The sequence below is a fragment of the Arachis hypogaea genome, chromosome 18 (genome assembly GCF_003086295.3).
Source record: "Arachis hypogaea cultivar Tifrunner chromosome 18, arahy.Tifrunner.gnm2.J5K5, whole genome shotgun sequence".
Lineage (NCBI taxonomy): Eukaryota > Viridiplantae > Streptophyta > Magnoliopsida > Fabales > Fabaceae > Arachis > Arachis hypogaea.
The window spans coordinates 97,465,700-97,537,788 of record NC_092053.1 but is presented as its reverse complement, the minus strand read 5'-3'; the positions used below and the strand labels follow the sequence as shown (position 1 = coordinate 97,537,788).

Here is a 72,089-nt window from a genome sequence, read left to right as displayed (position 1 = left end):
CAAAAGCACTTAATTAAAAGCCTCCATATATTAATTGCTGACTAATGGAATCTGAAAAGAACATCTAAAAGTTAATTAGGCCCATTTGGCCAGTAGTGACATGCAACCTGCGCCTAACAGAAGTGAGATATTCGCTCCTAATTGGAGCTTCAAATTATTTTGCAGCTTTGGACTCAAAATCTGCTGCTAGAAGATCAACCAATGCCATGTAAATGAGGATTCCAGCAGAAGCTGAATTGAAGACCCCTTCAACAATTAGAGAAGTTGGGCTATTCTCTTTGTACACACTTGATATCCCCATCCCAATCGCTATTCCAATCGGCGTTGTTAGGGAGAAAAAGGTTGCCATAATTGCTGTTGACCTAGACTCAAACTTTGCCTGAACAAAATAAATATTAACATATTCTCTATTTAGCGATCATCATAATTAAGCACATAGAAAACAGGTGCATAATGTTGTTTTCTTTAAGAAAATTAACAAAGTGTATCTCACTTTAGAGATATAGTATCATTTATCTTCTAAATCACATTCTTCTAATTATGTTCTTGGTTAACTTCTAAACCAAAACAAATAACCTTTTGTATCTCAAGGTATTAATTTCAAAAATCAGGAAAATAGTTTTAAGAAAAATGTTAAATGAATAAATTATTTTAGTAACTAAATCTAACTAAGTTTTTTTTCTTCTTAAATCTTTTTTTTTCTTCTCGTCCTTTTTCTTTAACAAAATTTTTTTGTTATCAACCATTAAACTATTAGACTAATTTAACTAAACTAGGTTATCAAAATAACTTGGTTATTTATCATCAAGGTAATTTTAAAAGTTTCTAAGCATAAATATTTAGGTGGTGGATTCTATAATTGTTATGATTATGGTAGTTATAATAACTATAAAACTTTGATAATACTTAAAACGTATATACAACTAGAATTAAGATTATATTTTTTTATTATTTATAATACCTTTTAATTTAAAAATACGAAATAAGAAGTGTAAAAATGTGACTCTAATTTTATCTATATTTTTTAAATATTTCTAAAGATTTATAGCTATCGTAGTCAAATAACTATTATTACCGTAGAATTTATTTATGAAAAGTGTTGGGTGGCAAGTAGATTTTGTAATTTATAGTCATTAATTAGTTATCAATAATATTTTTAATTGGGTGAGATTACTCATTTTTCTTCTATTGGTCAAGTGCTGACCATATTTTAATAAAAATATTGGCCTCGTAGACTTTCTCTTTATTTATTTATAATAGAAATAAAATTCAGTGTCTTTTATAAAGAAGACTAAAATAAATTTGATTTTTACAAAAAAAAAAAAAGAAAAAGACTAAATGCATGGAAAACTTCAGTTTCTTAGCTAAATCCTGGTTTAAAATATATTTGAGATAGTATATAATAATGTATATAATCAAAAGGTCATTCACTATACAATAACTGATTGGTTTTTGTTTTTTTCTAGCTACTTTGGTGAGCCTAAAAAGTGAGATTCATTATTTCACTCCATTACTAGTACTATATGAAAAAAAATGACGATGTTGTCATCATAGCAACATTTCGTAAGCTATTTCTCCAATTTTCCAAATTGTGCATTAGAAATCACGCCGAACTAACCATTTTCTTTCACTTGCAAATTTTCCAATATCAAAAGAAGGAACAATATATAATTTCACATTTTTTTTCTTATTATATTCTTAAGTCTTAACGCAATATATGATCTCATGACATCAACATAACAATTCAGGTAAAATACCGAATTGTTGAGTTTGAATCCAGAGTTCAGTCATCACCCTTTTATTTGTTCTATTTGAGTTTGAAATTCTATATTCAACTCATGTTTCTCTTTTACAAATAATCTGGAGTTTTACTATCTTTATTTATTTTAAATGGAAGAAAAATATACAAATTGCAGATATTAAAAATATGATAATTCAACCATATGAGAAGTATGTAAAATTTATTATGAAATTGCAGATATTAAAAATATGATAATTCAACCATATGAGAAGTATGTGAAATTTATTATGAACTCCAGTTGAACTCCGGTCGAACCAATAAACTAATGAACTAGTAATTTTATTGATTTATTAACCGGTCCGATTTTCGCAACCTTAGAGGTAAGTAATAGTGTAACACATTTACGGTACCAATTAAAAAATAAAATAACAGTTACTACTAAATTTTTTTTTTTTTTTGGGGGTCATAAGTTACTACTAAATTTGAATACCTGAGATATGCAACCACCAAGGCCCATGCCCTCAAAGAATTGATGAAAAGACAAGGCAACCAAGAGAGGCTTAATGCTATCAATGCTATTTGCAGTTCCCAAAGATATTCCAATTATTACTGAGTGGACCACTATTCCTATCTCCAACACCTGAAACACCCACAACACACCAAGCCAAAGTCCACAAGCCCCCAAAGTCAATAATTAATTATAATTGATTGAAAAAAAAATAACAAAAACATGGGGTCCGCATTAGGGTTAATTTTTTACATATCAGTGATTTAAATGTAAAACACAATATTTTTGTGTTTTATATTATTATGGAAGTAATGTAAATTAATATTGTAATTTTGTAATAAAAATATTTTTTATTTATAAAACGACAAAACGTTATAAAAACCCACAACAATATAATACATAATTTAAGCTTTTTTGAAAAAGTTATCCCCGAATAATTCAACAATAAAAAAAACAGTGAAATATAATTACCTTTAAAATACTTGTTAGTTGTTAAGAAACAAATTTGTGATTTGTGTTTATTGAATGTGTATGTTGAGATCAAACTACAGAGCCAGAGCCTAACGAATGCCGTAATGCGTGAACTGATTTTTTTTTTTTTAACTTATATTGTAACTTGTGTGATGTGTCTCTATATTTTAGTATAAATGAGTTTTACACTGGTATGAAATTTTTTATTTTTTAAAAAATTACAAAATGTTACCTACGTTTTATATGTAAAAATTATTTTTTAATTATTTAAATACAAAACGGTGGCAAACGTTTTATTAAAAAATACTAAAAAAAGGTTGTTCACAAAACGGCAGTGCTGTTTTTATTTTGTAGTTTTTTTTTAATTTGAAAATGAAAAACGTCAATGACGTTTGGTTATTTTTAATTTTTTTTTAATTAAAAAAATAAAAAATTATGAAAAAGGAATCATCAAACTATGAATAACCTAATAACAGTGTATTTTTTTTTAAATAAAATTCATTAGGACCCTTATTAGTAATTTTAGCATATTTGTCTATTTTTTAGTAATTTTTATTTTTCTTAATTTTTTCAAAAATAAATAGATAAAATAATTAACAAGAATAATTATTAATAAAAATAGTTCAATAATTTTATTTATGTTTATTATTTATAATTTTATTTTAAATCAAATTAGAAACGTACAGATCTACAAGATTTTTACAAGTGTTTAAGCCTATCATTTGATGATTCCTTCTCCATTGTTTTTAATTTTTTTAATTAAAAAAAATTGAAAACAACCAAAACGTGATTAATATTTTGTTTTAATTACTCTATTAGTCTCAATAGTTTTGCGAATTTTCAATTAGGTTCCTATGCTTTTTTTCTTTTTAATTTGGTCCTTGCACTAATTTTTTTTTTCAATTAAGTCCCTCTTCACAGTAATTAGTTTAATTAAATAGGGACCCAATAAAAAAATTAGTGCAGAGACCCAAATAAAAAGAAAAAATGTATAGAGACCCTATTAAAAAAAATTGGTACAAAGACTCAATTAAAAGAAAAAAAAGTATAAGAATCTAATTAAAAACTTTGCGAAACTATAAAGACCAATAGAATAATTAAACTTAACATTTTCTATTTCAGATTTAAAAAAAATACAAATAAAAAACGACACTACCATTTTGTGGATGAAAATTTTTTTTTTTAATAAAATGTTTTTGCCATTTTGTATTTAAATAATTTAAAAAATATTTTTTACATACAAAATATAGATAATGTTATGTACTTTTTAACAGTAAAAAGTCTTATAGCAGTATAAAAATTCACCTACACTAAAATATAAAGGCATATCACATAATTTATTACAATATTAAAAAAATTAATCCACTAAAGTCACTTTAATTTAGTGTATAATTTTTGTCTTTATTTTTCTCTAAAAAATATTTTTATTTATATATGTATTTATAAAAATAAAATTCGTTATTACTAAAATGGAATGGTCCATTAGTAAATATATTTAGCGCTTATTGATATGCTAAATAATAATAAAAATATTGTGTATACACTAAAAATTAGCTAAATTATTATGTGTACACTAAATTAAAAGTAACTCATTAAATCTATCATCATATATTTATATATTAATATATATAATTTAATTTATTTTTAATGTATAATTTATATTTTAATATATATTTCTTTTAATAACTGATATTAATATGCGTCTAACAAGATTCTTATATATAAAACAAGTGATCGATGTTTTACATAATTTAAAAAATAGTTTATATTTTAATATATATTACATATAAATAATTAATTTGATAGTTGATTTTTTACATATACAACTTTATAAATTAGAATTCATTCAAATAAAGACGTCTAAAACGTCTTTTTTTAAAGATATTTTTTAATAATTAAAATTTAACATATATAATTAATTAAACCGTATTATTTTTGTCAAAATTAGGCTAGATAAATTAATTTGACCGAAAAAATAATGAATTAAATCTTAAACCAATTTAAATTAATATTATTTTTTATAAAAAATGACTAAAATATGTTTATTATATATATTTAAAATCTCTAAATCCTAGCTAATCCTATGACGACAGATAAGTAAAAGGATTAGAATTTAGAATTCTAAAAATTAATATGTATAATAAGATTATTTTTAGTTATTTTTTTATAATAAAAATATTATAGTTATTTTTTATAAAAAATAATATTTATTTAAACCAGTTTAAAATTTAATTTACTATTTTTTGGTCAAATTAATTTCTCTAGACTAATTTTAATAAAAATAATATAATTTAATCAATTATATATATTAAATTTTAATTACTAAAAAACATATTAAAAAAAAGTTTTAAATATTTTTATCTAAATGACTCGCTTGTAAATTACTTCTGAATTAACAACAGTGAAGATCACTAGGATTCTAAATCACTATGGGTAACAAACAGAAAATAGTTTCATTTCTCGATAATAGGGAGAAAAAAAAAATCTTACTTGCGATATGATTCTCTTCCTAATTAGTTCAGATGTTACCAAACCCTCGGAAGAATTAGCTGAACCATGAGCATGACCATGTGTGGCATGTGTATGAACATGTATATGACCAACATGAGCATCATGACCATGACCATGACCATGACCATGATTACCCATTTCTTCATCATCAGCAGTAGGAACCTGCTTTGAAATATTAAAGTGTTGCCTATGATAATAGCCACTGGCAAAAGAATCCACCATCAAAGTTCCAATGGAAGCTAACATGGCAACAAAAGCAGCAAAAGGGAAGTTCCCCCACATGGGATCAAGCTGCGTAAGGCATGGCGAGTTCAAGCTCTCAAAGGCCTCTGGTAGAATATGGATGAAGCCGGTGGAGAGAATGACGCCGGCCGCGAACGCCTTAATCATGAAGAAGATGTCGTTCTGAGGGTTAAGTGCTGGGATTCTCTTGCTCACCAATGGTAGGCTTACCCCTAGAGCGCCCGCCACTAGAACGGAAGCTATGGAGATGATTTTGTAGTGAAGAATGACTTCCATTGAATTTGAACCGTCCTTGGGTTTGGTTTCTTGTGTTGTGTGATCACATGTGCAGCTACATGAACCCATGGTTGGGAACATGAAGACAAGAATAATACATGGGCATACAAAGTTGAAGATGGTAAATGATGAACAAGCTTGGGATTTCATCTTTCTTTTTCTTTTTTTAATTTAGTTTTTTGGGAAGGGGGAAGAGAGAGAAAAAAAAAAAAGGAGGGGGGTGTTGAAAAGGGGAAGTTGGATGGTGTAGGAAAGTAGGGAATATGTATGGCCGTGTGAGAATTATTTATAAGGAAGATTTGTTTCAGTTTTGTTAGGTAAATAATAATTTTTATAAATAATATGAATAATAAATTTTAAAATTAGTTCAATAAGATAAAAATATATTACATCTTTATGAAAATTACAAATAAAAAAAAGGTTATCATATGTATAATTATATTATTCACTAAATTCATTCTCTCTATACTTTTTTTTCTTGTTAAAGAGAAATATATAAAGGTTTTTCTCTTTTAATAATTAATTAAATTTTGATTGGCTCTCGTAGAAAGAAGTTGCTAACAGCTTAATCAGCCTAAAATGCAAAGGAATAATAATCTATTAACAAAAGCAAAGATGCATGATCTACAAAAATTCTGCGTTTCTTATTTGTACAAAACAATATAAAAAATATTAAAATATCAAACAATATACACAAATTTTAGATGACTATATAAATTATATATAATTTTGTTTTTAAGTCAATACTAATTAATATTTCATTTTTGGTTTACTAAAAACATTGACTTCCTAGTCTTTTTCAAAAGTATATTATAAGTAGTTTAACCTAAGGCATTATTTTACTGTTTATAAACTTGTAATGATTTTGAAATTTTATCGAGACAATTTGATCGTATGTTATTAGTGGTCCTTAAAATTTTCATTACCAAAGCCTATTATAATTGAGAATGAATATTCTCATGTGAAAAGCTTATGTAGCATTATTGATCAGATGTTTTTGTGGGTCTATATTTACTCATATTTTTTAATTAATGATAAAAATCAAAGTTTAGAAAAATCATACGATACGATCGATTCTTCTCCTTATGGTAAATAATTGTTGTTTAGTAAAAGAAAAATATTAAAAAGTTATCAAATTTTATTATTTTTTATTATTAGTTAATTATTAATATTTAAATAATTTTATTAAGTAGATAACAGAGAATGCGAACAATGTAAACAACACGAATCTCAGGTCTATTAAACATAAAAAAATATGTCAATATAATTATCCATCTTTATTTTCAATTTGACTTTCACCTTTTCTATTATCAATTTTCACCTTCACATATTCTAAACCCTATTTTCACCGCATCTATTTCACTGCAGCCTCCTTGTCACGTCACCACTGCTGTCGTCATCGCTGACTGTCCAAACGTCAGCGCCGCCGCCTTCCTCTCCATCATGCCACGGCTGTTGTGCCGTCTTTCTGCCTTGTCGCACTGCTGCTGCTATATGCCGCCGATCATCCCACTCACGCCACCACCATATAACATCCAGCTAAGATCAAAAGAACATCTGTAATTTTATACTATGCAACATTCATGTACAATAAAAAGAAACATCTGGCTAAGATCAAAGAAACATCTGCAATCCTATATTAAGAAGCATCCATATATAATAAAAAGAAACATCAAGCTCTTAGTACAATAAAAAGAAACATTTAGCTAAGAGCAAAACAAAAAATCTAAAACACATCCAAAAAAATCCAAATCACAGCAGAACACGGGAGAGGGTGCGAGACAGTAGCAGCGATGCCCCCAGATCGCGAGACAGCGGCAGCGACATGGGGTTGCGAGACAGCAGGCGGTGGCAACGGTACGGGGATCGTGAGACAACGGGCAGCGGTGTCATGAGAATTGGTGGTGATCGCGTGACTGATGAATGGACGCACAACTTGTGTCACTCGCCGTTAGAGCTCCCTCCAACAACGATGGCGCACTGTGGAGACGGAACGGTGGCGGTCTGGACGACGAATGGTTAACACAGTGAGAAAGAACAGAACGTAGTGTGAGAGTGTGTTTAGAAAAAGTTAGGTTTCTTGATCTTAATGATTCATATTGAAATTCAAAAATTTAATTATTCTAAATTAATTAATTAAAAATATGATTTTTAAAATTATTTTAATTTATTATTTACGTTATTTAATATGAGTATTATTTTTCTATACTTTCTCATATTTAAAAATATGAGCTAAAATATATATTATTAAAATATTAAATTAAAAAAATTAAATTAATGATTAAAAATAATGATTAAAAATAATAAATTTTAATAATTTTTTAACATTTTTATTATTAAAACGTAAAAGTTTGTGCATTATCGAATATTTTGTTTTGAATTCTTTTTCTTAAAGATCAAAGGTTGGGAGCACATATATATAAAAAGACAAGAGGGAAGAAAAATAAAGCCACTCTTAGAGGTTGAGAACGTAAGCATCTTTATATATACTAATATAGCATAAACATGTAAGTGTGTAATTAGACCACACATATATATTAAAAGAAAAGTCTAAAGGCGAGGGAATGAAGTGTTGCATGTGATTTAGTGCAAGAGGCTATAGGAGGTTGAACTCTATACCGAATTGGAAATATATAAGAAGTTTTGTATAACAATGAAAAAGTTGTGAACACTTTATGCTGGATTGAAAATTTTTTGCATTTAATTTTCATGGTTAGGAATTACATAGATGAATAATTTTGTTACCATGAGAAAGTATGTACGTCTATCTTTATGTGTATGAAGAATGATACCTTTATATTAAAATTAGTCACTAAATCTTTATATATATATATATATATATATTGAACTCTATGCTGAATTGAAAATATACAGAAAATTTTGTATAACAATGAAAAAGTTGTGAACACTTTATGCTGGATTGAGAATTTTTTGCATTTAATTTTCATGGTTAGGAATTACATAATTAAACAATTTTACTAACATGAGAAAGTATGTACGTCTATCTTTATGTGTATGAAGAATGATACCTTTATATTAAAATTAGTCACTATATATATATATATTGAACTCTATGCTGAATTGGAAATATACAGGAAGTTTTGTATAATAATGAAAAAGTTGTGAACACTTTATACTGGATTGAGAATTTTCTGCATTTAATTTTCATGGTTAGGAATTACATAGTTGAACAATTTTGCTAACATGAGAAAGTATGTACGTCTATCTTTATGTGTATGAAGAATGATACTTTTATATTAAAATTAGTCACTAAATCTTTATATATATATTGAACTCTATGCATATATAGGAAGTTTTGTACATCAATGAAAAAGTTGTGAACACTTGATGCTGGATTGAGAATTTCCTGCATTTAATTTTCATGGTTAGGAATTGCATAGTTGAACAATTTTGCTAACATGAGAAAGTATGTACGTCTATCTTTATGTGTATGAAAAATGATACCTTTATATTAAAATTAGTCACTAAATCTTTATATATATATATATATATATATATAGAACTCTATGCTGAATTAGAAATATACAAAAAGTTTTGTATAACAATGAAAAAGTTGTGAACACTTTATGCTGGATTGAAAATTTTCTGCATTTAATTTTCATTGTTAGAAATTACATAGTTAAACAATTTTGCTAACATGAGAAAGTATGTACGTCTATCTTTATGTGTATAAAGAATGATACTTTTATATTAAAATTAGTCACTAAATCTTTATATATATATATATTATTTAATTTATTTTAAATTTATATTTTATATTAATAAATTATTTTGATATATATTTAATATGATTTTTTTATGTATCGACAATGTTATATAAACAAATATTTTTGTAGCTAAGTCTAATTAAATTAACACAAATCTAACATAAAAAAAAAACATGCGCACATGAGTCACTCACTTTTCTTATTAACATTATACAAAAATTTAAGAATATAGACAGAAATATTTGCACACAACAAAAAAATTTTATCCATATAACACAAAAAATTTTACATATAGCACATAAAATTTTGGTGCAAATATATTTTGTTGGTTAGGTGAATTAATTGTATTCTTGAAAAACTTTTGTGTTGTGCATAAAAAATTGTGCTGTGTAAATTTTTGTAATATATATATTTTGTTAGTTGTGTATCAATATTTTAGATATGTAGTCTTTTAAAAATTTGTGTTATACTCCAATATTTTTGTATTGTACACTAAATTTTCTGTGATATATATCAAACTTTCTATGTTGTGTGTATTTTGTTAGTTGAATATCAATGTTTTAAATATGTGGTCTTTTAAAAATTTGTATTGTACACTAAAATTTTTGTGTTGTATATCAATTTTTGTGTTCTAGTGTTTTGAGCATATATGAAAAAAAACAAAAAGATGAAGAAAACTAAGATGATAATGATAAAAGAGGATGAGGAGAAAAAATCAAATAAAAGAAGAATACTTAAGAAAAAAAAACATCTGATGACAACAATATTACATTGTTGAAGAAAAAGCCGGTAAAAAAAGAAATTTGAAGAAAAAATGACGACGACGTTATTTTAGTGGTTGTTAAAAATGCCGACAAAAGCCTATAATAACGACGACTACATTAAAAATGACGACGATTACATTATTTTAACAACCACTACAAAAAATTCTGGTAAAAACGATAATATTACGTTCTTAAAAATGATGACAACTACATTAAAAAAAATCGCATTTATCTAACTTAATTGGAACTTGGTTGATAAAATTATTTGGCCAGATAAAAATTATTGTTTACGTATAGAGAAAATTCTATTCTCCTCCTTTACGAGATATTAAAATGACACTTCCCTCTTCTCTATTTTATAAATGTACATTCTCCTCCCTTTTAATTTTTAAAAAACCTCCTCTTTAATCTATTTTAAACTTTTTGTGTTAACTAATGTTAACTTTATCCATTTTTTAAGAAAAAATACGCATTAGCAAAAATTTTATTTTTTATCATTAAATTTTCTTACCAAAATACCCTTTAATAAATTATTCTTTTATTGATTAAATTGTGTTTTTTAAAAAATTTAATAATTATATTTTTTTTCTAAACTATTCTTCAATAATTTTTTAATTATTAAATTATAATTTTACCAAAATTTTTGTTGACAATTTTTTTATATTTTACTATTAATTTTTTGATATATATATATATATATATATATATTATTTTAACATTAAATAAAAAATTTTAGTAAGATTATTTTTCAATATCAATATATATTAATTGTTATACATATTAACAGTAGTAAGATTTTTTATTTAATGTTAAAATAATATATATTAATATCAAAAAATTAATAGTAAAATATAAAAATAATTGTTAACAAAAATTTTGGTAAAATCATAATTTAATATCTAAAAAATTATTGAAGGGTAGGTATTTTAAAAAAAAAATTAATTATTAATTTTTTAAAAAATATTTTGGTAAAAATACAATTTAATCAATAAAAAAATTATTAAAGAATATTTTGGTAAACAAAATTTAATGATAAAAAATAAAATTTTTGCTAATGAGTATTTTTTTTTAAAAAATAATTTATTTTTTCTTAAAAAATGGATAAAGTTAATATTAGTTAATATAAAAAATTTAAAATAGATTAAAGAGAATTTTTTTTAAAAATTAAAAGGAAAAAAGTATATTTATAAAATAAAAAAAATGTCATTTTAGCATGCTATAAGAAAGAGGAGTGAAATTTTCTCTTATGAATATGGTTGCTTTATGGATACTTGCGTCGGTATGTAAAGGGAGGTATTGCTCTTTAAATAGTTTCATATAATGCTTTGGAAAAACTACCAAAAGTACCCATGAAGTTTACGAACGCTGACAAAAGTACCCATAAACTAAGGAAATTAATGCTGTACTCATGAAAGATGGTTCCTATGACAAAATTATCCAAATTCTAATTTTTTTGTTGATTTTTTAATAAAATTCCTAAATTACCCCACCCTAACCCCATTCTACTATTACTCCCTCTCTTTTCTTCTTCCTCTCTCATCACTTATCCCTCAAAAACCCTCACAGAGTCACAGAAATTCTCTTCTTACCTCCTCATTGCCATCCGCCACCCACCTACTTCATTACCGCCAATCTCTTCCCCTCTCACTGCTTTTCTCTCTCACTATTAAGGTGACTACAACACCTTTATCGCACACCTGTGACCCAACCTGAGGAGAATGCTGCCGTGGCGCGCCTGTTGCAGTCGAGGAGAACACCGTCGTTGCACACCTGAGAGGAGAGAGAGGGGTCGTGGTACTCTTGCATGCAGAAAGCGGGTTTGGTAAAGAGAAATTAGTGAAGAAAGGGAGGTGCCACTGTGGATGGAGATTCTGCCATTGACGATGTTACAGTCGGCCAGCGAAGAAAAATGTATTTCTTTTTTTTAAATATTTTTATTTTATTTTTCTTATTTTCAGAAATTGATTTAGTTACTACTAAAATGATACTGTTATATTTTTTTTAAAATCTGCTTCTATTTTTTATGAAGGCTGAGATTGATTTACAGAAGACCTAGTTGATGGCTACTTCTACTTCTGATTTTTGCTGAAATAAATTTCAAATTGGATGAATGAATTTGTTGATTTTTTATGGTTGATGACTTTTTCTATTTCTAGTTTTGCTAAAGTGAATTGAAATTGGATGAATGAATTTGAAAATTTTTATGTTTTGAGTATTTTTTGGTGTTTGATTAATTTAGTTTGGGTATGGATTATAAACTTATGAGTGAATCGGTTGAGGTCCGATCCTCTATCACCACCACCACTACCATTGATTTTGGTCTGGTTTGTCGTAGGAGTAGTTTTGGACTCCATGGCAATAGTTGGTGCAAATTGAGTTATGAAAGGTTGAAAAAGTGAATTGAGATTGAGTGTAGGGTAGTTTAGAAATTTTATTAAAAAATCAATAAAAAATTAAGATTTGGATACTTTTGTCATACGAAACCCATCTTTCATGGGTACAGCGTTAATTTTCTTAGTTTATGGGTACTTTTGTCAGCGTTCGTAAACTTTATGGGTACTTTTGGTAGTTTTTCCTAATGCTTTTTTCAGAATATATTGCTTTTGTATATCAACCAAAACGTTAGTAATTTTTTACATAAATTAAAAAGTATTTATTATTATTATCATGGAAAAATTTGTATTAGGCAATTCTAGATTTAAATAAATTTTATAGATATAATTTAGGTTTAATTATTCTGTTGGTTTTTATAATTTTGTGAAATTTTTAATTAGATCTCTATACTTTTTTTTTTAATTGGATCTCTGCACTATTTTTTTTAATTAGATCCCTCTTAGTAGTAATTGGCTTAATTATATAGAAATCCAACTAAAAAAAATTGGTACATAGACTCAAATAAAAGGAAAAAAATTATAGAGACTCAATTAAAAAAAAATTAGTGCAGAGATTCAATTAAAAAAAATATATATAAAAACCTAATTAAAATTTTTATAAAATTATAGAAATCAACAGAATAATTAAATCTATAATCTATAATCTATATTATAGGAACCAACAAAGCAGGATTTAGTTTTGCATTGTAAGTAGTGTATATGTTTTGGTTAAAACTTAAAAGAGATTCAATAATGTTGTAATAACAAATATATATACAAATTTCAATATATTTCAAAAGGCACCGGTATAATTATGCAATTCTTGTACTTGTGACTAATTTTTTAGTTGTGTATTTTTTTTTCAAATTCAGTGTTAGATTAAAAGTTTGTATTTTATAAATTATTTCAAATTTTGTATCAACTAAAAATTATTTGATATATTTTTTACATATTCAAAAATCAAAGTAATACATGTTTAAAGTGTACAGAAATAAAATCTGTTCAATTATACTCTTATTGGCATCATTCTTGCTGGGTAGTTTTTCAATTTTTAGTTATTACTAATATATAATTTATTAATTAATCATTTAAAATATTAAATTATTGTTAATATATTTTTAGTTTAATTATTTTGTTGGTCTCTATAGTTTTGCAAATTTTTTAATTAGATTCTTATATTTTTTTTTCTTTTAATTGGGTTACTACACCAAATTTTTTTTAATTAGGTCTCTTTTAGTAGTAATTAGCTTAATTGTATAAGGACCCAACTAAAAAATAAATTGGTGGAGGGATTCAAATAAAAAAAAAATGTAAGGACTCAATTAAAAAAAATTAATATAAAAATTCAATTAAAAAAATATAAAAATCTAATTAAAAATTTTATAAAACTATAAAAACTAACAGAATAATTAAACCTATAACGAGATGAGTTGAATCGTGTGTATTTCTAAGAAAAAGGCTATATGTGAAGAGAAATCAAACAACTCAGCTAATTCTCTTTGTAATGGATATAAGTTATGATTCGATATATATAAAAAATCGGATATGAGTCACTGAATAGGCAAATGACATCGATGTTAATATAAGTAAGTTACACTACTTTTGTCTTTTTAAAAGTTAATTTTTATCTATCTAAACGTTGAATTAGAATCTCATAAAGATTATTTGTACCAAATTATTTTCATAATAATTCATACATGTGTGTTGTTTTAAAGTTTTATATTACTATTAATTTTGATATATAAAAAAGTTCAAAGATTATATTAGCATATATAAATTAAAATTGTATAAAGAATATAATTTGCAACACAATAACTTTCTAATCTAATGATAGGCTTTACAAAAAATTATTCCAATTAAAATGAAAGTGATTTAATGTTGTAACATTAAATTAAACTTATACATGTATTATTTGGTACTAATTATATATATTACAAATTTATTAAGTAAAAAATTGGTTCAACTAGCTTGATCCACATATTCACACATATATAATAAGGTTTATGTCACATTAGCATTTTTGTTTTAGTTAGTTGACACTACTAGAGTACTAGGATCAAATTGAAAATGATTTGGTGGCATGCTCATAGATTTGACATGGATAGTAACACTTTAGTCTTCTCCTTTCAGTAATTTTACATTGGAATCAAATTGAAAACGATTTGAAATATAGGATTTGTTTGGTATATATCTATTTTATTTTCTCATTTTCGAAGTTTTGCTAAGAAGGAAATAAAAAAAAAGTAGAAATAAATAAACCATATTTCTTGATATATATCATTTTGTTGTGTTATTTTATTTACAAAATTTAAAAACTAAAAACAACAACAAAAAATGAAAATCAAACTGAAAAATCAAACAAAATAGGCTCAGACAAATTAAAATTGAGAAACATGAAAGGTAATGTTGACAGTTAGAAATTGAAAACAAAAATAAAAATAAAGAGCATCTAATTAAGTACAGTTAATATATTGGATTGAATTGATAGAGCCCAAAAAGAAAGCAATAGAGACAGAAAAGGCAGATGATGATGACGATTAAGTCATGTACAATGTACATAGGGAGTTGGAAAAGATGTCTTGCCTAATCTTTATATATATATATAAAAGAAAAAAGAGAAAGAAAAAAGAAAGAAAAGAAGGGGCAGACCAATTTTGACATTGAATAAGTGTGGACATTATGTTGTCATGCAAACCCTTTAAACCAATGCAATTCTTTCAAATATTGGTTCATTTTCTGTCCTTTTTGGTTAATATGTCGATATTATGTCCTAGCATGTCCCAGCTCCTCCAACATCCTACACCACTTCCATCATACCAACCCCATATTATAAAAATAAAAGCTTCTTCGCATCTTGATTTGATTATTTAGACATGGCTGAAAGTAATAAAGCACAAATTAACAGTAAACTTCTCTACATGGAAAGGGGTGGCAATGGGTACTCAAAAAAAATATGAGTACTGTGAAATTTATCGTCAAAAAATATCAGTCAGTATAAATCTCGTTGGTAAATATTTATCGTCAGATTTATTGCGTCTGATGGTAATTACAATCGAATTTTCTGACAGAATATAATAAAACAAAAATGGATCTTTCGTCGACGTCACTGTTGGAATAATCCGACGATAACATTTGGCGCCAGTTCATACGATTTTCCACCATATTATCGGTGGATTTATCCGACGCTGATACCGATGGAAATGTTATTTTAACTTTTTTTAAAAAATAATGGTACAGTTGGAATATTTTGACAATAATTTTGACAGTAGCATTTTTATTTTAATTTAAATTATGTTTCCTTGTCCATTTTTAGTGTACCCTGATAATTGACAATTGAAATAGTACTTCAAACCTGACGTGAAGTACGAAAAATATAAATTGCAAATACCGAATAATGGTAACTGAAATATTTGAAATAATGCTAACTATATTACATTCACAAAACTATGTTTACATTCACTGAAACATGTATTACAAATACGCAAAATTTCTTAAAGAAATACATATCTCAAAACTATGTTTACATTAACCCTAATCAGATTCATCATCTTCTTGACAACACTAGTTTTCTGATTATCATCGAATTCATCTTCCTCTTCTTCGTTGCCATCGATATCGTCTTCTTCTTGAAGATCGTCGTTCTCTGCTGGAAGTGCGTCGGCATCTAGTCCAAGGTCAATGATGTCATCATCTATAATAGCAGACCAAAGGGAGATCAGCTCACTGGTATGAATCACCGTTTTCAAAGGAGTTGGGTCATCAATCTGGTAAGGTTCCTGACGCTCTATCGTATCATCAGACTCGATGCGGCCTCTTGACTTAGTCTTAACCACAACCATGCCCAACTAGACTTGCATGAACCCAGATAAGATAAATAGTATACCTAACATGTATTTTAAGGTAGAATAAAACGATTGTATTACCTATATATCCTGGTTATATTTACTTCAGAGATATCGTAGTCCTTATATCGTAGTCCTTGTGCTTTCGTGTTCTTTATCGCAAACTTGGATCATTGATGTAATGGTAACCATCAGTCTAGATTTTATCAACAAAGATCTTGTCATAGTATAGTCCTAAACCGACAAATAACCACTCGATCAAATTTTAATATGGTTGTCACTAGTTCAACCCCAATACAAGTTAACTGAGAGTATTAGTCTCGGGTCGTCCACAAGAGAATGGGCAAATGTGTGAGTCAAGGTTGGTTAGAATTCCAGGGTTGAGAGTCATAAACAAGAATTTAAACTAACAAACTTAACATGTAAGAAACTTAAAGTGCAAGGAATTTAAATCAAACCAATTAAAGCAAGAACTAGATAAATGTCAATCTATAAGACACTATATAAACCTAATTATATTCTAGAGCTAGCTAAGCGACTAAAATTAACAAAGACAATAACTAAGTAATTAGAATTTTGGGTTTTCAAAAATGAGATGTAAAAGGATTCTTGGCTAAGGCATGGGAATTGGGATCATCATCCTTGTCTAACAACCATATATTGACAATTATGAGGAACCAAGCCCATCAAGTTTACTTCTACAATTGAAGTATGTCAAATAGGCTTGATCAATTTCAACTCATAAGTCCTAATCTAACTATTAATCGACTTAGTAATAGATTAGTGTCAATGGGTATCAATTTGACCAACAAGGGTTCTCAAATCACCAATTCAATTAGACCCAATGACTCAAGGTCACCCAATTCCCTTAGGCTAAACCAAGAGTATAGAAAACTACTCCATAATCAATAAAAACATTTCATCAAATACATGGTAGGCACTAACTAAAGACATGTCTAAATTGCAAAATTAACTAGAGATTAAAGTTACCCACTAACAATTATCAATAGAAAACAACTTAAGTAATACCATGAACCATAGAAAACATCAATGCACTAACAAAAGTTCAAGATCAACAAGATTCATAAAATGAGATGAAGAAGGGAAAATAAAGAGAAGACAAAATTCTAACACAAGATCCAAGCAAATTACAACTAGAGAAACTAAGATTAAACAAATAAAGCTCAATTCAACAAGACCCAATTCAGAAATTCAACACAAGATGATCAAAACAAACTAAATCTAGAGAGAAGTAAGAGTTTCTCTCTCTAGAAAAACAAGAACAAAAACTAGCAAAAATTATGTGTATGTTGTGTATGATTGATTCCCCCTTCCCCCATCAATCCTTGGGTCTTTTCCATGCAGAAGCAAGTTAGATTTGGGCCTGGAGTCTTTCAGAAATCGCCAGCCATGTTTTCTATTAATGAGTCATGTGCTGGACGTCACGCGTGCGAGTCGGTCACGCGTGCACGTCGGCCATGCATGCGCGTTAGATGAACTCCACAAACCATGCGTGCGCGTCGGCCATGCGTGCGCGTCAGTCAATACTGCACTAGGCCACGCGTACGCGTCAGTCACGCGTGCGCGTCGGTACCAACTTCTCCAAACCTCTATTCTTCATGTTCCTTCCTCTTTTGCATGCTTCCTTTCTATCTTCTAAGCCATTCCTGCCCTATAGATCCTGAATCCACTTAACAAATACATCACGGCATCGAATGGTAATGGAAGAGGATTAAAATTTAGCATTTTTAAGGTTAAAGAAGCATGTTTTAATCCATGAAGCACAATTAGGAAGGAAACACAAAAACATACAATTTATATGAATAAATGTGAAAAATATTGATAAAAACCACCAAATTCTACACAAGATAAACCCTAAAATTGGGGTTTATCAAACATACCATTCACATTTAAACATGCAACCTTGTATGTTGTGCGATAGAAATACCATAATTAAATTATGTTGTGAAACACACCAAACCAATCAGAATAGACTGATGCATATGCATTATAGTTATTTTTTTAGTAATATTTTATATAGAATAACCCTGAATCTTGCTTAATAATGAAGTGTCCTATGGTTAATTTTCCTTTGTCATTGCATGTAGAGAATCAATGAATCTTAATTGATAATGAAGTATTTTATTATTATTTGAATATTACTTTGAGTACTTTTGGTTTAATGATTATTTTAGGAAAGTGTCAAGAAAAAAGGAAAAGAAAAAAAAGCACAAGCAACGCAAGCCACCTAAGGTCCAATATGAAGACAAAGAAGCGTGTTGCAAGCCAAAAGAAGGAAGTGTGTGATGAGCGGATAATTTATACGCTTTTTGACACTGTTTTTAGTATGTTTTTAGTAGGATCTAGTTACTTTTAGGGATATTTTCATTAGTTTTTATGTTAAATTCACATTTCTGGACTTTACTATGAGTTTGTGTGTTTTTCTGTGATTTCAGGTATTTTCTGGATGAAATTGAGGGACTTGAGCTGAAATCAGATTCAGAAGTTGAAGAAGGACTGCTGATGCTGTTGGATTCTGACCTCCCTGTACTCAAAGTGGATTTTCTGGAGCTACAGAACTCGAAATGGCGCGCTTCCAATTGCGTTAGAAAGTAGACATCTAGGGCTTTCCAGCAATGTATAATAGTCCATACTTTGGCCAAGAATAGACGACGTAAACTGGCGTTCAACGCCAGCTCTCTGACCAAACCTGGCGTCCAGCGCCAGAAAAGGATCCAAAACCAGAGTTGAACGCCCAAACTGGCACAAATACTGGCGTTCAACTCCACAAATGGCCTCTGCACGTGCAACACTCAGGCTCAGCCCAAACACACACCAAGTGGGCCCCGGAAGTGGATTTATGCATCAATTACTTACTCATGTAAACCCTAGTAGCTAGTTTATTATAAATAGGACCTCTTACTATTGTATTAGGCGTCTTTTAGACCATCCTGGATTGTATTTTGATCCTGTGATCACGTTTTAGGGGGCTGGCCATCTCGGCCATGCCTGGACCTTCACTTATGTATTTTCATACGGTAGAGTTTCTACACTCCATAGATTAAGGTGTGGAGCTCTGCTGTTCCTCAAAGATTAATGCAAAGTACTACTGTTTTCTATTCAATCCTTCTTATTTCGCTTCTAAGATATCCATTCGCACCCAAGAACGTGATGAAGGTGATGATTATGTGTGACGCTCATCATCCTTCTCCCTTATGAACGCGTGTCTGACAAACACTTCTGTTCTACATGAAATGAGCTAGAATGAGTATCTCTTAGATCTCCTAACCAGAATCTTCGTGGCGTAAGCTAGAATGATGGCGGCATTCAAGAGAATCCGGAAGGTCTAAACCTTGTCTGTGGTATTCCGAGTAGGATTCAATGATTGAATGACTGTGACGAGCTCCTAACTCGCGATTGCAGGGCGTTAGTGACAGACACAAAAGGATAGTAAATCTTATTCCAGCATGATCGAGAACCGACAGATGAATAGCCGTGCCGTGACAGGGTGCGTGAGCATATTATTCACTGAGAGGATAAGATGAAGCCATTGACAAGGGTGATGCCTCCAGACGATTAGCCGTGCCGTGACAGGGCATTTGATCATTTTCCCGTGAGATGACCGAAAGTAGCCGTTGACAGTGGTGATGTATCACATAAAGCCAGCCATGGAAAGGAGTAAGACTGATTGGATGAAGATAGCAGGAAAGCAGAGGTTCAGAGGAACGAAAAGCATCTCCATTCGCTTATCTGAAATTCCTACCAATGATTTACATAAGTATCTCTATCCCTATTTTATTATATAATATTCGAAAACACCATTATCACTTTATATCTGCCTGACTGAGATTTACAAGGTGACCATAGCTTGCTTCATACCAACAATCTCCGTGGGATTCGACCCTTACTCACGTAAGGTATTACTTGGACGACCCAGTGCACTTGCTGGTTAGTTGTATCGAAGTTGTGACAATTATGAATTAAGATCAGAGCACCAAGCTTTGGAGCCATTACCAGGGATTGTTCGAGCCTGGACATCACAATTTCGTGCACCAAGTTTTTGGCGCCGTTGCCGGGGACTTAATTGTTCCTGTTTGGCGCCAAGAATCGTCTGAGATCCCAATCCCGGCAACAACACCAAATTTTTGGCGCCGTTGCCGGGGATTGTTTGAGTTTGGACAACTGACGGTTCATCTTGTTGCTCAGATTGGGTAACTTTCTTTTCGTTTTCTTTTCAAAAAGTTTTCAAAAACTCTTCTTTTGTTTTCGAAAAAAAAAATGTTTTCAAAAATTCTATTCAAAATTTTTAAGAATGAATTCTAGTGTTTCATGAAGCATGTGAAGCCTGGCCGGCTGTAAAGCCATGTCTAAATTTATTTGGACTGAGGCTTGCAATTTGTTATCAAGAGCAAGCTAGTTGTTGCTAATCAACCTGCTGCTGATCCTCAATCACCTGCTGAAGCTTGGCTGGCCATTGGCCATGTCTAGTGTTTTGGACCGGAGCTTTCTTTGAAAAGCTTGGCTGGCTAGTGAGCCATGTCTAATTCCTGGACTGAAGCTTTAGACTAAGAATGCAAGATTCCTGGAATTCATATTAAAAATTTTGGAATCCTTATTTTCCTTTTTCAATTAATTTTCGAAAAAAAAAATCCAAAAAAAAATTAGAAAATCATAAAAATCAAAAATATTTTTCTGTTTCTTGTTTGAGTCTTGAGTCATATCATAAGTTTGGTGTCAATTGCATGTGTATCTTGCATTTTTCGAAAATTTCATGCATTCATAGTGTTCTTCATGATCTTCAAGTTGTTCTTGGTAAGTCTTCTTGTTTGATCTTGATGATTTTTTGTTTTGTGTCTTTTCATGTTTATCATATGCATTCTTGAATTCTTAGTGCCTAAGCATTAAAGAATTCTAAGTTTGGTGTCTTGCATGTTTTCTTTGCATTAAAAATTTTTTAAAATTATGTTCTTGATGTTCATCTTGACATTCATAGTGTTCTTGGTGTTCATCTTGACATTCATATCATTCATGCATGCATTCATTATTTTGATCTAAAAATTTCATGCATTGCATAATTTTCATGTTTTTCATAAAAATTTCAAAAATCAAAAAAATATATTTCCCTTTTTCTCTCATCAAATTCGAAAATTTGGATTGACTTTTTCAAAAAATTTTTAAAATCAAATTGTTTCTCATAAGTCAAATCAAATTTTCAATTTGAAAATCTTATCCTTTTCAAAAAAATCAAATCTTTTTCAAAATTCTTAGTTATTTTCGAAAATTCCAAAAATATTTTTCAAAAAATCTTTTTCTTATTTTTATACCAAATTTTCGAAAATAACATAATCAATTAATGTTTTGATTCAAAAATTTGAAGTTTGTTACTTGCTTGTTAAGAAAGATTCAAACTTTAAGTTCTAGAATCATATCTTGTGATTTCTTATGAATGAAGTCATTAATTGTGATTTTAAAAATCAAATCTTTTTCAAAACTAATTTCAATCATATCTTTTCAAAAATAACTTCTTATCTTTTCAAAAATTGTTTCAACTAACTAACTAACTTTTTGTTTGTTTCTTAACTTTTTCAAAACCACCTAACTAACTCTCTCTCTCTCTAATTTTCGAAAATATCTTCCCTCTTTTTCAAAAATTTCTTTTTAATTAACTAATTATTTTTTTTAATTTCAAAAATTTTCGAAAATTACTAACATTTTTCAAAAACCATTTTCGAAAATCACTAACTCTTTTTCAAAATAATTTTCGAAAATTATCCCTCCCACATCTCATTCTATTTATTCATTCATTACTAACATCTCATCTCACCTCTCTTCCATCCTCACAGTTGTGTTTCTTCCATTATATTACATTCTTTGTCTCCCCATCTTCTTCTACTCACACAGGGATCCCTATACTGTGGTATAAAGGATCTCTATTATTATTACTATTTTTCTGTGCCTTCTTCTTTGTCATATGAGTAGGAGCAAGGATAAGAACATTCTTGTGGAAGCAGATCCAGAACCTGAAAGGACTCTGAAGAGAAAATTAAGAGAAGCTAAAATACAACAATCCAGAGATAACCTTTCAGAAATTTTCGAACAGGAAGAGAAGATGGCAGCCGAAAATAATAATAATGTAAGGAAGATGCTTGGTGACTTTACTGCACCTAATTCCAATCTACATGGAAGAAGCATCTCCATTCCTGCCATTGGAGCAAACAACTTTGAGCTGAAACCTCAATTAGTTTCTCTGATGCAGCAGAACTGCAAGTTTCATGGACTTCCATCTGAAGATCCTTTTCAGTTCTTAACTGAATTCTTGCAGATATGTGATACTGTTAAGACTAATGGAGTAGATCCTGAAGTCTACAGGCTCATGCTTTTCCCTTTTGCTGTAAGAGACAGAGCTAGATTATGGTTGGATTCTCAACCCAAAGACAGCCTGAACTCTTGGGATAAGCTGGTCACGGCTTTCTTAGCCAAGTACTTTCCTCCTTAAAAGCTGAGCAAGCTTAGAGCTGATGTTCAAACCTTCAGACAGAAAGAAGGTGAATCCCTCTATGAAGCTTGGGAAAGATACAAACAGTTGACCAAAAAGTGTCCTTCTGACATGCTTTCAGAATGGACCATCCTGGATATATTCTATGATGGTCTGTCTGAGTTATCTAAGATGTCATTGGATACCTCTGCAGGTGGATCCATTCACCTAAAGAAAACGCCTGCAGAAGCTCAAGAACTCATTGACATGGTTGCTAATAACCAGTTCATGTACACTTCTGAAAGGAATCCTGTGAGTAATGGGACGCCTATGAAGAAGGGAGTTCTTGAAGTTGATACTCTAAATGCCATATTGGCTCAGAATAAAATATTGACTCAGCAAGTCAATATGATCTCTCAGAGTCTGCATGGAATGCAAGCTGCATCCAACAGTACTCAAGAGGCATCTTCTGAAGAAGAAGCCTATGATCCTGAGAACCCTGCAATAGCAGAGGTAAATTACTTAGGTGAACCTTATGGAAACACCTATAACTCAACATGGAGAAATCATCCAAATTTCTCATGGAAGGATCAAAAGCCCCAACAAGGCTTTAATAATGGTGGAAGAAACAGGTTTAGCAACAGTAAGCCTTTTCCATCATCAACTCAGCAACAGACAGAGAACTCTGAACAAAATGCTTCTAATTTAGCAAATTTAGTCTCTGATCTATCTAAGGCCACTGTAAGTTTCATGAATGAAACAAGGTCTTCCATTAGAAATCTGGAAGCACAAGTGGGCCAGCTGAGTAAAAGGATCACTGAAATCCCTCCTAGTACTCTCCCAAGCAATACAGAAGAGAACCCAAAAGGAGAGTGCAAGGCCATTGACATAAGCGCCATGGCCGAACCTGTGAGGAGAGGATAGGACGTGAATCCCAAGGAGGAAGACCTCCTGGGACGTCCAGTGATCAATAAGGAGCTTCCCTCTGAGGAACCAAAGGACTCTGAGGCTCATCTAGAGACCATAGAGATTCCATTGAACCTCCTTATGCCCTTCATGAGCTCTGATGAGTATTCCTCTTCTGAAGAGAATGAGGATGTTACTGAAGAGCAAACTGCCAAGTTTCTTGGTGCAATCATGAAGCTGAATGCCAAATTATTTGGCATTGATACTTGGGAAGTTGAACCTCCCTTGTTCATCAATGAACTAAGTGATCTGGATCAACTGACATTGCCTCAGAAGAACCAGGATCCTGGAAAGTTCATAATACCCTGCACCATAGGCACCATGATCTTTAAGGCTATGTGTGACCTTGGTTCAGGAATAAACCTCATGCCCCTCTCTGTAATAGAGAAACTGGGAATCTATGGGGTGCAAGCTGCTAAAATCTCACTAGAGATGGCAGACAGCTCAAGAAAACAGGCTTATGGACAAGTAGAAGATGTATTAGTAAAGGTTGAGGGCCTTTACATACCTACTGATTTCATAGTCCTGGATACTGGAAAGGAAGAGGATGAACCCATCATCCTGGGAAGACCTTTCCTGGCCACAGCAAGAGCTGTGATTGATGTTGACAGAGGTGAATTATTCCTTCAATGGAATGAGAACTCCCTTGTGTTTAAAACTCAAGGATCTCCCTCTGCAACCATGGAGAGGAAGCAGAAAAAGCTTCTCTCCAAGCAGAGTCAACCAGAGCCCCCACAGTCAAACTCTAAGTTTGGTGTTGGGAGGCCACAACCAAACTCTAAGTTTGGTGTTGAACTCCCATATCCAAACTCTAAGTTTGGTGTTGGAGAGTCTCAACAAAGCTCTGCACATCTGTGAGGCTCCATGAGAGCCCACTGTCAAGCTATTGACATTAAAGAAGCGCTTGTAGGGAGGCAACCCAATGTTTATCTAATTCTTATTTTTATTGATTTTTATTTTTTCTTAGGTTCATGATCATGTGGAGTCACAAAATAAATATAAAAATTGAAAACGGAATAAAAAACAGCAGAAGAAAAATCACACCCTGGAGGAGCATCTGTCTGGCGTTCAGCGCCAGAACAGAGCATGGTTCTGGCGCTGAACGCCCAAAATGGGCAGCTTCTGGGCGCTGAACGCCAGAACAGGCATGGTTCTGGCGTTCAACGCCAGAAATGGCGCACAAATGGGCGTTGAACGCCCAAAATGGCCACCAACCTGGCGCTGAACGCCCAGAGTTGGATACAAAGGCATTTTTACATGCCTAATGGGTGCAGGGATGTAAATCCTTGAAAACCTCAGGATCTGTGGACCCCACAGGATCTACTCAGGATCTGTGGACCCCACAGGATCCCCACTTACCTCCACTCACTTTTTCTCTCCACTCTCTTTCACACAACCCCATAAACACTCTTACCCAAAAAACCCTTCACCAATCACCTCAAACTCTCTTCCCCATCACCTCTTCACCACTCACATCCATCCACTCTTCCCTATAAACCTACCTCATAAACTCCACCTACCTTCAAAATTCAAAACCAATTTCCCACCCAAACCCACCCATATGGCCGAACCTTAACCCCCCCTCCCTTCCCTATATAAAGCCATCCATTCTTCTTCAAATTCACACAACACACCCCTCTACACTCCTCTTGGCCGAAACCACATCTCCCTCTCCCTCTCCATATTTCTTCTTCTTCTTCTTCTACTCTTTTGTTTATTGCTCGAGGGCGAGCAATATTCTAAGTTTGGTGTGGTAAAAGCATAGCTTTTTTGTTTTTCCATTACCATTGATGGCACCTAAGACCGGAGAATCCTCTAGAAGAGGGAAAGGGAAGATAAAAGCTTCCACATCCGAGTCATGGAAGATGGAAAGGTTCATCTCCAAAGCCCATCAAGACCACTTCTATGATGTTGTGGCCTAGGAGAAGGTGATCCCTGAGGTCCCTTTTAAACTCAAAAGAAATGAGTATCCGGAGATCCGACATGAAATTCAAAGAAGAGGTTGGAAAGTTCTAACAAATCCCATCCAACAAGTCGGCATCCTAATGGTTCAAGAGTTCTATGCCAATGCATGGATCACCAAGAACCATGATCAAAGTAAGAACCTGGATCCAAAGAACTATGTTACAATGGTTCGGGGGAAATACTTAGATTTTAGACCGGAGAATGTGAGGTTGGCGTTCAACTTGCCATACATGGAAGAGAACGCACGCCCCTACACAAGGAGAGTCAACTTTGATCAAAGGTTGGACCAAGTCCTTATGGACATATGTGTAGAAGGAGCTCAATGGAAGATTGACTCCAAAGGCAAGCCGGTTCAACTAAGAAGATTGGACCTCAAGCCTGTAGCTAGAGGATGGTTGGAGTTTATTCAATGCTCAATCATTCCCACTAGCAACCGGTCTGAAGTTACTATAGACCGGGCCATCATGATCCATAGTATCATGATTGGAGAAGAGGTGGAAGTTCATGAGATTATACCTCAAGAACTCTACAAGGTGGCTGACAAGTCCTCCACCATGGCAAGGTTAGCCTTTCCTCACCTCATCTGCCACCTATGCAATTCAACTGGGATTGACATAGAGGGAGACATCCTCATTAATGAGGACAAGCCCATCACTAAGAAAAAGATGGAGCAAGCAAGAGAGCCCACTCATGGAGCTCAAGAGGCGTATGAAGCTCAACACCATGAGATCCCGGAAATGCCTCAAATACACTTTCCTCCACAAAACTATTGGGAGTAAATCAACACCTCCCTAGGAGAATTGAGTTCCAATATGGGAAACTAAGGGTGGAACATCAAGAGCACTCCATCATGCTCCATGAAATAAGAGAAGATCAAAAAGCAATGAGGGAGGAGCAACAAAGACAAGGAAGAGACATAGAAGAGCTCAAGGACATCATTGGTTCCTCAAGAAGGAAACGCCACCATCACTAAGGTGGATTCATTCCTTGTTCTTATTTCTTCTGTTTTTCGTTTTCTATGTTATGTGCTTATCTATGTTTGTGTCTTCATTACATGATCATTAGTAGTAGTGACTATGTCTTAAAGTTATAAATGTCCTATGAGTCCATCACCTCTCTTAAATGAAAAATGTTTTAATTCAAAAGAACAAGAAGTACATGAGTTTCGAATTTATCCTTGAACTTAGCTTAATTATATTGATGTGGTGACAATGCTTCTTGTTTTCTGAATGTATGCTTGAACAGTGCATATGTCTTTTGAAGTTGTTGTTTAAGAATGTTAAATATGTTGGCTCTTGAAAGAATGATGACTAGGAGACATGTTATTTGATAATATGAAAAATCATAAAAATGATTCTTGAAGCAAGAAAAAGCAGCAAAGAACAAAGCTTGCAGAAAAAAAAAAATATAGGCAAAAAAAAAATATAGAAAAAAAAAAAAAGAAAAAGCAAGTAGAAAAAGCCAATAACCCTTAAAACCAAAAGGCAAGGGCAAATAAAAAGGATCCCAAGGCTTTGAGCATCAGTGGAAAGGAGGGCCTAAAGGAATAAAATCCTGGTCTAAGCGGCTAAGCCAAGCTGTCCCTAACCCTGTGCTTGTGGCGTGTAGGTGTCAAGTGAAAACTTGAGACTGAGCGGTTAAAGTCAAGGTCCAAAGCAAAAAAAAAGAGTGTGCTTAAGAACCCTGGACACCTCTAATTGGGGACTTTAGCAAAGCTGAGTCACAATCTGAAAAGGTTCACCCAATTATGTGTCTGTGGCATTTATGTATCCGGTGGTAATACTGGAAAACAAAGTGCTTAGGGTCACGGCCAAGACTCATAAAGAAGCTGTGTTCAAGAATCATCATACTGAACTAGGAGAATCAATAACACTATCTGAAATCCAAAGTTCCTATAGAAGCCAATCATTCTGAACCTCAATGGATGAAGTGAGATGCCAAAACTATTCAAGAGGCAAAAAGCTATAAGTCCCGCTCATTTGATTGAAGCTATGTTTCATTGATAGTTTGGAATTTATAGTATATTCTCTTCTTTTTATGCTATTTGATTTTCAGTTGCTTGGGGACAAGCAACAATTTAAGTTTGGTGTTGTGATGAGCGGATAATTTATACGCTTTTTGACACTGTTTTTAGTATGTTTTTAGTAGGATCTAGTTACTTTTAGGGATGTTTTCATTAGTTTTTATGTTAAATTCACATTTCTGGACTTTACTATGAGTTTGTGTGTTTTTCTATGATTTCAGGTATTTTCTGGCTGAAATTGAGGGACTTGAGCTGAAATCAGATTCAGAAGTTGAAGAAGGACTGCTGATGCTGTTGGATTCTGACCTCCCTGCACTCAAAGTAGATTTTCTGGAGCTACAGAACTCGAAATGGTGCGCTTCCAATTGCGTTGGAAATTAGACATCCAGGGCTTTCCAGCAATGTATAATAGTCCATACTTTGGCCAAGAATAGACGACGTATACCGGCGTTCAACGCCAGATCTCTGACCAAACCTGGCGTCCAGCGCCAGAAAAGGATCCAAAACCAGAGTTGAACGCCCAAACTGGCACAAATACTGGCGTTCAACTCCACAAATGGCCTCTGCACGTGCAACACTCAGGCTCAGCCCAAACACACACCAAGTGGGCCCCGGAAGTGGATTTATGCATCAATTACTTACTCATGTAAACCCTAGTAGCTAGTTTATTATAAATAGGACCTCTTACTATTATATTAGGCGTCTTTTAGACCATCCTGGATTGTATTTTGATCCTGTGATCACGTTTTAGGGGGCTGGCCATCTCGGCCATGCCTGGACCTTCACTTATGTATTTTCATACGGTAGAGTTTCTACACTCCATAGATTAAGGTGTGGAGCTCTGCTGTTCCTCAAAGATTAATGCAAAGTACTACTGTTTTCTATTCAATCCTTCTTATTTCGCTTCTAAGATATCCATTCGCACCCAAGAACGTGATGAAGGTGATGATTATGTGTGACGCTCATCATCCTTCTCCCTTATGAACGCGTGTCTGACAAACACTTCTGTTCTACATGAAATAAGCTAGAATGAGTATCTCTTAGATCTCCTAACAAGAATCTTTGTGGCGTAAGCTAGAATGATGGCGGCATTCAAGAGAATCCGGAAGGTCTAAACCTTGTCTGTGGTATTCCGAGTAGGATTCAATGATTGAATGACTGTGACGAGCTCCTAACTCGCGATTGCAGGGCGTTAGTGACAGACGCAAAAGGATAGTAAATCCTATTCCAGCATGATCGAGAACCAACAGATGAATAGCCGTGCTGTGACAGGGTGCGTGAGCATATTATTCACTGAGAGGATAAGATGAAGCCATTGACAAGGGTGATGCCTCCAGACGATTAGCCGTGCCGTGACAGGGCATTGGATCATTTTCCCGTGAGATGACCTAAAGTAGCCGTTGACAGTGGTGATGTATCATATAAAGCCAGCCATGGAAAGGAGTAAGACTGATTGGATGAAGATAGAAGGAAAGCAGAGGTTCAGAGGAACGAAAAGCATCTCCATTCGCTTATCTGAAATTCCTACCAATGATTTACATAAGTATCTCTATCCCTATTTTATTATATAATATTCGAAAACACCATTATCACTTTATATCTGCCTGACTGAGATTTACAAGGTGACCATAGCTTGCTTCATACCAACAATCTCCGTGGGATTCAACCCTTACTCACGTAAGGTATTACTTGGACGACCCAGTGCACTTGCTGGTTAGTTGTATCGAAGTTGTGACAATTATGAATTAAGATCAGAGCACCAAGCTTTGGAGCCATTACCAGGGATTGTTCGAGCCTGGACATCACAATTTCGTGCACCAGTGTGCCTCTAAGGCGCGCCTTCAACATTCAAGAATGAAGCCAACACAGCGTGTTGCACACCAAGAGAGAGAAGCGTGCCTATGAGAAATGCCAGGAGAAAAGACTCCAAGGGCTAAATAAAGCATGTGACACGCCAAGGTTGGGAAGAGTGTGCATCAAACATGCTATGGTTGGGAACATTGTCCATCAAGCAAGCCAAGAGAAGACAGTATAAAGCGTGTAACATGCCAGAAAAAGGAAACGTGCTCCCGAGACATGCCTTTGATCACTGGGAGCTCCAATTCTCACCAACATGAAGCGTGTAATACACCGACATCATGAAGCATGTATGGCAAACACGCCTGGAAGGAAGCCTCCAAATTCATATTATGGAAGCGTGAGACACGCCACAATGGTGAAGCGTGTTCACCATGCATGCCTTCGAGAAGCCAATTCATTGGAGCTTCCAAATTCACCTACATTAAAGCGTGTAACATGATAGGGATAGGAAGCATGCTCCAAAGTAATGCCTTCGACCCCTGGAGCTTCAAATTGGCCAGTTAGAAAGCGTGTAACATGCTAGGAATGGGAAGTGTGATCTAGACACATGCCAACGATTTCAATTCACTCTTGCAGCTCCATCTTAGCCCAAATATAAAGCGTGTAACACGCCAAAGATACAAAGCGTGCTCACCACATACACCTGTGAGGAACCCATTTCTTGGAGCCTCCAATTTGGACCAAAACACACACCCCAAGTGCACTCCAACGTCATGCAAGTAAAGCCCACAATTGACAATAAGTCAAAGCCACAGAGTACTGATGAGCGGATAATTTATACGCTTTTTGGCATTGTTTTTAGTATGTTTTTAGTAGGATCTAGTTACTTTTAGGGATGTTTTTATTAGTTTTTTATGTTAAATTCACATTTCTGGACTTTACTATGAGTTTGTGTGTTTTTCTGTGATTTCAGGTGTTTTCTGGCTGAAATTGAGGGACTTGAGCAAAAATCAGATTCAGAGGTTGAAGAAGGCCGGCTGATGCTGTTGGATTCTGACCTCCCTGCACTCAAAGTGGATTTTCTGGAGCTACAAAACTCAAAATGGCGCGATTCTAATTGCGTTGGAAAGTAGACATCCAGGTCTTTCCAGAAATATATAATAGTCCATACTTTGGCCGAGTTTAGATGACGCAAAAGGGCGTTGAACGCCAGTTCTACGCTGCAGTCTGGAGTTAAACGCTAGAAACACGTCACGAACCAGAGTTGAACACCAAAAACACGTTACAACTTGGCGTTCAACTCCAAGAATGACCTCTACACATGTAAACTTCAAGATCAGCCCAAGCACACACCAAGTGGGCCCCGGAAGTGGATTTATGCATCAATTACTTACTTTTGTAAACCCTAGTAACTAGTTTAGTATAAATAGGACTTTTTACTATTGTATTGACATCCGGAGTTTTATTTTCGGATCTTCTTTTGATCTATTGATCACGCATGGGGGCTGGCCATTCGGCCATGCTGAACCTTTCACTTATGTATTTTCAACGGTAGAGTTTCTACACTCCATAGATTAAGGTGTGGAGCTCTGCTGTTCCTCATGAATTAATGCAAAGTACTACTGTTTTCTATTCAATTCAACTTATTCCGCTTCTAAGATATCCATTCGCACCCAAGAACATGATGAATGTGATGATTATGTGACGCTCATCATCATTCTCACTTATGAACGCGTGCCTGACAAACACTTCCGTTCTACATGCAACCAAGCTAGAATGAGTATCTCTTAGATATCTAATACAGGGGATCGAGTCCGAGTTATTAGTATCTTCGTGGTATAAGTTAGAACCCATGGATGGCCATTCCTGAGATCCGGAAAGTCTAAACCTTGTCTGTGGTATTCCGAGTAGGATCTGGGAAGGGATGGCTGTGACGAACTTCAAACTCGCGAGTGCTGGGCGTAGTGACAGACGCAAAAGGATAGTAAATCCTATTCCAGTATGATCGAGAACTTCCAGATGATTAGCCATGCCGTGACAGATCATTTGGACCATTTTCACAGAGAGGATGGGATGTAGCCATTGACAACGGTGATGCCCTTACAGAAAGCTTGCCATGGAAAGGAGTAGGACTGATTGGATGAAGACAGCAGGAAAGTAGAAGCTCAGAAGAACGAAGGCATCTCTATACGCTTATCTGAAATTCTCACCAATGAATTAGATAAGTATTTCTATCTTTATTTTCTATTTATTTATTATTTATTTTCAAAAACTCCATAACCATTTGATATCCGCCTGACTGAGATTTACAAGGTGACCATAGCTTGCTTCATACCAACAATCTTCGTGGGATCGACCCTTACTCACGTAAGATTTTATTACTTGGACGACCCAGTGCACTTGCTGGTTAGTTGTGCGAAGTTGTGAAGTTATGCTTGGACCATGGTATTGTGCACCAGTTATTGGCGCCATTGCTAGGGAGAGAACGAACAACAAATTTTACAACCTCAGAGTAACAATTTCGCGTTATCAAGTTTTTGGCGCCGTTGCCGGGGATTGTTCGAGTTTGGACAACTGACGGTTCATCTTGTTGCTCAGATTAGGTAATTTTCTTTTTGTTTTATTTTAAAAAATTTTTCAAAAAAAAAAATTTTTCAAAAAAATTTTTTTTTTCAAAAATTTCTCATCTGTTTTCGAAAATTATTCTAAATTTTTAAGAATGAATTCTAGTGTTTCATGAAGCATGTTGAAGCCTGGCTGGCTGTAATGCCAGGTCTAATTCTTTTGGATAGGGGCTTTGAACCATCAGCATAGAGGCAAGTTAATTTGAATATCAGCTGTTGCATGCCTGATTTATATCCTAAAAGCTAACTGGCTATTAAGCCATGCCCAACCCTTTGATTGGAGCTTTGGGCTAATGTTGAAAGATTCCTGGAATTCTTCTTAAAAATTTTGGAATCCTTATTTTCTTTTTCACATTAATTTTCAAAAAATCCAAAAAAATCATAAAATTATAAAAATAAAAAATATTTTATGTTTCTTGTTTGAGTCTTGAGTCAATTTCAAGTTTGGTGTCAACTGCATTTTTTTCTAAAAATTCTTTGCATTTTTCGAAAATTCATGCATTCATAGTGTTCTTCATGATCTTCAAATTGTTCTTGGCCAGTCTTCTTGTTTAATCTTTATATTTTCGTGTTTTGTGTCCTTTCTTGTTTTTCATATGCATTCTTGCATTCATAGTGTATATACATGAAAAATTTTTAAGTTTGGTGTCTTGCATGTTTTCTTTGCATTAAAAATTTTTCAAAAATATGTTCTTGATGTTCATCATGATCTTCAAAGTGTTCTTGGTGTTCATCTTGACATTCATAGCATTCTTGCATGCATTCATTGTTTTGATCCAAAATTTTCATGCATTGCATCATTTTCATGTTTTTCTCTTTCATCATTAAAAATTCAAAAATAAAAAAAATATCTTTCCCTTTTTCACTCATAAATTTTTGAAAATTTGAGTTGACTTTTTCAAAACTTTTTAAAATCTAGTTGTTTCTTATGAGTCAAATCAAATTTTCAATTTAAAAATCTTATCTTTTCAAAATCTTTTTCAAAAATCAAATCTTTTTCATTTTTCTTATTTATTTTCAAAAATTTTAAAAATATTTTTAAAAATTCTTTTTCTTAATTTTACATCATATTTTCGAAAATATCATCAACAATTAATATTTTGATTCAAAAATTTCAAGTTTGTTACTTACTTGTCAAGAAAGATTCAAACTTTAAGTTCTAGAATCATATCTTGTGATTTCTTGTGAATCAAGTCATTAATTGTGATTTTAAAAAAAATTCAAATCTTTTTCAAAACTAATTTCAATCATATCTTTTCAAAAATATCTTTTTATCTTATCTTTTTTAAAAATCATATCTTTTTAATCATATCTTTTTAAAACATATCTTTTTCAAAAATTTGATTTTAAAATATCTTTTCTAACTTCTTATCTTCTTATCTTCTCAAAATTGATTTTCAAATTTGTTTCAACTAACTAACTAACTTTTTGTTTGTTTCTTATCTCTTTCAAAACTACCTAACTAACTATCCCTCTCTAATTTTCGAAAATACCTCCCTCTTTTTCAAAATTTTTTTAATTAATTAATTGTTTAAATTTTAATTTTAATTTCAATTCTCCTTTAATTTTCGAAAAGCATTAACTCTTTTTCAAAATTATTTTCGAAAACTTCTCTCTCTCTCATCTTCTTCTATTTATTTATTTATTTACTAACACTTCTCTTCATCTCAAATTACTACACCTATCCTCACCCTTCTGTTTGGATTCTCCTTTCTTTTCTCTTCTACTCTTCTTTTCTTCTTCTACTCACACAGGAAAACCTCTATACCTGGGTAAAAAGGATCCCTATTATTATTATTTTTTTGTTCCCTCTTTTTCATATGAGCAGGAGCAAGGACAAGAACATTCTTGTTGAAGCAGACCCTGAACCTGAAAGGACTCTGAAGAGGAAACTAAGAGAAGCTAAAATACAACAATCCAGAGATAACCTTACAGAAATTTTCGAACAGGAAGAGGAGATGGCAGCCAAAAATAATAATAATGCAAGGAGGATGCTTGGTGATTTTACTACACCTAATTCCAATTTACATGGAAGAAGCATCTCCATCCCTACCATTGGAGCAAACAATTTTGAGCTTAAACCTCAATTAGTTTCTCTAATGCAACAAAATTGCAAGTTTCATGGACTTTCATCTGAAGATCCTTTTCAGTTCTTAACTGAATTTTTGCAGATCTGTGATACTGTTAAGACTAATGGAGTAGATCCTGAAGTCTACAGGCTCATGCTTTTCCCTTTTGCTGTAAGAGACAGAGCTAGAGTGTGGTTGGACTCTCAACCCAAAGATAGCCTGAACTCTTGGGATAAGCTGATCACGACTTTCTTAGCCAAGTTCTTTCCTCCTCAAAAGCTGAGCAAGCTTAGAGTGGATGTTCAAACCTTCAGACAGAAAGAAGGTGAATCCCTCTATGAAGCTTGGGAGAGATACAAGCAACTGACCAAAAAGTGTCTTTCTGACATGCTTTCAGAATGGACCATCCTGGATATATTCTATGATGGTTTGTCCGAATTAGCTAAGATGTCATTGGATACTTCTGCAGATGGATCCATTCACCTAAAGAAAACGCCTGCAGAAGCTCAAGAACTCATTGACATGGTTGCTAATAACCAGTTCATGTACACTTCTGAGAGGAATCCTGTGGGTAATGGGACGCCTCAAAAGAAGAGAGTTCTTGAAATTGATACTCTGAATGCCATATTAGCTCAGAACAAAATATTGACTCAGCAAGTCAATATGATTTCTCAGAGTCTGAATGGAATGCAAGCTGCATCCAACAGTACTCAAGAGGCATCTGCTGAAGAAGAAGCTTATGATCCTAAAAACCCTGCAATAGCAGAGGTGAATTACATGGGTAAACCATATGGAAACACCTATAATCCCTCATGGAGAAATCACCTAAATCTCTCATGGAAGGATCAACAAAAGCCTCAACAAGGCTTTAATAATGGTGGAAGAAATATGTTTAACAATAGTAAACCTTTTCCATCATCCACTCAGCAACAGACAGAGAACTCTGAACAAAATACCTCAAATTTAGCAAACTTAGTCTCTGATCTATCTAAGGCCACTGTAAGTTTCATGAATGAAACAAGGTCCTCCATTAGAAATTTGGAGGCACAAGTGGGCCAGCTGAGTAAAAGGATCACTGAAATCCCTCCTAGTACTCTCCCAAGCAATACAGAAGAAAATTCAAAAGGAGAGTGCAAGGCCATTGATATAACCATCATGGCCGAATCCAAAGAGGAAGGGGAGGACGTGAATCCCAAGGAGGAAGACCTCTTGGGACGTCCAGTGATCAATAAGGAGTTTCCCTTTGAGGAACCAAAGGAATCTGAGGCTCATCTAGAGACCATAGAGATTCCATTGAACCTCCTTATGCCATTCATGAGCTCTGAAGAGTACTCCTCTTCTGAAGAGAATGAAGATGTTACTGAAGAGCAAGTTGCCAAGTTCCTTGGTGCAATCTTGAAGCTGAGTGCCAATTTATTTGGTAATGAGACTTGGGGAGATGAACCTCCCCTGTTCACCAATGAACTGAATGCATTGGATCAACTGAGATTGCCTCAGAAGAAACAGGATCCTGAAAAGTTCCTGATACCTTGTACCATAGGCACCATGACCTTTGAGAAGGCTCTATGTGACTTGGGGTCAAGAATAAACCTCATGCCACTCTCTGTAATGGAGAAACTGGGAATCTTTGAGGTACAAGCTGCTAAAATCTCATTAGAGATGGCAGACAATTCCAGAAAATAGGCTTATGGACAAGTAGAGGACATATTAGTAAAGGTTGAAGGCCTTTACATCCCTGCTGATTTCATAATCCTAGATAGTGGGAAGGATGAGGATGAATCCATCATCCTTGGAAGACCCTTCCTAGCCACAACAAGAGCTGTGATTGATGTTAACAGAGGTGAACTAGTCCTTCAATTGAATGAGGACTCCCTTGAGTTTAAAACTCAAGGACATCCTTCTGTAAACATGGAAAAGAGGCACAGTAAGCTTCTCTCAAAACAGAGTCAACTAGAGCCCCCACAGTCAAACTCTAAGTTTGGTGTTGGGAGGCCACAACCAAACTCTAAGTTTGGTGTTGAACTCCCATACCCAAACTCTAAGTTTGGTGTTGGGGAGTCTCAACAATGCTCTGAACATCTATGAGGCTCCATGAGAGCCCACTGTCAAGCTATTGACATTAAAGAAGTGCTTGTTGGGAGGTAACCCAATTTTTATTTAATTATATTTTTATTAGTTATATGTCTTCATAGGTTCATGATCATGTGGAGTCACAAAAACAACTGAAAAAATTGAAGAAAAATAAAAAATAGCATTAAAAACATCACACCCTGGAGGAGGAGTTCACTGGCGTTCAAACGCCAGTAAAGAGCATCTGGCTGGCGTTCAACGCCAGAACAGAGCATGGTGCTGGCGCTGAACGCCAGAAACAAGCATGAAGCTGGCGTTCAACGCCAGAAATATGCTGCATCTGGGTGTTGAACGCCCAGAACAAGCATCAGTTCGGCGTTTAAACGCCAGAATTGCATGCAAAGGCATTTTACATGCCTAATTGGTGCAGGGATGTAAATCCTTGACACCTCAAGATCTGTGAACCTCACAGGATCATCTCAGGATCTGTGGATCCCATAGGATCCCCACCTTCCCTCCTCATAATCCTAGTTTCTTCCACATCTTCTTCTTCATCTATTCTTTCTTCTCCTGCTCGAGGGCGAGCAACATTCTAAGTTTGGTGTGGTAAAAGCATTGCTTATTTTGCTTTTCGATAACCATTGATGGCACCAAAGGCCAGAAAAAACAAAAAAAAAGAGAGAAGAGAAAAGGGAAGACAAAAGCTTCCACCTCCAAGTCATGGGAGATGGAGAGATTCATGTAAAGGATCTATAGCTCAGTGGTAGAACATTTGACTGCAAATCAAGAGATCCCTGAGATACCTCAGGGGATACATGTTCCTCCACACAATTATTGGGAGCAACAATGGGTGGAACATCAAGAGCACTCCATCATCCTTCATGAAATTAGAGAAGATCAAAGAGCAATGAAGGAGGAGCAACAAAGATAAGGAGGAGACATAGAAGAGCTCAAGGACATCATTGGTTCCTCAAGAAGGAAACGCCACCATTACTAAGGTGGACTCATTCCTTGTTCTTAAATTTTCTGTTTTTCGTTTTCTTTATGATAAATGCTTATCTATGTTTGTGTCTTATTACATGATCATTAGTAACTATGTCTTAAAGTTATGAATGTCCTATAAATCCATCACCTCTCTTAAATAAAAAATGTTTTAATTCAAAAGAACAAGAAGTACATGAGTTTCGAATTTATCCTTGAACTTAGTTTAATTATATTGATGTGGTGACAATGCTTCTTGTTTTCTGAATGAATGTTTGAACAGTGCATATGTATTTTGAAGTTGTTGTTTAAGAATGTTAAATATGTTGGCTCTTGAAAGAATGATGACAAGGAGACATGTTATTTGATAATCTGAAAAATCATAAAAATGATTCTTGAAGCAAGAAAAAGTAGTGAATACAAAAGCTTGCAGAAAAAAAATATCGAAAAAAAATTAGAAAAAAAAAAGAGAAAAAGCAAGCAGAAAAAGCCAAAAGCTCTTAAAACCAAGAGGCAAGAGCAAAAAGCCAATAACCCTTAAAACCAAAAGGCAAGAGTAATAAAAAGGATCCCAAGGCTTTGAGCATCAGTGGATAGGAGGGCCTAAAGGAATAAAATCCTGGCCTAAGCGGCTAAACCAAGCTGTCCCTAACCATGTGCTTGTGGCGTGAAGGTGTCAAGTGAAAACTTGAGACTGAGCGGTTAAAGTCAAGGTCCAAAGCAAAAGAAGAGTGTGTTTAAGAACCCTGGACACCTCCAATTGGGGACTTTAGAGAAGCTGAGTCACAATCTGAAAAGGTTCACCCAGTTATGTGTCTGTGGCATTTATGTATCCGGTGGTAAAACTGGAAAACAAAGTGCTTATGGCCACGACCAAGACTTATAAAGTAGCTGTGTTCAAGAATCAACATACTGAACTAGGAGAATCAATAACACTATCTGAACTCTGAGTTCCTATAGATGCCAATCATTCTGAACCTCAATGGATAAAGTGAGATGCCAAAACTATTCAAGAGGCAAAAAGCTACAAGTCCCGCTCATCTGATTGGAGCTATGTTTCATTGATAGTTTGGAATTTATAGTATATTCTCTTCTTTTTATCCTATTTGATTTTTAGTTGCTTGGGGACAAGCAACAATTTAAGTTTGGTGTTGTGATAAGCGGATAATTTATACGCTTTTTGGCATTGTTTTTAGTATGTTTTTAGTAGGATCTAGTTACTTTTAGGGATGTTTTTATTAGTTTTTTATGTTAAATTCACATTTCTGGACTTTACTATGAGTTTATGTATTTTTCTATGATTTCAGGTATTTTCTGGCTGAAATTGAGGGACTTGAGCAAAAATCAGATTCAGAGGTTGAAGAAGGACGACTGATGCTATTGGATTCTGACCTCCCTGTACTCAAAGTGGATTTGCTGGAGCTACAGAACTCAAAATGGCGCGCTTTCAATTGCGTTGGAAAGTAGACATCCAGGCTTTCCAGCAATATATAATAGTCCATACTTTGGCCGAGTTTAGATGACGCAAAAGGGCGTTGAACGCCAGTTCTACGCTGCAGTCTGGAGTTAAACGCCAGAAACACGTCACGAACCAGAGTTGAACACCAAAAACACGTTACAACTTGGCGTTCAACTCCAAGAATGACCTCTACACGTGTAAACTTCAAGCTCAGCCCAAGCACACACCAAGTGGGCCCCGGAAGTGGATTTATGCATCAATTACTTACTTCTGTAAACCCTAGTAACTAGTTTAGTATAAATAGGACTTTTTACTATTGTATTGACATCCGGAGTTTTATTTTTGGATCATCTTTTGATCTTTTGATCACGCATGGGGGCTGGCCATTCGGCCATGCCTGAACCTTTCACTTATGTATTTTCAATGGTAGAGTTTCTACACTCCATAGATTAAGGTGTGGAGCTCTGCTGTTCCTCATGAATTAATGCAAAGTACTACTGTTTTCTATTCAATTCAACTTATTCCGCTTCTAAGATATCCATTCGTACCCAAGAACATGATGAATGTGATGATTATGTGACGCTCATCATCATTCTCACTTATGAACGCGTGCCTGACAAACACTTCCGTTCTACATGCAACTAAGCTAGAATGAGTATCTCTTAGATATCTAATACAGGGGACCGAGTCCTAGTTATTAGTATCTTCGTGGTATAAGTTAGAACCCATGGATGGCCATTCCTGAGATCCGAAAAGTCTAAACCTTGTCTGTGGTATTCCGAGTAGGATCTGGGAAGGGATGGCTGTGACGAACTTCAAACTCGCGAGTGCTGGGCGTAGTGACAGACGCAAAAGGATAGTAAATCCTATTTCAGTATGATCGAGAACCTCCAGATGATTAGCCATGCCGTGACAGAGCATTTGGACCATTTTCACAGAGAGGATGGGATGTAGCCATTGACAACGGTGATGCCCTTACAGAAAGCTTGCCATGGAAAGGAGTAGGACTGATTGGATAAAGACAGCAGGAAAGCAGAAGTTCAGAAGAACGAAGGCATCTCTATACGCTTATCTGAAATTCTCACCAATGAATTACATAAGTATTTCTATCTTTATTTTCTATTTATTTATTATTTATTTTCGAAAACTCCATAACCATTTGATATCCGCCTGATTGAGATTTACAAGGTGACCATAGCTTGCTTCATACCAACAATCTCCGTGGGATCGACCCTTACTCACGTAAGGTTTTATTACTTGGACGACCCAGTGCACTTGCTAGTTAGTTGTGTGAAGTTGTGAAGTTATGCTTGGACCATGGTATTGTGCACCAGTTATTGGCGCCATTGCCAGGGAGAGAACGAACAACAAATTTTACAACCTCAGAGTAACAATTTCGCATTATCAAGTACCCATTAGCATGCAAGAATTATTTAGAGATTGTTAGTTAGGAAATTTGAATTGGATCTAATTTGAATTTAGTTTGAATTTAGTTTACATTTGAATTTGAGAGTAGTATAAAAGTCCATAGAGAACACTTTTTTAGGAGCTCTTCTGGATACAATTTTCTTCTTGCTTTTGAAATTCTAGCTTTGTAGCATGAGTCACTAACTTTTCTCCATTAAGGGGAGGAGCTCTGTTGAATAATAATGAGTTATCTTTCTCATCTTCTTAATTCAAGCATTGTTGTTCTAAGAGAGAGTTTTGCTCTTCATGACAAAAATTCAAATCTATTGGAAAATAGTTTGAATTTCATTTGAATTCTATGAGTAACTTAGAAAAGGGATCATAGTGATTGAGCTTGAAACTTCTCTCTCACAATTCCTCTGATTTTAGATTTAGAATTTGATAAGTGATATTGAATCAATCTAAATCTAGATCTTAAGAACTGTGTGGTTTTGAATCAGAGATTATGCTTTACCTCTTCTCATGAGCAATTGATCAAGGAATTGGCAATTGATTAAGTAAAGAGAAATTGACTTACCAAGGAATTGGGGTTCAATCACTTATGATTTTCTAGAGATCTTACTTTGCATGATTGAGAAGGGAATGAGTATCATTAATCATAAAGATTCAACATCTCCAACCCTTAATGTTTAATTCATATTCCTCTGCCCAGTCATTTACTTGCTTTCTTATAATTCACGTCATTTAATAGCTTTCCTTTAATTCTTTTCATTTTCTGCTTGATAAACCGTTATTTTATGATTTATATTGTGTTTAATTGTGTGGTTTTATCAAAATTTTACCCACTTATTCATATGATAAGCATGTATTTACAATTCCTATGAGTGACATGCTTTATGAATCCTAATTGAAATCCTTTAATTTAAGTCTCTTTCTTAAAATGAGTTAGTTTCTTTTTTTTTTAGCACATAAAAAATATTATTGAACATCCTTATAAAGTTGTGACTTAAAGTATATTATTAAAGTTTTGTCTTAAACCTTTTTAAACAAGTTTCGATTTATTTTTACGCAAAGTTGTCCCTGACTAGAATTGCTTTACTTAAGCAGTGCCTCTCTTTGGTGTAATTTGAACTTGTTTTGGGGTGATACATCTATTGAAGTTTTAATAAAATCGCTTTCAGTTTAGCTTACACTCCTTTACCTTATACTCTGAAAATTTCTATGTGATTTAAACCTGTTTGGTTGTAATGCATCATCTTTTCTTTTATGAGTAAAACTTTATCTCAGATTTTCTTCCAACAAGATTATAATTTTCATACATGCTTAAAAAAAAGAATAGAAAATACAATTTTGCTCTTAGCCAAATTAATCTTTCCATTTACAAAGTTTGTGTAATCTATTTCCACTTGAATTTATATTGAAATAGTGCCACATTTACGCTTTTATTAATCTTTTGAAGGATGTTTGTTATCCATTTTCTCTTTCAGAACATGAAATGATTTCCCCTTAAGTTTTCCATTCTTTACGAACAATGCATTCGAAAATATTTTTAAACCATACTCTTGAGTTCTATAAACTTTGTTTTTGGTTTGGATATTCTTCTTCTGTAAACCTCATATTTCTTGATTTAGCTTGAATTCGTTTCAAAATACTGTGTTGTTTTTCATCTTATTGATCCTATCCAATCCCTTCGACTCAAGAGTTACTCTTAAAGTTATCAGTTGATCCTTTTTCCAACATTCTTCATTACTTGTTTATCCTTGTCTACTTGTGATTTCAACTATTCTTTCAAATTCTCGCGAACACGATCCTTTTTACTTTTCTTCCTTTTCTATGGTCTACTATCCTTCTAAGTATACTCGAGATTAGTTTTGGCATTTTGTGCGACTATTAGATTTAGTAAACGACACATTAGTCCTTTAGGACATGTTTGGTGAATGCAAAAGGTGAAACTCATAAGTGTACGACATCACAGGGAGTTGTGAAACCTTGTTTTACGTGAAAGAGTTTTGTTGATGTGGGACTTATAACCAGTAGTAAGGATTGCAAAGTGTTTAACAAAGTTGAGAACCTTCAGATGAGTTGCTCAATGAAGTACAGTTAAGAATGATGGAGATAAATTATGTTGAAGTTTGAATAATTGAATCTCTAAAGTTGATATAAGATCAGTATGTGAACGTTAAGCACATCATTTTAACCCCAACTTGTGTTATAACCTTTTGCCGCATTGCTTTACCATCAAATGTTTGAAACATATCATCTGGCACATCAAGTCTGTCTTGTAACTTCTGTTTCACATCATACTTATATCCTTTATATTTTTATGCCATATGAAAATCCTGGTATTTGAAACTATTTGTATATATATATATATATATATATATATATTTTGAGGACTTGTTGCCATTTCTTTAAATAAGTTCAAAAGTGAAGTAATATGAAAATCTCTCTCATTTTGTATCAATTTTTCAGGGTGAAAATTTTTATAAGGTGGGTAGGAAGTAAGACCTAAGACTTTTGAAAAGTCCTATTTTGAACTAATCTCAAATTATATATATTTATTTATAGTTTTAATTTTAGAAATTATTTTTATTGAAAAATAATTAAAGGCAATTAATTGGATTTGAAATAAAAATTAAGGTTTTTATCCAAACTCTATACTTATGGATTATTTTCCTATTTATGATTTAAAGTTCTAAGAAATTCGAAAATAATGAGGTTTGGCTATTTAAATTAGAATTTTGTCTAATTTTATAATTATTGAATTATTTTTTTATGTTTAAATTATGAAGTTGAAAGTTATGAAATAATAAGAATTTTATATGATTTAATTTTAGATAATTTATATTTATATCATTTAATACCTTAAGTTTAAAGATAAAGAAATTTAATTATATTACCATGTATTTTCAATTAGAATAATTCATTGAGAATCAATTAGTATTTTTATACCACAAATATTTTAAAGTAACTTTAGAGATTAAATTAGTTTTTTTTTTAAAATTAGTACTCTATGCTCCAATTTTATTAAAATTATCTTATTCAAATTAAACCCAAAATCCCAATTTTATACACAAACCCTAATTCTATTAACACACTTTTTACCCTATTCCTAAATGAAACCTTAGCCGCTACTTTTCTTTTTCCTTCAGCAAACCTACACAAAATACAACACCACACAACTCCTTCAGAAGAGAAAATGAAACAAAAAGGGAAGGAGGAGAGGGATCCACAAAGAGAAAAGAGAAGAGGGGAAGGAGGAGCATCGCCGCCGCACCACCACGCCTCGCCGTCGAGCTCATCCCGCCGCCGTCCAGCTACGCCCAGCTCACCGCTAGTCACTGCTGTCGTCGCCAACAATGGAGGAGAGAGAAAGAGGCGAACGCGAGAGAGGGAAGGAGCTCGCGAAAGAGCTGTCGCCGTCAAAGCTGGGTCTGTCGTCGTCTTCGCAGGTTCCAGTCGTCATCGTCGTCTCTGCCGTGAAGCCCGTCGCCGCCGTCCTTCTCGCCATGAAACCAGCGCTGCCATCATCATCATCATGGGATTGCTGCTGTACGTGACGCCGCCGTCGCCACCTCGGAGTCCGTCGCCGTCAAGAAGAACGACGGGCAGAGAGAGGATCCCCAGGTGAGAGAGAGAAACCAGGGAAGGCCGCGACCTGTCCAGCCACCGTGCCCAGTCGCCGCTCGCGTTGCCGGCGCCGTCTCCGTCTGAACCGTCGCCAGATTCGCTGCTGCTGAAGCTTCTGGCCACGCCTCTGCGTCGCCGGAGCTCCACGCCACCGCCACAGCCACCAAAAACCACCACTGTGGCCTAAGTCTGTTTGGGTAAGCGATGCATTCTGAAATCTTTAAATTAGTATTTCTGTTTTAAATTGTTTGAGGATCTGGGGTCTTGGTGTCATAGGATCAAGTTACGGGTCTTGAATGCTGAGTTCTATGGCTGCTGCATACAGCATCAAGGTGCTGCGTCGTCATCGGGGCTGCTGTTGCTCCGTTTTCTCGATCATTCGTGAGCCCAGTAAGTCGTTCCTTGTTCCAAACTCTTTTAGCTGATGTTCTGTTATAGATTATTGAGTTTTACGCGACATTAATGTTTTAGGATTGAGCTAAGGATGTGTTTAGAGGCTGTGGCTGCTCCTGGAACGGTCGGTATTGATGCTGTCGTTGTGGGATAAGAATAGAAATGCAGTTTGTCGCGTAGTTGAATCGCAGAATAGAAATGCAGTTTGTCGCGTAGTTGAATCGCGAATGAGGTAGGGGTTTTTCTTAAAATCTAATTTATATTACAGAGTTGTGATAAATAGATATTAATGTGAGAGAACATATGCCTGTGATTATAATTGTCTTCTAAATGTGGTTGTTTGCTGGACTGAATGACTGATTGCTTGACTGCTTGAGTAGTTTGTGATTGCTAAAAAGAAATTAGTTTGAAAGGTTATTTAGTTGATTATTATGAAAAATGGCTTTTCTTGGTTTTGAAGCTATTTTTGATGATGTAAAGGAATTGGCTCTGGAAATGGTTTAATTTTGAGTTAGTGACTTTATAAATGATTTAGTATTTGAGCTGGTTTGATTTTAAAAAGAGATCTATTATGGGCACTGATTCGCTTTGAAAATTATTTGATATTGGAACTAGCCGAATCTTGGAAAATGATTGAGGTTTTGGAAAGGTTTGAGAAATGTTTGGATGGGACCCGAAAAGGGTGGCAGAATCCGAGTTTTAGAGAAGATGCTACCGAAATTTTATAAAATAAGAAGTTTCATTTGAAGTATTTATTTTAAAAGGTTTAATTTTAAGCATTATATGATTTAAGAATACTTCATTTATCAAAGAAAAAGTTATGTTTTGGATTGAGAATTGTTAGTGAACGAAACAGAAAGAAGGATGATGAGGATTGATTTGAAATATGATTTTTGAATGAATATGGAAATGGATATGGATTGACGAATGATGATGATATTGAGAATGGCTTGGATATTGATGAATGATGAATGATGAATGAATTATTTATATGGCTTATGAATTTGAAATATCTGAGATACGAGGTTCCCTGGATTAAGTGCCGTGGCTTGCCACCACGTGTACCAGGTTGAAAACTCGATACTCTGTTGACCCTACGACGTAAGTGTGACCGGGCACTATATAGATTCCCGGGAATGTTACCCCATTGAACAATATTGATTATTTGAGAAAAAGCTATGCATAGACTCTTGGGAATGCACGTCGGGGGACAGTCTAAGGACAATTCAGACTTGTCGGGTTGGCTGGATAACTGACAGATGAGCCTCATCAGCCATAGGACAGGCATGCATCATATGTATTTGTATGCTTTGCTTGGGTTTGAACTTGTTTTGGTTTGCCTAATTGCTAAACTGTTCTTAACTGCTACTTGAACTATTTGCTGTAACTGCTACCTACTTGTGCTTTCCTTGTTTGTCTTGCCTGTGTTTGTCCTGGCGTGCTACATTTGAGAATGAACCTTGGTGCTGAATTAATGACTGTGTTGTTTGATTGTGTGGTTGGTTTCTGATTGAGATTTGCTTATGAGAAAGGAAAGACTTTGAATTTCTGAAAATGTTACCTCTTTGAAAAGGTTTTGAACGATTAGCTATTGGATTTTAGAAGTATTTATAAGACAATGATAATCACAAAATCTGAAAACAGTTTTCTTATTGAATATCTTCTTATGACAACTTTGAAACTCCGTGGTGAGACCATGTGGTTAGGTTCTCACCCCGCCTACAGCTTTACCTTTTCAGGAACCGAATGAAGAAGCTTTAAAGAAGAGTTATACTGCGTTTTGTTGATATATTGTTGTATTAATTAGATTATTTTATTCCCCCGTCTTTGTTATTACAAGTTTGTAAGAGGGATAGGAATTGTATGTTTTATATGTATATTATATTATGAGTTATTATGTAAGGAGTCTTGTATATGAATATATGCCTGTTTGTATTTTTCTTAAGATAAAGTGTTTATTTCCGGTTTTCAAGGAAATCAGCGATACAGTGTCGAGTCACAGGCTCCTATTTTAGTATTTAGTATGTAAAGTAGTCGTAATACTCCTTGCTATCAGAGTAGCGCAGCCGGAAGCGTGACTTCTGATAGTGAGGGTGTTACATAGAGACCTTTAATTATGTATTTTAATTCTCCTTTATCCCATTCGATGCCATGATCCGTGTGTTAAGTGTTTCAGGCTTCATAGGGCATGAATGACTTGGAAATTGGAAAGGAGGCTTGCAAAAATGGAAGGAACACAAGAAACTAAGGAGATGACAAGCGAGCAATGACGCGAGCGCATGGCCCACGCAAACGCACGAAATGGAGAATTCGCAATGACGCGGACGCGTGCCTGACGTAAACGCGTGGATTGGAGTCTGCACGAGTGACATGAACGTGTGAACGACGCGAACGCGTGACAAGGAAAATCGCTGACTGAGGCGAACGCGTGGACGACGCGTACGCATGACCTGCGCGATCTGCAAAAATAACAGAATACGCTGGGGGCGATTTCGGGCCTCTTTTTGACCCAGTTTTTGGCCCAGAAACATAGACTAAACCTAGGAAACATGCAGAAACTCAATAGGCATCCACAGACATTCAGATTCATCACATTAGGATTACTTTTAGTTTTAGATCTGAATCTAGATTTGTGTTACATTGATAGTTTTATGCTTTTGCTTGGATTTTTGGATGCTGAAAGTCATTACCTCCGTTGAAGACATTACTTTAGTTTGTTTCCTTATTCCCTTATTTTTAATTAGTTACTCATTGACTCTGTTCAGATAAGTATGTTACATTTTGAATTTATTAATATATGAAGTTATTTTTATTTTAATTAATTTCAATTCTCTATTTAATTTTAATTAATTATGTCTTCTCATATTTTTATGATTATTAATTTCATGTCAATGGAGTAGAATTTCTACTTGACATGGGGGTTGATTAAGAGGTGATACTTGAGTTAGAATGCTCAAGTGCTTGGTTAAACTGGACGTTGTTAGCTAATTTCATACTTACTAACACTAGACCTCCCCAAGGGAGAGGGCTAGGATCTGAGGGTAAGAGTTAGTTCAGTCACCATACTTTCCCTTATTTAGTAAGGAGTAATCGAGTGAGAATAACAACCCTTTTACACCACACTTGAGAAGATCCCAACAAGGATAGAAGTTCCACTTAATTATTCCCCCAGTCAAGACCTTTTATTTAGAATATCAATAATTATTTCTAGTTTATTTTTATTGCCTTAATTCACAATTATTTTAATTACTCATTATCAAACTCAACTTTCTGAGAATTTTCTGATTAATAAATTAGCACTCTTTCCTGTTACTCGTTGGGAGACGACTTGGGACTCATACTCCCAGTATTTTATTTCTAAAATTTGTGACAACCCTTTTTAAATTGGTGAGGCAGATCTTAGCTGATTAAGAGCTATACGTGCAATGATGTCTCTTAATTGAAATCTCTAAATTGATTAACTTCTGCCACGCATCACTGCTTACCTTTAATTCTAGTCATTTAATTGCTTTCTTGATTCCCTGTGTTTAATTCCTTCAATCTATTCATTGCAATTCAAATTTTTTCATTTATTGCTTTCATTTAATTACTGTCAATTAATTGTTTCAATTTACTGTGCCCTCTCTATTGTTTATTTAAATTCTTGCTTTCATTTAATTTCAAATTTTGAATCTCAAACCATATTTTGAATTGTTTAACTAGAATAATCAATTAATCATGGTTGCTTGATCCGTTAATCCCATGGGAACGATAACCCACTCACCGTGGTATTACTTGATACAATTCGGTGCACTTGCCGAATTATGGGATTGCTATTTAGCTCGCATCAAGTTTTTGGCACTGTTGTCAGGGATTGATTTGTGATTAACAACCACCAAAGTAGTTGATTATTGATGCACCACTATTTCGTGGTACATTTTGTGCTTAATTTTAGTGAATTTCATCCATTATTCTCACATTTATTCAATGAAATAGCATGGTTTTATAAATTCTCCTTAATTTGTGCTTAAGTGTGAAACATACTTTTTAGGCCTTCAAATAGCTAATTTTAATTCACCTTCGATTTCACTAGATGCCTTGATGTGTTTGTTAGTGAATTCAGGTTGAAAAGGCTAGGAATGGATCAAAAGAATGAAGAGAAAAGCATACAAAATGGAGAAATCATGAAAAATCAAGGATTTAGGATGCATTTACCGACGCGCATGCATGGAACGATGCGAACGCGTGAAACGACGCGCACACGTGAATTTGAAGTCGCATGGCGACGCGTACGCGTAACATGACGTGTACGCGTGGATAGTAAAAACGCCAATCGACGCGTACGCGTCGATGCTCACACGTGACCTCATTAAAGTGAAAACACTGGCACCTAAGACCGGAGAATCCTCTAGAAAAGGGAAAGGGAAGACAAAAGCTTCCACCTCCGAGTCATGGGAGATGGAAAGATTCATCTCCAAAGCCCATCAAGACCATTTCTATGATGTTGTGGCCAAGAAGAAGATGATCCCCGAGGTCCCTTTCAAACTCAAGAAAAATGAGTATACGGAGATCCGACATGAGATCCAAAGAAGAGGTTGGGAAGTTCTAACAAACCCCATCCAAAAAGTCAAAATTCTAATGGTTCAAGAGTTCTATGCTAATGCATGGATCACTAGGAACCATGATCAAAGTAAGAACCCGAACCCAAAGAATTATCTCACCATGGTTCGGGGGAAATACTTAGATTTTAGTCCGGAAAATGTGAGGTTGGCGTTCAACTTGCCAATGATGGAAGAGAACGCACGCCCCTACACAAGGAGAGTCAACTTTGATCAAAGGTTGGACCAAGTCCTCATGGACATATGTGTGGAAGGAGCTCAATGGAAGATTGACTCATAAGGCAAACCGGTTCAACTGAGAAGATTGGACCTTAAGCCTGTAGCTAGAGGATGGTTGGAGTTCATTCAACGCTGAATCATTCCCACTAGCAACCGGTCTGAAGTTACTTTATACCGGGCCATCATGATCCACAGCATCATGATTGGAGAAGAGGTGGAAGTTTATGAGATTATACCTCAAGAACTCTACAAGGTGGCTGACAAGTCCTCCACTATGGCAATGTTAGCTTTTCCTCACCTCATTTGCCATCTATGCAATTCGGCTGGGATTGACATAGAGGGAGATATCCTCATTGATGAGGACAAGCCCATCACTAAGAAAAGGATGGAGCCAACAAGAGAGCCTATTCATGGATCTCAAGGGACGCATGAAGAAGCTCATCACCAAGAAATCCCTGAGATACCTCAAGGGATGCACTTTTTTCCACAGAATTTTTGGGAGCAAATCAACACCTCCCTAGGAGAATTAAGTTCCAATATGGGACAATTAAGGGTGGAACATCAAGAGCACTCAATCATCCTCCATGAAATTAGAGAAGATCAAAGAGCTATGAGGGAGGAGCAACAGAGACAAGGAAGAGACATAGAAGAGCTCAAGGACATCATTGGTTCCTCAAGAAGGAAACGTCACCATCACTAAGGTGGACTCATTCCTTGTTCTCAAATTTTCTATTTTTCGTTTTCTTTATGTTAAGTGCTTATCTATGTCAGTGTCTTATTACATGATCATTAGTATTTAGTAACTTTGTCTTAAAGTTATGAATGTCATATGAATCCATCACCTCTCTTAAATGAAAAATGTTTTTAAATTCAAAAGAACAAGAAGTACACGAGTTTCGAATTTATCCTTAAACTTAGTTTAATTATCTTGATGTGGTGACAATACTTTTTATTTTCTGAATGAATGCTTGAACAGTGCATATGTCTTTTGAAGTTTTTGTTTAAGAATGTTAAATATGTTGGCTCTTGAAAGAATGATGACAAGGAGACATGTTATTTGATAATCTGAAAAATCATAAAAATGATTCTTGAAGCAAGAAAAAGCAGTGAATACAAAGCTTGCAGAAAAAAAATAATAGCGAAAAAAAAAAGAAAAAGAAAAAGCAAGCAGAAAAAGCCAAAAGCTCCTAAAACCAAAAGGCAAGAGCAAAAAGCCAGTAACCCTTAAAACCAAAAGGCAAGGGTAATAAAAAAGGATCCAAGGCTTTGAACATCAGTGGATAGGAGGGCCCAAAGGAATAAAATCCTGGCCTAAGCGGCTAAACCAAGCTGTCCCTAACCATGTGCTTGTGGCGTGAAGGTGTCAAGTGAAAACTTGAGACTGAGCGGTTAAAGTCAAGGTCCAAAGCAAAAGAAGAGTGTGCTTAAGAACCCCGGACACCTCTAATTGGGGACTTTAGCAAAGCTGAGTCACAATCTGAAAAGGTTCACCCAGTTATGTGTCTGTGGCATTTATGTATCCGGTGGTAATACTGGAAAACAAAGTGCTTAGGGCCACGGCCAAGACTCATAAAGTAGCTGTGTTCAAGAATCAACATACTGAACTAGGAGAATCAATAACATTATCTGAACTCTGAGTTCTTATAGATGCCAATCATTCTGAACCTCAATGGATAAAGTGAGATGCCAAAACTATTCAAGAGACAAAAAGCTACAAGTCCTGCTCATCTGATTGGGGCTATGTTTCATTGATATTTTGGAATTTATAGTATATTCTCTTCTTTTTATCCTAGTTGATTTTCAGTTGCTAGGGGACAAGCAACAATTTAAGTTTGGTGTTGTGGTGAGCGGATAATCTATACGCTTTTTGGCATTGTTTTTAGTATGTTTTTAGTAGGATCTAGTTACTTTTAGGGATGTTTTTATTAGTTTTTATGTTAAATTCACATTTCTAGACTTTACTATGAGTTTATGTGTTTTTCTGTGATTTCAGTTATTTTCTGGTTGAAATTGAGGGACTTGAGCAAAAATCAGATTCAGAGGTTGAAGAAGGACTGCTGATGCTGTTGGATTCTGACCTCCCTGCACTCAAAGTGGATTTTCTGGAGCTACAGAACTCCAAATGGCGCGCTCTCAACAGCGTTTATAAAGTAGACATCCAGGGCTTTCCAGCAATATATAATAGTCCATACTTTGCCCAAGTTTAGATGACGCAAAAGGGCGTTGAACGCCAGTTCTACGCTGTAGTCTAGAGTTAAACGCCAGAAACACGTCACAAACCAGAGTTGAATGCCAAAAATACGTTACAACTTGGTGTTCAACTCCAAAAGAAGCCTCTGCACTTGTAAACTTCAAGCTCAGCCCAAGCACACACCAAGTGGGCCCCGAAAGTGGATCTATGCATCAATTACTTACTTCTATATACCTTAGTAACTAGTTTAGTATAAATAGGACTTTTTACTATTGTATTAGACATCTTCAGATCATCTTTAGTTTCATCTTTAGATGACGTTTGGGGGCTGGCCATTCAGCCATGCCTGAACCTTTCACTTATGTGTTTTTCAATGGTAAGGTTTCTACACACCATAGATTAAGGTGTGGAGCTCTGCTGTTCCTCAAGGATTAATGCAAAGTACTACTGTTTTTCTATTCAATTCAACTTATTCCGCTTATAAGATATTCATTCGCACTTCAATATGATGGATGTGATGATCGTGACAGTCATCATCATTCTCAACTTATGAACGCGTGCCTGACAACCACTTCCGTTCTACCTTAGATTGAATGGATATCTCTTGGATATCTAATACAGGGGACCGAGTCCGAGTTATTAGTGTCTTTGTGGTATAAGTTAGAACCCATGGATGGCCATTCCTGAGATCCGGAAAGTCTAAACCTTGTCTGTGGTATTCCGAGTAGGATCTGGGAAGGGATGGCTATGACGAGCTTCAAACTCGCGAGTGCTGGGCGTTGTGACAGACGCAAAAGGATCAATGGATCCTATTCCAGTATGATCGAGAACCGACAGATGATTAGCCGTGCCGTGACAGAGCATTTGGACCTTTTTCACAGAGAGGATGGGATGTAGCCATTGACAACGGTGATGCCCTACATAAAGCTTGCCATGGAAAGGAGTAGGAAGGATTGGATGAAGACAGCAGGAAAGTAGAGGTTCAGAGGGACGAAAGCATCTCTATACGCTTATCTGAAATTCTCACCAATGAATTACATAAGTACCACTATCCTATTTTCTATTTATTTATTATTATTATTCGAAAACTCTATATCCATTTGAATCCGCCTGACTGAGATTTACAAGGTGACCATAGCTTGCTTCAAGCCGACAATCTCCGTGGGATCGACCCTTACTCATGTAAGGTTTATTACTTGGACGACCCAGTGCACTTGCTGGTTAGTTGTACGAAGTTGTGAAACAGATATAAGATCATGAACGTGCGTATTGAGTTTTTAGCACCGTTACCAAGGAATGGAATAATAACGATTTCGTGCACCAAGTTTTTTGCGCCGTTGCCGGGGATTGTTCGAGTTTGGACAACTGACGGTTCATCTTGTTGCTCAGATTAGGTAATTTTCTTTTTTGTTTTATTTTAAAAAAAAATTATTTGTTTTCGAAAATCTTTCAAAAAAAAAAAAATTTCTTTTCCCTTTGTTTTCAAAAATTATTTTAAAATTTTTAGAAATGAATTCTAAAATTTCAAAATGGTATGCTGAAGTTTGGCTGGCCATCAAGCTTTAGACTAACCTGGTATGATTCCTGGATCTTGATTGAGGACTATGAATTCATTGCTTCCTTTTCCCTACATATTTTCAAAAAAAAAAAAAATATACAAAAATCCAAAAAAAAAAATTTAATAAAATCATAAAATCAAAAATATTTTTTTTGTTTCTTGTTTGAGTCTTGAGTCAATTTTTAAGTTTGGTGTCAATTGCATTTTTTCTAAAAATTTATGCATTTTTCGAAAATTCATGCATTCATAGTGTTCTTCATGATCTTCAAGTCATTCTTGGTAAGTCTTCTTGTTTGATCTTCATATCTTCTTGTTTTGTGTCTTTTCTTGTTTTTCATATACATTTTTAACTTGTTAGTGTCTAATTATTGAAAATCTCTAAGTTTAGTGTCTTGCATGTTTTTCTTTCATTAAAAATTTTCAAAAATACGTCTTGATGTTCATCTTGATATTCAAAGTGTTCTTGGTGTTCATCTTGACATTCATAGTGTTCTTGCATGCATTCATTGTTTTGATCTAAAAATTCTCATGCATTGAGTCATTTTCATGTTTTTCTCTTTCTTCATTAAAAATTCAAAAATAAAAAATATATCTTTCCCTTTTTCACTCATAAATTTTCGAAAATTTGAGTTGACTTTTTCAAAACTTTTTTAAAATTTTGTTGTTTCTTATGAGTCAAATCAAATTTTCAATTTAAAAATCTTATCTTTTTCAAAATCTTTTTCAAAAATCATATCTTTTTCATTTTTCTTATTTATTTTCAAAAATTTTAAAAATATTTTTCAAAAATTTTTTTCTTAATTTTATATCATATTTTCGAAAATATCATCAACAATTAATGTTTTGATTCAAAAATTTCAAGTTTGTTACTTACTTGTTAAGAAAGATTTAAACTTTAAGTTCTAGAATCATATCTTGTGATTTCTTGTGAATCAAGTTATTAATTGTGATTTTAAAAATCAAATCTTTTTCAAAACTAATTTCAATCATATCTTTTCAAAAATATCGTTTTATCTTATCTTTTTCAAAATCATATCTTTTTAATCATACCTTTTCATATCATATCTTTTTCAAATATCTTTTCTAACTTCTTGTTTTCTTATCTTTTAAAAATTGATTTTCAAAATTTGTTTCAACTAACTAATTAACTTTTTGTTTGTTTCTTATCTCTTTCAAAACTACCTAACTAACTATCCCTCTCTAATTTTCGAAAATACCTCCCTCTTTTTCAAAAAAAAAATTCTTTTTAGTTAATTAATTGTTTAAATTTTAATTTTAATTTTAATTCTCCTTTAATTTTCGAAAATCATCAACTTCTTTTCAAAAATCAATTTTCGAAATTCCCTCTCCCTCATCTCCTTCTATTTATTTATTCATCTACTAACACTTCTCCTTACCTCATATCTCTGCTCCTATCCTCACCCTTGTGTTTGGATTATCCATTCTTCTTCACTCTTATTCCCTTTCTTCTTCTACTAACAACAAGGGAACCTCTATACTGTTGTAAAAAGGATCCCTATTATTATTTTCTGTTTCCTTCTTTTTCATATGAGTAGGAGCAAGGATAAGAACATTCTTGTTGAAGCAGACCCTGAACCTGAAAGGACTCTGAAGAGGAAACTAAGAGAAGCCAAATTACAACAATCTAGAGACAACCTTACAGAAATTTTCGAAAAGGAAGAGGAGATGGCAGCCGAAAATAATAATAATGCAAGGAAGATGCTTGGTGACTTTACTGCACGAAATTCCAATTTACATGGAAGAAGCATCTCCATCCCTACCATTGGAGCAAACAATTTTGAGCTTAAGCCTCAACTAGTTTCTCTGATGCAACAAAACTGCAAGTTTCATGGACTTCCATCTGAAGATCCTTTTCAGTTCTTAACTGAATTCTTGCAGATATGTGATACTGTTAAGACTAATGGAGTAGATCCTGAAGTCTACAGGCTCATGCTTTTACCTTTTATTGTGAGAGACAGAGCTAGAATATGGTTGGAATCTCAACCTAAAGATAGCCTAAACTCTTGGGATAAGCTGGTCACGGCTTTCTTAGCCAAGTTCTTTCCTCCTCAAAAGCTGAGTAAGCTTAGAGTGGATGTTCAAACCTTCAGACAGAAAGAAGGTGAATCCCTCTATGAAGCTTGGGAGAGATATAAGCAACTGACCAAAAAGTGTCCCTCTGACATGCTTTCAGAATGGACCATCCTGGATATATTCTATGATGGTTTGTCTGAATTAGCTAAGATGTCATTGGATACTTCTGCAGGTGGATCCATTCACCTAAAGAAAACTCCTGCAGAAGCTCAAGAACTTATTGACATGGTTGCTAACAACCAGTTTATGTACACTTCTGAGAGAAATCCTGTGAGTAATGGGACGCCTCAGAAGAAGGGAGTTCTTGAAATTGATACTTTGAATGCCATATTGGCTCATAATAAAATATTGACTCAGCAAGTCAATATGATTTCTCAGAGTCTGAATGGAATGCAAGCTGCATCCAACAATACTCAAGAGGCATCTTCTGAAGAAGAAGCTTATGATCCTGAGAACCCTGCAATAGCAGAGGTGAATTACATGGGTGAACCCTATGGAAACACCTATAATCCCTCATGGAGAAATCATCCAAATCTCTCATGGAAGGATCAAAAGCCTCAACAAGGCTTTAATAATGGTGGAAGAAACAGGTTTAACAATAGTAAATCTTTTCCATCATCCACTCAGCAACAGATAGAGAATTCTGAACAAAATACCTCTAATTTAGCAAACTTAGTCTCTGATCTATCTAAGGCCACTCTGAGTTTCATGAATGAAACAAGGTCCTCCATTAGAAATTTGGAGGCACAAGTGGGCCAACTGATGAGCGGATAATTTATACGCTTTTTGGCATTGTTTTTAGTATGTTTTTAGTAGGATCTAGCCACTTTTAGGGATGTTTTCATTAGTTTTTATGTTAAATTCACATTTCTGGACTTTACTATGAGTTTGTGTGTTTTTCTGTGATTTCAGGTATTTTCTGGCTGAAATTGAGGGACTTGAGCAGAAATCAGATTCAGAGGTTGAAAAAGGACTGCTGATGCTGTTGGATTCTGACCTCCCTGCACTCAAAGTGGATTTTCTGGAGCTACAGAACTCGAAATGGTGCGCTTCCAATTGCGTTGGAAATTAGACATCTAGGGCTTTCCAGCAATGTATAATAGTCCATACTTTGGCCAAGAATAGACGACGTATACCGGCGTTCAACGCCAGCTCTCTGACCAAACCTGGCGTCCAGCGCCAGAAAAGGATCCAAAACCAGAGTTGAACGCCCAAACTGGCACAGAAACTGGCGTTCAACTCCACAAATGGCCTCTGCACGTGCAACACTCAGGCTCAGCCCAAACACACACCAAGTGGGCCCAGGAAGTGGATTTATGCATCAATTACTTACTCATGTAAACCCTAGTGACTAGTTTATTATAAATAGGACCTCTTACTATTGTATTAGGCATCTTTTGATCATCTTAGGATCTTAGGATCATCTTTGGACGCCTAGTTCTTAGATCAGAGGGGCTGGCCTCTCGGCCATGCCTGGACCTTTCACTTATGTATTTTTAACGGTAGAGTTTCTACACTCCATAGATTAAGGTGTGGAGCTCTGCTGTTCCTCAAAGATTAATGCAAAGTACTACTGTTTTCTATTCAATTCTTCTTATTTCGCTTCTAAGATATCCATTCGCACCCAAGAACGTGATGAAGGTGATGATTATGTGTGACGCTCATCATCCTTCTCCCCTATGAACGCGTGCCTGACAAACACTTCTGTTCTACATGAATTAAGCTAGAATGAATATCTCTTAGATCTCCTAACCAGAATGTTCGTGGCGTAAGCTAGAATGATGGCGGCATTCAAGAGAATCCAAAAAGTCTAAACCTTGTCTGTGGTATTCCGAGTAGGATTCAATGATTGAATGACTGTGACGAGCTTCAAACTCGCGAGTGCTGGGCGTTAGTGACAGACGCAAAAGGAGGGTGAATCCTATTCCAGCATGATCGAGAACCGACTGATGAATAGCCGTGCCGTGATAGGGTGCGTGAGCATATTATTCACTGAGAGGAGGGGATGTAGCCACTGACAATGGTGATGCCCTTGCATACAGCCAGCCATGGAAAGGAGTAAGACTGATTGGATGAAGATAGCAGGAAAGCAGAGGTTCAGAGGAACGAAAAGCATCTCCATTCGCTTATCTGAAATTCCTACCAATGAATTACATAAGTATCTCTATCCCTATTTTATTATATAATATTCGAAAACACCATTATCACTTTATATCTGCCTGACTGAGATTTACAAGGTGACCATAGCTTGCTTCATACCAACAATCTCCGTGGGATTCGACCCTTACTCACGTAAGGTATTACTTGGACGACCCAGTGCACTTGCTGGTTAGTTGTATCGAAGTTGTGACAATTATGTATTGAGATCAGAGCACCAAGCTTTGGAGCTATTACCAGGGATTGTTCGAGCCTGGACATCACAATTTCGTGCACCAAGTTTTTGGCGCCGTTGCCGGGGATTGTTCGTGTTTGGACAACTGACGGTTCATCTTGTTGCTCAGATTAGGTAATTTTCTTTTTATTTTATTTTCAAAAATTTTTCAAAAAAAAAAAAAATTTTTAAAATTTTCTCATCTGTTTTCGAAAAAAATAAAAATGTTTTCAAAAATAAATTATTCTATGGCTTCAAAATTTTTAAGAATGAATTCTAGTGTTTCATGAAATATGTTGAATCATATCTGGCTGTAAAGCCATACCCAAACTACTTTGGGATTGGTATTCAACTAATCACTCCAGCCCATGTAATTATATGTTGCAGCCTGGCTGGCTGTAAAGCCATGTCTAAATTCATTTGGACTGAGGCTTGCAATTGGTTATCAAGAGCAAGCTAGTTGGAGCTAATCCACCTGCTACTGTTCCTGATCTACCCGCTGTTGATCCACGATCACCTGCTAAAGCTTGGCTGGCCATTGGCCATGTCTAGTGTTTTGGACTGAAGCTTTCATTGAAAGCTTGGCTGGCTAGTGAGCCATGTCTAATTCCTGGACTGAAGCTTTAGACTAACATGGCAAGATTCCTGGAATTCATATTAAAAATTTTGGAATCCTTATTTTTTCTTTTTTTCATATAATTTTCGAAAAATATAAAATAAAAATCCAAAAAAATGAGAAAATCATAAAAATCAAAAATATTTTCTGTTTCTTGTTTGAGTCTTGAGTCACATTATAAGTTTGGTGTCACTTGCATATGCATCTTGCAATTGTTCGAAAATATCATGCATTCATAGTGTTCTTCATGATCCTCAAGTTGTTCTTGGTAAGTCTTCTTGTTTGATCTTGATGAATTTTTGTTTTGTGTCTTTTCATGTTTATCATATGCATTCTTGAATTCTTAGTGCGTAAGCATTAAAGAATTCTAAGTTTGGTGTCTCGCATGTTTTCTTTGCATTAAAAATTTTTCAAAAATATGTTCTTGATGTTCATCATGACATTCATAGTGTTCTTGGTGTTCATCTTGACATTCATAGCATTCTTGCATGCATTCATTGTTTTGATCTAAAAATTTCATGCATTGCATATTTTTCTTGTTATTCTCTCTCATCATAAAAATTCAAAAAAATCAAAAAAATATCTTTCCCTTTTTTCTCTCATCAAATTCGAAATTTTGGATTGACTTTTTCAAAAATTTTCAAAAATCAAGTTGTTGCCAATGAGTCAAATCAAATTTTCAATTTGAAAATCTTATCTTTTTCAAAATCTTTTTCAAAAATCAAATCTTTTTCAAAATTCTTAGTTATTTTCGAAAATTCCAAAAATATTTTTCAAAAATCTTTTTCTTATTTTTAGACCAAATTTTCGAAAATAACATAATCAATTAATGTTTTGATTCAAAAATTTGAAGTTTGATACTTGCTTGTTAAGAAAGATTCAAACTTTAAGTTCTAGAATCATATCTTGTGATTTCTTATGAATCAAGTCATTAATTGAGATTTTAAAAATCAAATCTTTTTCAAAACTAATTTCAATCATATCTTTTCAAAAATATCTTCTTATCTTATCTTTTTCAAAAATATCTTTTCAAAATATCTTTTCTAACTTCCTAACTTCTTATCTTTTCAAAAATTTGTTTCAACTAACTAACTAACTTTTTGTTTGTTTCTTAACTTTTTCAAAACCACCTAACTAACTCTCTCTCTCATTTTTCGAAAATATCTTCCCCCTTTTTCAAAATTTCTTTTTAATTTATTAATTATTTTAATTTAAAAAAAAAACTTAATTTTCGAAAATTACTAACAATTTTTCAAAAACCATTTTCAAAAATCACTAACTCCTTTTCAAAAATAATTTTCGAAAATTCCCTCCTTCTCTCTCATTCTATTCTATTTATTCATTCATATCCTAACATCTCATCTCACATCTCTTCCATTCGTACAGTTGCATTTCTTCCTTTACATCACATTCTTTGTCTCCCCCTTCTCTTCCACTCACAAAGGGATCCCTATACTGTGGTATAGAGGATCTCTATTATTATTATCATTTTTCTGGCCATTCTTCCTTGTCATATGAGCAGGAGCAAGGATAAGAACATTCTTGTGGAAGCAGATCCAGAACCTGAAAGGACTCTGAAGAGAAAATTAAGAGAAGCTAAAATACAACAATCCAGAGATAACCTTTCAGAAATTTTTGAACAGGCAGAGGAGATGGCAGCCGAAAATAATAATAATGCAAGGAGGATGCTTGGTGACTTTACTGCACCTAATTCCAATTTACATGGAAGAAGCATCTCCATTCCTGCCATTAGAGCAAACAACTTTGAGCTGAAACCTCAATTAGTTTCTCTGATGCAGCGGAACTGCAAGTTTCATGGACTTCCATCTGAAGATCCTTTTCAGTTCTTAACTGAATTCTTGCAGATATGTGATACTGTTAAGACTAATGGAGTAGATCCTGAAGTCTACAGGCTCATGCTTTTCCCTTTTGCTGTAAGAGACAGAGCTAGATTATGGTTGGATTCTCAACCCAAAGACAGCCTGAACTCTTGGGATAAGCTGGTCACGGCTTTCTTAGCCAAGTACTTTCCTCCTCAAAAGCTGAGCAAGCTTAGAGCTGATGTTCAAACCTTCAGACAAAAAGAAGGTGAATCTCTCTATGAAGCTTGGGAAAGATACAAACAGTTGACCAAAAAGTGTCCTTCGACATGCTTTCAGAATGGACCATCCTGGATATATTCTATGATGGTTTATCTGAGCTATCAAAGATGTCACTGGACACTTCTGCAGGTGGATCCATTCACCTAAAGAAAACGCCTGCAGAAGCTCAAGAACTCATTGACATGGTTGCTAATAACCAGTTCATGTACACTTCTGAAAGGAATCCTGTGAGTAATGGGACGCCTATGAAGAAGGGAGTTCTTGAAGTTGATACTCTGAATGCCATATTGGCTCAGAACAAAATATTGACTCAGCAAGTCAATATGATTTCTCAGAGTCTGCATGGAATGCAAGCTGCATCCAACAGTACTCAAGAGGCATCTTCTGAAGAAGAAGCCTATGATCCTGAGAACCCTGCAATAGTAGAGGTGAATTACTTAGGTGAACCTTATGGAAACACCTATAACTCAACATGGAAAAATCATCCAAATTTCTCATGGAAGGATCAAAAGCCCCAACAAGGCTTTAATAATGGTGGAAGAAACAGGTTTAGCAATAGCAAGCCTTTTCCATCATCAACTCAGCAACAGACAGAGAACTCTGAACAAAATGCTTCTAATTTAGCAAATCTAGTCTCTGATCTATCTAAGGCCACTGTAAGTTTCATGAATGAAACAAGGTCTTCCATTAGAAATCTGGAAGCACAAGTGGGCCAGCTGAGTAAAAGGATCACTGAAATCCCTCCTAGTACTCTCCCAAGCAATACAGAAGAGAACCCAAAAGGAGAGTGCAAGGCCATTGACATAAGTGCCCTGGCCGAACCTGTGAGGAGAGGAGAGGACGTGAATCCCAAGGAGGAAGACCTCCTGGGACGTCCAGTGATCAATAAAGAGCTTCCCTCTGGGGAACCAAAGGACTCTGAGGCTCATCTAGAGACTATAGAGATCCCATTGAACCTCCTTATGCCCTTCATGAGCTCTGATGAGTATTCCTCTTCTGAAGAGAATGAGGATGTCACTGAAGAGCAAACTGCCAAGTTTCTTGGTGCAATCATGAAGCTGAATGCCAAATTGTTTGGCATTGATGCTTGGGAAGTTGAACCTCCCTTGTTCATCAATGAACTAAGTGATCTGGATCAACTGACATTGCCTCAGAAGAGACAGGATCCTGGAAAGTTCATAATACCCTGTACCATAGGCACCATGATCTTTAAGGCTCTGTGTGACCTTGGTTCAGGAATAAACCTCATGCCTCTCTCTGTATAGAGAAACTGGGAATCTATGGGGTGCAAGCTGCTAAAATCTCACTAGAGATGGCAGACAGCTCAAGAAAACAGGCCTATGGACAAGTAGAAGATGTATTAGTAAAGGTTGAGGGCCTTTACATACCTACTGATTTCATAGTCCTGGATACTGGAAAGGAAGAGGATGAATCCATCATCCTAGGAAGACCTTTCCTGGCCACAGCAAGAGCTGTGATTGATGTTGACAGAGGTGAAATAGTCCTTCAATGGAATGAGAACTCCCTTGTATTCAAAACTCAAGGATCTCCCTCTGCAACCATGGGGAGGAAGCAGGAAAAGCTTCTCTCCAAGCAGAGTCAACCAGAGCCCCCACAGTCAAACTCTAAGTGTGGTGTTGGGAGGCCAAAACCAAACTCTAAGTTTGGTGTTGAACTCCCATATCCAAACTCTAAGTTTGGTGTTGGAGAGTCTCAACAAAGCTCTGCACATCTGTGAGGCTCCATGAGAGCCCACTGTCAAGCTATTGACATTAAAGAAGCGCTTGTTGGGAGGCAACCCAATGTTTATCTAATTCTTATTTTTATTGTTTTTCATGTTTTCTTAGGTTCATGATCATGTGGAGTCACAAAATAAACAAAAAAATTCAAAAACAGAATAAAAAACAGCAGAAGAAAAATCACACCCTGGAGGAGCATCTGTCTGGCGTTCAAACGCCAGAACAGAGCATAGTTCTGGCGCTGAACGCCCAGAATGGGAGCATCCTGGCGCTGAACGCCCAGAACAAGCATGGTTCTGGCGTTCAACGCCAGAAATGGCAGCAAAGGGGCGTTGAACGCCCAAAAAGGGCACCAACCTGGCGTTGAACGCCCAGAGTTGTGTGCAAGGGCATTTTACATGCCTAAATTGGTGCAGGGATGTAAATGCCTTGACACCTAAGGATCTGTGGACCCCACAGTATCCCCACCTACCTCATCATCTCTCTTCCCATTCATGATCATCCCTTCTACTTTCCATTTACCACTCACATCCATACACCCACTACCTTCAAAATTCAACATCTCTCTCTCACTCAATCCCACCTATATGGCCGAATACACACAGCCATCCATCTCCTCCATATCCCCTTCTTCCTCTATTCTTTCTTCTTTTGCTCGAGGGCGAGCAACATTCTAAGTTTGGTGTGGTAAAAGCATAGCTTTTTTTGTTTTTTTCCATAACCATTGATGGCATCTAAGGCCAGAGAAACCTCTAGAAAGAGGAAAGGGAAGACAAAAGCTTCCATCAAGGGTCTATAGCTCAGTGGTAGAACATTTGACTGCAAATCAAGAGATCCCTGAGATACCTCAGGGGATACATTTTCTTCCACACAATTATTGGAAGCAACTAAGGGTGGAACATCAAGAGCACTCCATCATCCTTCATGAAATCAGAGAAGATCTAAAAGCAAAGAAGGAGGAGCAGCAAAGACAAGGAAGAGACATAGAAGAGCTCAAGAACATCACTAAGGTGGACTCATTCCTTGTTCTTACTTTCTCTGTTTTTCATTTTCTATGTTATGTGCTTATCTATGTTTGTGTCTTCATTACATGATCATTAGCAGTAGTAACCTTGTCTTAAAGATATGAATGTCCTATGAATCCATCACCTCTCTTAAAAGAAAAATGTTTTAATTCAAAAGAACAAGAAGTACATGAGTTTCGAATTCATCCTTGAACTTAGTTTAATTATATTGATGTGGTGACAATGCTTCTTGTTTTCTGAATGTATGCTTGAACAGTGCATATGTCTTTTGAAGTTGTTGTTTAAGAATGTTAAATATGTTGGCTCTTGAAAGAATGATGACTAGGAGACATGTTATTTGATAATCTGAAAAATCATAAAAATGATTCTTGAAGCAAGAAAAAGCAGCAAAGAACAAAGCTTGCAGAAAAAAAAAAGGGGCAAAAAAAAAAAATAATAGAAAAAAAATAGAAAGAAAAAGAAAAAGCAAGCAGAAAAAGCCAATAACCCTTAAAACCAAAAGGCAAGGGCAAATAAAAAGGATCCCAAGGCTTTGAGCATCAGTGGATAGGAGGGCCTAAAGGAATAAAATCCTGGTCTAAGCGGCTAAACCAAGCTGTCCCTAACCATGTGCTTGTGGCGTGTAGGTGTCAAGTGAAAACTTGAGACTGAGCGGTTAAAGTCAAGGTCCAAAGCAAAAGAAGAGTGTGCTTAAGAACCCTGGACACCTCTAATTGGGGACTTTAGCAAAGCTGAGTCACAATCTGAAAAGGTTCACCCAATTATGTGTCTGTGGCATTTATGTATCCGGTAGTAATACTGGAAAACAAAGTGCTTAGGGCCACGGCCAAGACTCATAAAATAGCTGTGTTCAAGAATCATCATACTGAACTAGGAGAATCAATAACACTATCTGAACTCTGAGTTCCTATAGATGTCAATCATTCTGAACCTCAATGGATAAAGTGAGATGCCAAAACTATTCAAGAGGCAAAAAGCTATAAGTCCCGCTCATTTGATTGAAGCTATGTTTCATTGATAGTTTGGAATTTATAGTATATTCTCTTCTTTTTATCCTATTTGATTTTCAGTTGCTTGGGGACAAGCAACAATTTAAGTTTGGTGTTGTGATGAGCGGATAATTTATACGCTTTTTGGCATTGTTTTTAGTATGTTTTTAGTAGGATCTAGCCACTTTTAGGGATGTTTTCATTAGTTTTTATGTTAAATTCACATTTCTGGACTTTACTATGAGTTTGTGTGTTTTTCTGTGATTTCAGGTATTTTCTGGCTGAAATTGAGGGACTTAAGCAGAAATCAGATTCAGAGGTTGAAAAAGGACTGCTGATGCTGTTGGATTCTGACCTCCCTGCACTCAAAGTGTATTTTCTGGAGCTACAGAACTCGAAATGGCGCGCTTCCAATTGCGTTGGAAAGTAGACATCCAGGGCTTTCCAGAAATATATAATTGTCCATACTTTAGCCAAGAATTGATGACGTAAACTGGCGTTCAACGCCAGCCTTCTGCCCAAATCTGGCGTCCAGCGCCAGAAAAGGATCCAAAACCAGAGTTGAACGCCCAAACTGGCACAGAAACTGGCGTTCAACTCCACAAATGGCCTCTGCACGTGCAACACTCAGGCTCAGCCCAAACACACACCAAGTGGGCCCAGGAAGTGGATTTATGCATCAATTACTTACTCATGTAAACCCTAGTGACTAGTTTATTATAAATAGGACCTCTTACTATTGTATTAGGCATCTTTTGATCATCTTAGGATCTTAGGATCATCTTTGGACGCCTGGTTCTTAGATCAGAGGGGCTGGCCTCTCGGCCATGCCTGGACCTTTCACTTATGTATTTTTAACGGTAGAGTTTCTACACTCCATAGATTAAGGTGTGGAGCTCTGCTGTTCCTCAAAGATTAATGCAAAGTACTACTGTTTTCTATTCAATTCTTCTTATTTCGCTTCTAAGATATCCATTCGCACCCAAGAACGTGATGAAGGTGATGATTATGTGTGACGCTCATCATCCTTCTCCCCTATGAACGCGTGCCTGACAAACACTTCTGTTCTACATGAATTAAGCTAGAATGAATATCTCTTAGATCTCCTAACCAGAATCTTCGTGGCGTAAGCTAGAATGATGGCGGCATTCAAGAGAATCCGGAAAGTCTAAACCTTGTCTGTGGTATTCCGAGTAGGATTCAATGATTGAATGACTGTGACGAGCTTCAAACTCGCGAGTGCTGGGCGTTAGTGACAGACGCAAAAGGAGGGTGAATCCTATTCCAGCATGATCGAGAACCGACAGATGAATAGCCGTGCCGTGACAGGGTGCGTGAGCATATTATTCACTGAGAGGAGGGGATGTAGCCACTGACAACGGTGATGCCCTTGCATACAGCCAGCCATGGAAAGGAGTAAGACTGATTGGATGAAGATAGCAGGAAAGCAGAGGTTCAGAGGAACGAAAAGCATCTCCATTCGCTTATCTGAAATTCCTACCAATGAATTACATAAGTATCTCTATCCCTATTTTATTATATAATATTCGAAAACACCATTATCACTTTATATCTGCCTGACTGAGATTTACAAGGTGACCATAGCTTGCTTCATACCAACAATCTCCGTGGGATTCGACCCTTACTCACGTAAGGTATTACTTGGACGACCCAGTGCACTTGCTGGTTAGTTGTATCAAAGTTGTGACAATTATGTATTGAGATCAGAGCACCAAGCTTTGGAGCTATTACCAGGGATTGTTCGAGCCTGGACATCACAATTTCGTGCACCACCAATTGAGTAAGAAGATCACTGAAACCCCTCCTAGTACTCTCCCAAGCAATACAGAAGAAAATCCAAAAAGAGAGTGCAAGGCCATTGATATAACCATCATGGCCGAATCCAAGGAGGAAGAGGAGGACGTGAATCCCAAGGAGGAAGACCTCCTGGGACATCCAGTGATCAACAAGGAGTTTCCTTTTGAGGAACCAAAGGAATCTGAGGCTCATCTAGAGACCATAGAGATTCCATTGAACCTCCTTATGCCCTTCCTGAGCTCTGATGAGTATTCCTCTTCTGAAGAGAATGAGGATGTTACTGAAGAGCAAGTTGCCAAGTACCTTGGTGCAATCATGAACCTGAATGCCAAACTATTTGGTAATGAAACTTGAGAAGATGAACCTCCCTTGCTCATCAATGAACTGAGTGATCTGGATCAACTGACTTTGCCTCAGAAGAAACAGGATCTTGGAAAGTTCCTAATACCTTGTACCATAGGCACCATGACCTTTGAAAAGGCTCTATGTGACCTGGGGTCAGGAATAAACCTCATGCCACTCTCTGTAATGGAGAAACTAGGAATCTTTGAGGTACAAGCTGCTAGAATCTCATTAGAGATGACAGACAATTCCAGAAAACAGGCTTACGGACAAGTAGAGGACATGTTAGTAAAGGTTGAAGGCCTTTACATCCCTACTAATTTCATAATCCTAGACACTGGAAAGGATGAGGATGAATCCATCATCCTTGGAAGACCCTTCCTAGCCACAGCAAGAGCTGTGATTGATGTGGACAGAGGAGAATTGATCCTTCAACTAAATGAAGACAACCTTGTGTTTAAAACTCAAGGATCTCTCTCTGTAACCATGGAGAGGAAGCATGAAAAGCTTCTCTCACTACAGAGTCAACCAGAGCCCCCACAGTCAAACTCTAAGTTTGGTGTTGGGAAGTCTCAACAATGCTCTGAACATCTGTGAGGCTCCATGAGAGCTCACTGTCAAGCTATTGACATTAGGTTCATGATCATGTGGAGGAAAACAGTAGAAGAAAAATCACACCGTGGAGGAAGGACTTACGGGCGTTTAAACGCCAGTAAAGAGCATCTAGCTGGCGTTCAACGCTAGAACAGAGCATGGATCTAGCATTGAACACCAGAAACAAGCATAGAACTGGCGTTCAACGCCAGAAACATGCTGCATCTGGGCGTTGAACGCCCAGAACAAGCATCAATTCGGTGTTTAAACGCCAGAATTGCATGCAAAGGCGTTTTACATGCCTAATTGGTGCAGGGATGGAAATCCTTGACACCTCAAGATCTGTGGACCCCACAGGATCATCTCAGCATCTGTGGACCCCACAGGATCCCCACCTACCTCCACTCATACTCTCTTCTCTTTCTCATTTATCCTCTCTTTCCAATAAACACCTTTTCCCAAAACCTTTCACCAATCACCTCAATCTCTCTCTTCCCTATTACCCATTCACCACTCACATCCATCCACTCTTCCCCATAAACCTACCTCATAAACCCCACCTACCTTCAAAATTCAAAATCACTTTCCCACCCAAACCTACCCCATATGGCCGAACCTTAACCCCTCTCCCTCCACTATATAAACCTCTCCATTCTTCTTCATTTTCACAAAACACAACCCTCTCTCCCTCTCTTCTATATCTTCTTCTTCTTCTTCTTTTCTATCTTCTATTGCTCCAGGGCGAGCAATATTCTAAGTTTGGTGTGGTAAAAGCATAAGCTTTTTATTTTTCCATTACCATTGATGGCACCTAAGACCGGAGAATCCTCTAGAAAAGGGAAAGGGAAGACAAAAGCTTCCACCTCCGAGTCATGTGAGATGGAAAGATTCATCTCCAAAGCCCATCAAGACCACTTCTATGATGTTGTGGCCAAGAAGAAGGTGATCCCCGAGGTCCCTTTCAAACTCAAGAAAAATGAGTATCCGGAGATCCGACATGAGATCCAAAGAAGAGGTTGGGAAGTTCTAACAAACTCCATCCAACAAGTCAGAATTCCAATGGTTGAAGAGTTCTATGCTAATGCATGGATCACTAGGAACCATGATCAAAGTAAGAACCCAAACCCAAAGAATTATCTCACCATGGTTCGGGGGAAATACTTAGATTTTAGTCCAGAAAATGTGAGGTTGGCGTTCAACTTGCCAATGATGGAAGAGAACGCACGCCCCTACACAAGGAGAGTCAACTTTGATCAAAGGTTGGACCAAGTCCTCATGGACATATGTGTGGAAGGAGCTCAATGGAAGATTGACTCAAAAGGCAAACCGGTTCAACTGAGAAGACTGGACCTTAAGCCTGTAGCTAGAGGATGGTTGGAGTTCATTCAACGCTCAATCATTCCCACTAGCAACCGGTCTGAAGTTACTATATACCGGGCCATCATGATCCATAGCATTATGATTGGAGAAGAGGTGGAAGTTTATGAGATTATACCTCAAGAACTCTACAAGGTGGCTGACAAGTCCTCCACTATGGCAAGGTTAGCTTTTCCTCACTTCATTTGGCATCTATGCAATTCGGCTGGGATTGACATAGAGGGAGATATCCTCATTGATGAGAACAAGCCCATCACTAAGAAAAGGATGGAGCCAACAAGAGAGCCTATTCAAGGATCTCAAGGGACGCATGAAGAAGCTCATCACCAAGAAATCCCTGAGATGCCTCAAGGGATGCACTTTCCTCCACAGAATTTTTGGGAGCAAATCAACACCTCCCTAGGAGAATTAAGTTCCAACATGGGACAATTAAGGGTGGAACATCAAGAGCACTCAATCATCCTCCATGAAATTAGAGAAGATCAAAGAGCTATGAGGGAGGAGCAACAGAGACAAGGAAGAGACATAGAAGAGCTCAAGGACATCATTGGTTCCTCAAGAAGGAAACGTCACCATCACTAAGGTGGACTCATTCCTTGTTCTCAAATTTTCTGTTTTTCGTTTACTTTATGTTAAGTGCTTATCTAGGTCAGTGTCTTATTACATGATCATTAGTATTTAGTAATTTTGTCTTAAAGTTATGAATGTCCTATGAATCCATTACCTCTCTTAAATGAAAAATGTTTTTAAATTCAAAAGAACAAGAAGTACATGAGTTTCGAATTTATCCTTGAACTTAGTTTAATTATATTGATGTGGTGACAATACTTTTTGTTTTCTGAATGAATGCTTGAACAGTGCATATGTCTTTTGAAGTTGTTGTTTAAGAATGTTAAATATGTTGGCTCTTGAAAGAATGATGACAAGGAGACATGTTATTTGATAATCTAAAAAATCATAAAAATGATTCTTGAAGCAAGAAAAAGTAGTGAATACAAAAGCTTGCAGAAAAAAATAATAGCGAAAAAAAAAAGAAAAAGAAAAAGCAAGCAGAAAAAGCCAAAAGCTCTTAAAACCAAAAGGCAAGAGCAAAAAGCCAGAAACCCTTAAAACCAAAAGGCAAGGGTAATAAAAAAGGATCCAAGGCTTTGAGCATCAGTGGATAGGAGGGCGCAAAGGAATAAAATCATGGCCTAAGCGGCTAAACCAAGCAGTCCCTAACCATGTGCTTGTGGCGTGAAGGTGTCAAGTGAAAACTTGAGACTGAGCGGTTAAAGTCAAGGTCCAAAGCAAAAGAAGAGTGTGTAAGAACCCTGGACACCTCTAATTGGGGACTTTAGCAAAGCTGAGCCACAATCTGAAAAGGTTCACCCAGTTATGTGTCTGTGGCATTTATGTATCCGGTGGTAATACTGGAAAACAAAGTGCTTAGGGCCACGGCCAAGACTCATAAAGTAGCTGTGTTCAAGAATCAACATAATGAACTAGGAGAATCAATAACATTATCTAAACTCTGAGTTCCTATAGATGCCAATCATTCTGAACCTCAATGGATAAAGTGAGATGCCAAAACTATTCAAGAGACCAAAAGCTACAAGTCCCGCTCATCTGATTGGGGCTATGTTTCATTGATATTTTGGAATTTATAGTATATTCTCTTCTTTTTATCCTAGTTGATTTTCAGTTGCTAGGGGACAAGCAACAATTTAAGTTTGGTGTTGTGGTGAGCGGATAATTTATACGCTTTTTGGCATTGTTTTTAGTATGTTTTTAGTAGGATCTAGTTACTTTTAGGGATGTTTTTATTAGTTTTTATGTTAAATTCACATTTCTGGACTTTACTATGAGTTTGTGTGTTTTTCTGTGATTTCAGGTATTTTCTGGCTGAAATTGAGGGACTTGAGCAAAAATCAGATTCAGAGGTTGAAGAAGGACTGGTGATGTTGTTGGATTCTGATCTCCCTGCACTCAAAGTGGATTTTCTGGAGCTACAAAACTCCAAATGGCGCGCTCTTAACGGCGTTGGAAAGTAGACATCCAGGGCTTTCTAGCAATATATAATAGTCCATACTTTGCCCAAGTTTAGACGATGCCAAAGGGTGTTGAATGCCAGTTCTACGCTGCAGTCTAGAGTTAAACGCCAGAAACACATCACAAACTAGAGTTGAACGCCAAAAATACGTTACAACTTGGCGTTCAACTCCAAAAGAAGCCTCTGCACGTGTAAATTTCAAGCTTAGCCCAAGCTCACACCAAGTGGGCCCCGGAAGTAGATCTATGCATCAATTACTTACTTCTGTAAACCCTAGTAACTAGTTTAGTATAAATAGGACTTTTTACTATTGTATTAGACATCTTCGGATCATCTTTAGTTTCATCTTTAGATCACGTTTGGGGGCTAGCCATTCGGCCATGCCTGAACCTTTCACTTATGTATTTTTCAACGGTAGAGTTTCTACACACCATAGATTAAGGTGTGGAGCTCTGCTGTTGCACAAGGATTAATACAAAGTACTACTGTTTTTCTATTCAATTCAACTTATTCCGCTTCTAAGATATTCATTCGCACTTCAATATGATGGATGTGATGATCGTGACAGTCATCATCATTCGCAACTTATGAACGCGTGCTTGACAACCACTTCCGTTCTACCTTAGATTGAATGAATATCTCTTGGATATCTAATACAGGGGACCGAGTCGGAGTTATTAATGTCTTCGTGGTATAAGTTAGAACCCATGGATGGCCATTCCTGAGATTCAGAAAGTCTAAACCTTGTCTGTGGCATTCCGGGTAGGATCTGGGAAGGGATGGCTGTGACGAGCTTCAAACTCGTGAGTGCTGGGCGTAGTGACAGACGGAAAAGGATCAATGGATCCTATTCCAGTATGATCGAGAACCGACAGATGATTAGCCGTGCCATGACAGAGCATTTGGACCTTTTTCACAGAGAGGATGGGATGTAGCCATTGACAACTGTGATGCCCTACATAAAGCTTGCCATGGAAAGGAGTAGGAAGGATTGGATGAAGACAGCAGGAAAGCAGAGGTTCAAAGGGACGAAAGCATCCTATTTTCTATTTATTTATTATTATTATTCGAAAACTTTATATCCATTTGAATCCGCCTGACTGAGATTTACAAGGTGACCATAGCTTGCTTCAAGCCGACAATCTCCGTGGGATCGACCCTTACTCACGTAAGGTTTATTACTTGGACGACCCAGTGCACTTGCTGGTTAGTTGTACAAAGTTGTGAAACAGATATAAGATCATGAACGTGCGTATTGAGTTTTTAGCGCCGTTACCAAGGAATGAAATGATCACGATTTCGTGCACCATATGCCTTCCAAGTGTTTGATAAAATATTTGGTTGGATTTTATTGTAGATTTTTGTGTTCTTGGATTGGGATGGTAACTTAGGTGAAATTGAGTTGCTAATGTCCAAGTGTTGATGATTGGTGTCCATTGACTCTAGCTTCCACCAAGTTAATTAGTGAGGTGGCTAGGACTTATGAATTAGGATTGGTGTAGCTCATTTGACTTTCTTTCACTTATTAGAGGATGACTTAATGAGATTAATCCTTGCAATTATCATGTTGTGGTTAGTGACAAAGATATAGATCCTTAACCATCAACCCATGCCAAGACTTTTTTAATTATTTGAGTTTTCATTTACTTCCTTGCCATTTATCTTTCATGTTCCCTATTCAAAACCCCAAAAATACATGTTCCATCACCAATAACAAGAATACTTCCCTACAATTCGTTTGAGAGACGACCCGAGGTTTGAATACTTCGGTTATTTTATTGGGGTTTGTTACTTATTACAACCAAATTTTTGCATGAGAGGATTGTTTGTTGGTTTAGAAACTATACTTGCAACGAGATTTCATTTGAGAAATTCTATACCATCAAAAATTTGTTCATCAAAATGGCGCCGTTGCTGGAGAATTACAAATGTGTGCCTTGTTATTGGTTATTGTGTATATGTGAATATTGTGAATATGTTTGTCTTTTGCTTGTTTATTAGTTTGTGTTAGTCTTAGGACTTTGTTTCATTATTTCTTGTTAGCTTTTGTTTTTACTTTTCCTTTTCACTATGAATTCTCACCACTTTGGCTATGAGTGTGGTTAC

At 35.4% G+C, this 72,089-nt stretch overlaps 4 non-coding genes and 1 pseudogene across 4 annotated transcripts; all 5 read right to left on the bottom strand.

Annotated features, from left to right (window-relative positions):
* Positions 1–5,999, bottom strand: part of LOC112773090 (zinc transporter 1-like) — a 6,004-nt pseudogene extending 5 nt beyond the window's left edge.
* Positions 6,000–22,961: 16,962 nt separating this feature from the next.
* Positions 22,962–23,069, bottom strand: LOC112773686 (small nucleolar RNA R71). Its single transcript, XR_003188223.1, has one exon. It is a non-coding gene; the product is annotated as a small nucleolar RNA R71 (small nucleolar RNA).
* An 11,594-nt stretch (positions 23,070–34,663) lies between these two features.
* On the bottom strand, positions 34,664–34,771 carry LOC112774469 (small nucleolar RNA R71). Its single transcript, XR_003188959.1, has one exon. It is a non-coding gene; the product is annotated as a small nucleolar RNA R71 (small nucleolar RNA).
* A 20,195-nt stretch (positions 34,772–54,966) lies between these two features.
* Positions 54,967–55,074, bottom strand: LOC112774381 (small nucleolar RNA R71). Its single transcript, XR_003188873.1, has one exon. It is a non-coding gene; the product is annotated as a small nucleolar RNA R71 (small nucleolar RNA).
* Positions 55,075–60,013: 4,939 nt separating this feature from the next.
* LOC112774471 (small nucleolar RNA R71) lies at positions 60,014–60,120 on the bottom strand. Its single transcript, XR_003188961.1, has one exon. It is a non-coding gene; the product is annotated as a small nucleolar RNA R71 (small nucleolar RNA).
* Between the last annotated feature and the right edge of the window lie 11,969 nt (positions 60,121–72,089).